Source organism: Musca domestica, unplaced genomic scaffold (genome assembly GCF_030504385.1).
Source record: "Musca domestica strain aabys unplaced genomic scaffold, Musca_domestica.polishedcontigs.V.1.1 5, whole genome shotgun sequence".
In the NCBI taxonomy this organism is placed as follows: Eukaryota; Metazoa; Arthropoda; class Insecta; order Diptera; family Muscidae; genus Musca; species Musca domestica.
The window spans coordinates 11680357-11742597 of record NW_026712346.1 but is presented as its reverse complement, the minus strand read 5'-3'; the positions used below and the strand labels follow the sequence as shown (position 1 = coordinate 11742597).

General features: G+C 33.0%; 2 protein-coding genes across 2 annotated transcripts; one reads left to right on the top strand and one right to left on the bottom strand.

Moving 5' to 3' along the window:
* Window positions 1-15842: 15842 nt before the first annotated feature.
* LOC131800485 (sodium/hydrogen exchanger 6) lies at window positions 15843-53974 on the bottom strand. The gene is made up of 14 exons (XM_059128318.1): window positions 53399-53974; window positions 52258-52382; window positions 51996-52184; window positions 51653-51942; window positions 51456-51597; window positions 44324-44632; window positions 44149-44260; window positions 43936-44089; window positions 43818-43869; window positions 43548-43580; window positions 41464-41570; window positions 41293-41401; window positions 40756-40881; window positions 15843-16543 (listed from the first exon to the last, which is right to left on the bottom strand). Exons 1-14 carry the CDS (start codon window positions 53685-53687, stop codon window positions 16466-16468), a joined length of 2115 nt encoding a protein of 704 aa, XP_058984301.1. The 5' UTR covers window positions 53688-53974; the 3' UTR covers window positions 15843-16465.
* A 3896-nt stretch (window positions 53975-57870) lies between these two features.
* Window positions 57871-60061, top strand: LOC131804881 (FGFR1 oncogene partner 2 homolog). The gene has a single exon (XM_059128129.1). The coding sequence runs from the start codon at window positions 58188-58190 to the stop codon at window positions 59238-59240; it is 1053 nt and encodes a 350-aa protein (XP_058984112.1). The 5' UTR covers window positions 57871-58187; the 3' UTR covers window positions 59241-60061.
* Window positions 60062-62241: the final 2180 nt, after the last annotated feature.

The following is a 62241-nucleotide window of genomic DNA, read 5'->3' as shown; positions in this document are numbered from 1 at the left end:
TATTCAAATCTGAACCGATCTCGATAAAATTTAGCAAAGGTATTTCTGAGCTGCATTTGATATATTTCCCCAAATATTGTTGTTACAGAGTGCATATTACGGCTGCGGAGCACAAAAATAACAAATCGGAAGAACAATATATACGGGAGCAATAGCTATATCCGATTTCGATCAAATTTGGCATACTTATTTTCAGGTCTAATTTGGTTGTATGTGTATGTATGTTTGGTTCCATACTATTCGGGCTGATATTACACGTTTGGTGCACAATAAAAGGCAAATCGGACGAAGATATATGGGCTCTATATCTAACTTTTTACCGATTATCTCCAATAATTCAATAGGGTTTGTCCTTGGGCCAAACAAATGGCTTGTGGAAAATTTCATCTCAATCGGATAATAAATGCGACCTGCATTTTGTTCACAAGAATACATGGACAGACGGACGGACGGGCGGACGGACGGACTGACATGCATAAATCAACTCAGAAAGTGATTCTATGGAGATCCTCAAAAGTAACTATGGGTCTATCTCACTTCCTTCTCCATGTTACAAACAAATGCACAAAGACATAATACCCTTACCACTTTGTGGTGTAGGGTATAATAATATTCTGACACATTTCCTTAAAAACAAAACATTTGATTTTTAATTTTGATTCATGTTTTCGTAATTAAGAATTGAAACCGTTTTCTTCAGTGAGTGTCAGAACACTGTTCAAAACTACAAGAATACGCAAGTTTACAGAAACTTCATTTTTATACCATACACAAGGTGGTCAGGGTATTATGTCTTTGTGCATTTGTATGTTGATCTGCATAGAATCACTTTCTGAGTTGATTTATGCATGACAGTCCGTCTGTCCGTCTGTCCATGTATTCTTGTGAACAAAATGCAGGTCACATTTATTATCCGATTGAGATGAAATTTTCCAAACAACATTTGTTTGGCCCAAGGACGAACTCTATTGAAATTGGAGATAATCGGTAAAAATTTAGATATAGCTCCCATATATATCTTCGTCCGATTTGTCTTTTATTGTGCACCAAAAGTGTAATATCAGCCCGAATAGTATGGAACCAAACATACATACACATACAACCAAACTAGACCCGAAAATAAGTATGCCAAATTTGATCGTAATCGGTTCAGATAAAGCTATAGCTCCCATATATATTGTTCATCCAATTTGTTATTTTTGTCCTCCGCAGCCGTAATATGCACTCCGTAACAACGATATCCAGGGAAATATATCAAATACAGCTCAGAAATATATTTGCCAAATTTTATCGAGATCGGTTCAGATTTGGATACTGCTCTCATATTTATCTTTAACTGATATCAAATTAATTTTGCACCAAATGGGCAATACAAGTCCGAATTTAAAAGACACAAATGCTTCAGCATATTTAGTCCTTTGAATTTTAAATTATAACCATAGGGAGTATGATTGAATTCTCCCATAAAAACTTTTAATTGTTATGTGGAGCTCAACTAAATTAGCATAGTGGTGTAGGGTTTCATAAAATAGGCCCCGCCCGACTTTAGGACTTTCTTTACTGGTTTATTTTTAAATATGTTTATTGCTTCACAATAACAACGCACATACAAACTCAATTTAAGCACACCTACACAAATGACTCACAAATATGTCGATGACATGGTTCGCTGTCATCGTCGACATACTGCTGTTTTTGAGTGTCAGTGACAGACATGAATCAAAATGGGGGTTGTTGTTGACTGCCAATGTCGATCAAATACTTGGCCCATGATTGAGTTGACAAAGTCAGTGTGTCGAAAATAACACAGTTCGTACAATTCGTCTTGTGCTACCCTATATTGCGTACACAAAAATTCAATTTCTGGAACAGAACATATGGTAAATTGCTTTGTACGTTCGTATTACCCAAATAAGCCAGGTCCATATGTTATAATCTGCAAAAAAATTCACCCAATTGTGACGTTTTCCAATTTCAAGCATTCAAATTTTTGTATACTTCATTTCCAGTTTCAACACACACAAAAAAAAGAAATTGTTTCAATTGTCAAAGTTGAAAATGTTCCCAGTCCGCGTTGCCGGCCCGTAGTTTTAGTCTTTAATACATAGTTTTTAAAGCATAATAATTCACAAATCTGGCTCACATCAGTGGCACAATTTTTAGTATAAATGATGACTCGATTAAATATAAATAAATACGTCTTTCAAAAAACCTGATCCTATTTTTCAGTAAGAGGTTTTAGTTTGTGAGTTAAAAACCTAAATAATATAGCATATATATCAAAAAGTATACATTAACTGCTTATAATAGCCCCACGTAAGATGGTTCTGTACCCCAAAAGTAGCCTAAACACCAGGGTTGGGCATGTTGCACTAAATTTTTAGTGCACTAAGAATTAAATAATTAGTGGTAGTGCAATTTTTAATTCCACTACCACTAAAGGGTTAGTGGTAGTGAAAAATAAATTGCACTACCACTAACCCTTTAGTGATATTTAAAAAAAATTTTAATAGCACTACCACTAAATTTAGTGATTTTTCAAAAAAAAAAAAAAATTGCACTACCACTAAATTTTAGCGAAGCCAAAAAAAGCACTATGTATATAAGTATTATACCAGCTATAATGAAGTTTATTGAAGTGAGTAGGGAACAAACATCCAGAATATATAATAAATTTGATAACTTTTCTAAATAGCACTAATTTAGTGCTATTTTTATGAAATACCACTAATTTAGTGCAAGTTTTTTTTTTAAATACCACTAAATTTAGTGGTAGTGTTATTGAAATTTTACTACCACTAAAATTTAGTGGTAGTGCAATTTTTTTTTAAATATCACTAAAGGGTTAGTGGTAGTGCAATTTATTTTTCACTACCACCAACCCTTTAGTGGTAGTGGAATTAAAAATTGCACTACCACTAAATGGATAGTGATAGTGAAATTATTAGTGCACTAAAAATACAGTGCATTATGCCCATCTCTGCTAAACACACATTTTAAGTCAAATTTGGGTATGGCAACCAAATAACAGCATTTATAGAAAATATGCAAACTTTCTCGATTTTTTCTGTTTTTTTCAATTTCAAAAGGCATTCTGAAACAATTCTACACAAAGCTCCATATCATAATAGAATAGTCAATTTTTTCAGTCCCGCGATTTTTCTCGAAATGTTCTCTCATGACAACGTTTCCACTGTAATTACAAATAACCAAAAGAAAATTTGAGTCAAATCGGTCCAGCCGTTCTCAACAGATGTGTTACTATACTTTTTCAAAATTTTTACATATAAATTAAAAGAAGTAGGTGTGGCCAGTCCCTCTGACCCCAAACAGATACCTAGGGTTAGAAGGAGAATCAAGATTACGTCGTATACTAACTGTGGGAAAGATATCTTCATGATTTTTGCAAATATAAGGATTTTGAAAAATGGGTGTGGTCACTTTTTCTTTGCATAAAAACCTAAACCTAAATGTTCGCCCTAACATTTAAAAAAATATCCAAATGGTTCCAGCCGGTCTCAACTGATTACAAGTTACCAGCGAACAACAATTGGTTTATATAAAAGTAAGCGTGGTCAATATTTTTTCTTTAAAAACCTAACTCGGGGTATGACCAACGTTTGTACAAAAAATTATGGAAATCGGTTCAGCCGTTCTCAACTGATTCCATTACCAACAAACAACAATTGATTTTTATATATAGAACTAGCCCGGTCCGCGTTGCAGACCCGTACTTTTAGTTTTTAATGCATAATTTTTTTTGTATATAATGAGTAATGAATGAATAGATATTAATAGAAATAAATATTCATGGCCTACGTTCGCCTATCGTTGGTGTCAGATATTTTGAATAGCCTTATATATATATATATATATATATATATATATATATATATATATATATATATATATATATATATAAGTCAGATCTGCGATTTATTAGGCTAAAGACTAAAAGTACGCGCCGGCAACGCGGACCGGGCCAGCTAGTATATATATATATATATATATATATATATATATATATATATATATATATATATATATATATATATATATATATATATATATATATATATATATATATATATATATATATACTATATATACTTTATATATATATATACTAGCTGTGTATAGCGGTGTATATATATATACTAGCTGGCCCGGTCCGCGTTGCCGGCGCGTACTTTTAGTCTTTAGCCTAATAAATCACAGATCTGACTTATGCAAGCGACACAATTTTGATTATAAGTAATGACTTCATTATAAGTAATGACTCCATGACTAATTAATTTTTGTGTTAAATACCTATATGATAAATAACATCTATAATAGTCCCATGTGAAAATTCACCTCAATTTCTGGTATTGTAAAAAGCTTCACATTTCCATTCAAATGAGCTATAATTTGGATTTTGTATTTCCAACGTTTAAAATCCCGTACTACGTGGTATTCAGTTTTGTCCACCTCATACTTGAGGGCAGAATGTTGTCAGAATAGCCCAAAAAAAAATACTCTTTTGCTCCGATTACCGTAAGATGGGCATTAATTTTTTTTTTGTCATTTAAATGGTGCGTTGGAGATCCAATAAAGTCCACATTTTTCATCACAGTATAATTCAATGACGATTAAACAAATGTTTGGTCCCGCGTTACTTTCTAACTTCGTGTTTTTTCATGTTTCTGCCACAATTTCCGACTGAATGAGTCCCAGATTGACATTTCGGAGTTTACTTCATATAGACGTACATCCCAATTCTACGTTCCCAACCAATATTCTCTTGGGGGTTACAAATTCAATAGAATCCAAATTTTCTTTTCTGACATTGGTTGGGAAAGTGAACTTGGGGGGTATACTAATGTGGGGAATATATTTTAATAAATGCCTATGTGGATAATTATCTGTAAGAAGGTTTTCTACCCCAGGGTTTTTTACCCCAGGTAGCCTCAAGACTAAGATGAGCCCTTTTCCGAAAAATAAAAAAAATTATGAGAAGAGGTTTTCTTCCCCCTTAGAAAAAAAGATGTCAAAATGGAAGAAGTGGCCAAGACCTCGAAAATACCTTAAATCATATGATGGTGATACCAAAACGTGATCATTTTTTGTAAGGATGGTTTCTTCTTAAATTATCAACATAAGCCAAAATTAGTACGAAAAATATGGTTAAAATGTAGAATATACTTGAAATCGAGTAGCGATCAAAGGTATCTTGAATGTTTAGGAAGAATTTCTATTTTGCGTCCTTTATAGGAATTTTATACATGAAAGGTCGCCATTCCGTATTGCGCACTCATTTCATTTTTAATATTATTCATTCAGAATTGAAAACAATAAGAAATGCACACTTCAATATAGAAAAAAAGAAAGAATTGAAGAAAGAAAAAGAATCTTCAACTGGTTCGCTGATTTTTTTACGGCAAATTTTAAAAGATCCTTACGAAGTTTGTCGGTAGAATGTACTATTATTTTGAAATACGATTTCATTGAAAAATTGTCGATTTTTCTCGATTTTAGAATTTTAATATCTTATTTTATTATAAGTAAAATAACTCCATAGCAATTTCTAACTAGAAATAAACATTCAATGCAAAAATTATAATAGATTCACCAACCGTCGGTTTTAGATATTTTGAATAGACTGATCTTATTTTTCAGCCATAGGCTTTAAGTGAGTGTTGAAAACCTATATGATAAAGAACTTCTATAATATACCCATGTGAAAACTCAGATCAACTGAATGACTGAATGAGTCCCAATTTGACATTTCGGAGTTTATGTCATATAGACGTACATCCCAAATCTACGTTCCCAACCAATATTCTCTTGGGGGTTAAAAATTCAATATAATACAACATTTTCTTTTCTGACCACACATTAGTTGGGAAAGTGGACTTGGAGGTACACTAATGTGGGAACTATACTCAAATAAAGGCCTATATGGGCAATTATCTGTAAGATGATTCTATACCCCAGAGTAGCCTAAAAAACATTTATTAGCCAAATCAATTGATGATAGCGGTCAAGACCAAGATGGACCCGAAAATTGAAAATTTTATGAGAAGAGGTTTTTTACCCTTTAGAAACAAAGATCCATAAAAAGGCCTAAAATTGAAAAAAAAAATGTTCAAGACCCCGAAAATAGCTTAAATTATATGATGGTTACACCAAAACGTGATCATTTTTGCCAGGATGGTTTCTTCTCAAATTGCCAACTTTTGCTGAAATGAGTATGCAAAATATGGTTAAAATGTAAACTATACTCGAAATCGGGTTGCACCCTTAACCGAAAAACAAATTGAAAAAAGACAAACAAATCTTCAACTTGTTCGATGATTTTTTAAAGCAAAAGTATAAAGGCCCTTACGAAGTTTGTCAATAGAATGTACTATTATTTTAAAATTCGATTCCATTTAACATTTCTTTTCGATTTTTTTCTGATTTAAGAATTTTTGCAATGAGATCTCTATTTTAATGATTTTTTAGCGATTTTGAAAAAGTAATTATCTTTTGACTTCGGTGTTTCCGTTTCGCCACCACATAATTCTGCCACACTTTAATGTAACCCGTCTTCAATTTCAGTTCTCAAGAAATCAAGTCAATTAAATAAATTGGTATTCATATTCAAATTCAAAAATAAAATATAAAAAACACTAAACAAGTAAAAAAGTATCGGTCGGTTTTGCCGACAGATGTATACCCTCAGCCCTCTTCACCCTCTATGGAGTGGGTTTTTAAAGAATGGGTCAATATTGTCAATTTCGTATCGGACCTACATAAATATGATATAAATATTATTATAGCAAATGGATATAGCAATTGTAAGGAATCACTGAGTTGTTTCGCAATTTATGACAGATAAAAATATTGAAAAATGTGTCTCTTTGTGGGTGAGGTACCACAAGGTGTTCGCAGATATATAGGATCATCTTCAAAACAGATCTGGTGTTAGCAAAAATAATTTGTATGTGTGAAATTTGAAAAAAAGTTGAATCCTTATTTCACTTTCTTTGAGCGTTATGTTTTTCAAAATTAGATTATTGCTTCCTTTCTGTGCAGAAAATATATATCTCAAATTTTCGACCATTTGTGGGGGAGGTACCATAAGATGTGGACCGATATACTTCATCTTAACACCAGAGCTTGGGTTAATATAAATATTGGGATGTGCGCCATTCGAAGACAATCGGACTCATACATCACATTTTATGAGAGTTGTAATTATTCAAAATTTTGACCATTTGTGGGGGACGTACTTGAAGGAGTGAACCGATATTGTCCATTTTTACACCTAACGTAGAACTGATGCAAATATTAGGATTTGCAAAGTGAGAGCAAAATCGGATTATCCTTTCTCTTTTTGTGCAAAAAATATATTTTTTGCAAATTTCGACCTTTTGTGGGGGAGGTACCAGAAGGAGTGGACCGATATATTCCATCTTAACATCAGATCTTGGGTTAATATAAATATTGGGATGTGTGAAATTTCAAAACAATCAGACTCTTACATCACATTTTATGAGAATTGTGATTATTTAAAGTTTTGACCCTTTGTGGGGGAGGTACCAGAAGGAGTGGACCGATATTCTCCATTTTCGCACCAGACCTAGCAATGGTGCAAATATTAGGATTTGCAAAGTAGCAGAATAATCGAATTATTCTTTCTCTTTCTGTGCAAAAAAAAAAATATTTTTTTTTTTTTTGAAAATTTCGACCTTTTGTGGGGGAGCTACCAGAAGGAGTGGACCGATATATTCCATCTTAACACCAGACCTTGGGTTAATGTAAATATTGGGATGTGTAAAATTTTAAGACAATCGGACACTTACATCACATTTTATGAGAGTTGTAATTATTCAAAATTTTTACCATTTGTGGGGGAGGTACTTGATGGAGTGGGCCGATATTTTCCATTTTCACACCCGACCTCACACTGACGCAAATATTAAGATTTGCAAAGTTGGAGCAAAATCGGACTATAATTTCTCTTTCTGTGCAAAAATTAAATTTTTTGAAAATTTCGAACTTTTGTGGGGGAGTTACCAGAAGGAGTGGACCGATATTGCCCATCTCCGAACTCGATCTAAGTTTGATAAAAATATTACGATGTACTAAGTTTGGACCAAATTGGATACTCCCTTCGAGAGTTATCGTGCGCACCAGCCAGCCAGACAGACAGACAGACAGACGGACGGACGGACGGACATCGCTAGATCGACTCCAAATGTTCTGAAACGGATTTGGTCCAAAGAGACCTAGGGTCTAAAACCGTTATCTCGACTAGGCACGTTTTGGCCGTATCAAATGATATATACCCTCTGTAGCCATATGGCTGAGGGTATAAAAAGTACATTAGAAAAAAATAAGTCAAAATGGAAAAAAATCATGCAAAATAAAACATTATTATTGTACATTTCAAAAGTCAAAATAAAAATGTTAATATATCACATTTTTACGCGATTTTTTTTTGGATATTATTCTTTTCAGCGCTTCCTAAGTTATAAGCGTAGTAACTAACAAAACTTTCTTTTATATATAGATATAAAAAAAAAAAAAAAAAATATATATATATATATATATATATATATATATATATATATATATATATATAGATTACTATTGTACATTTTAAAAGTCAAAATGAAAATGTTCAAATTTCACATTTTTAAGAGATATTTTTTAGATTTTATTCTTTTCTGCCAAGAGGCAATTCCGAATTTGTCTGAATCGTTAAAATCAGACCGGCGGTCTTTATGTTATAAGCGTAGTAACTAATACAATTTTCTTTTACATATAGATAGATAGATTTAAAAGTAGGCGCGTTCCTTAGCCCTTAAATAAATACTTAGGGTTGGATGGAAAGCCAACAGTATCTCGTATAATAATTCTCATATCTTTAAATCCGATATATTTATTATTTTGACAAATACAAGGATTTTAGACAAATCGAAATAGTGGGCGTAAAAGTAGGCGTGGCCAATATTTTTTCTTTAATGACGAATGTTTGTACAAAAAATTATTCAAATCGGTCCACCCGTTCTCAACTGATTCCATTACCAACGAACAACAATTGATTTTTATATATATATATATATATAGACTAGCTGGCCCGGTCCGCGTTGAAAACCCGTACTTTTAGTTTTTAATGCATAATTTTTTTGTATATAATGAGTAATGAATGAATAGATATTTCTAAATAGAAATAAATATTCATGGCCTACATTCGCCTACCGTTGGTGTCAGATAGTTTGAATAGCCTGATCTTATTTTTCAGCTATAAGCTTTGATTTGACTGTTAAAAACCTATATTATATAAAACATCTATAATATCCCCAGGTGAAAACCCAGTTCAATTTTTTCTATTATAAAGAGCTTAGAAACATTTTCCATTCAAATGTGCTGTAATTTGGACTTTGTATTTCGGGCTGTGTGGTATTTAATTTTGTCTACCTCGTAATTGGCAGAATGATTTTAGAATATTCAAAGATAATTACTCTTTTACACCCGTAAGATGGGAACTATTTTTTTGTCCATAAAGTCCATATTTTTCATATTAGCATAATTCAATGATGATCAAACAAATGTTTGGTCACGTGCTACTTTATTATATTCGTAATTTTTTCATGTTTCTGCCACAATTTCCGACTGAATGAGTCTCAGTTACACATTTTGGAGTTTATTTCTACCCCCTTAGAAAAGAAGATGCCAAGTAAGGGCCAAAAAATGAAAAAAGTGGCCAAGACCCCGAAAATAGCTTAAATCATATGATGGTTATACCGAAACCTGATAATATTTTGCAAGGATGGTTTCTTCTCAAATTACCAAAATTTGCCGATATTAGTATGAAGAATATATATACTTGAAATTCGGTTGTACCCTTATCCGGGGGTTATGACCCATATGGTGACCTGCAAAAGTGATTTGAGGTATCTTGAAAGTTTAGGAAGAAATCCATTTCTGACTAAATGTCCAATCCACTCTACTATTTTGCATCCTTTATATTCCGCATTTCACTGATTGCAGTCCCGATGAATTTTGCATTTTGAGTTCTGATTGGACGGATTATTGTCATGTGAAAGAAGTAGGTCCATGTTTTGAAATGAGTCCCATGACGCTTTGTCGGTCAATTTTGTTTGTTAAAATATGTTCTCATCTTCCAGCTGATGCACGATGTAGGTCCTGAAATTAAAAGCTAAATGCCAATTTTAGACATGAGCGATCGCCATTTACATTTTTATTGGCAAATTTTCATGGGATTTATTATTTTTATTATTATTATTATTTATTTTATTTTTGGGCAGGTACCATCCTGAAATTATATGAACTGTTAAAGTCCGTCAAGCCGTTCTTGCGTTTTAAGCGTAGTAAATAACATTACTTTCTTTTATATGGTGGAAATAATTCTTTATTCTGTATCCCCTTCTGAATACTTAAATTTATAAATAGCATTATTGTCCGTTGTCGCTTTATACTACCGTAAAAAGACTAAACATCATATTAATTTTCAAAAACAACAAAAAAAAAACTAAAAGAAAAAAACACTACAAATGTACATTTGAAAATAGAAATAAAATTTGAAAATAGTAAGTCAAAATGAAAAAAATTATGCAATATAAAACATTACTATTGTACATTTTGAAAATCAAAATGAAAATGTTCAAATTTCACATTTTCCGCGATCTGTTTGGATTTTATCCTTTTCTGCCAAGAGACAACACCGAATTTGTCTGAATCGTTAAAATCAAACCGGCGGTTCTTGAGTTATAAGCGTAGTAACTAACACAACTTTCTTTTACATATATAGATGTATAGATAGATTAAAAAGTAGACATGGTCAGTTCCTCAGCCCCCAAATAAATACTTAGGATTGGAGGGAAAGTCAACAGTATCTCGTGTAATAATTTTCAAACCGATATCTTCATTATTTTGGCAAATATAAGGATTTTATATAAATCGAAATAGTGAACGTAAAATTAGGCATAGTCAATATTTTTTTTAAACTAACTCGGGGTATGACGAACGTTTGTACAAAAAATTATGCAAATCGGTCCAGCCGTTTTCAACTGATTCCATTACCAACGAACAAGAATGATTATATATATATATATATATATATATATATATATATATATATATATATATATATATATATATATATATATATATATATATATATATATATATATATATATATATATATATATATATTATATATATATATATATATATATATATATATATATATATATATATATATATATATATATATAATTAACAATTTATATTAATTAAAGTCATTTTATTTGACTATTTTTTCCAAAGGCTTGTATTCGTTTTCGTGTGTTTATGTTTACAGCTATTTAAAGATGTTAGTAAACACATAGTAGAAGTATACAGGTAGGTGCATCAATACTTGAGAACATTGATATGTCAAAGATAAAAAAATTTTGCACACACACACATCTTCTGCCATGCAAGATACATCAATAAAACCAGACATTTTCGCGCCCCGGCCAACTCCTTTCGTCTCGTCTCGGAAGTGAAATTAACACGTAAATTATAAACATATGATCTTCGCCTTAACAATGCAAAACTCAAACACTATTATATAGTTGTTAGTAATAATTAGCATGGTACAATGAAGAGAAGGTAGGTCATCTTTGAAAAAATTGCAAGTATAGCGGTCTACCTGTTTGGCTTGTAATGTCAGAATTACTATCAAAACAATAAAAAGGCAAACGACTTGTTGCATTGATTTTGAATAAATAATTTAAAACCGCGAAAACTGAATGAATGGTCAAAATTTCTTTTCAATATCATCTATATCTATAAAAGAGGAAAATGTTTGTATGTTTGTTTGTTTGTAATTTATGGACTCGAAAACCGCTGAATAGATTTTCCTGAAAATTTCCATGTATACTGCAACATCGCCTGAAAGTAACATAGGCTATATACATTTTTGAATTTCCACTTGGAACTGGAGATATAGCATCAGAATCGGAGGTACCTCCCAAAAATTTAGATTTTATATGCACATATCTACTGATTTGTTGAAGATACAGTCTCCAAATTTGGAATACGTAACGGAATTTGGAACAAAAATAAGTTTGCCAAATTATATTGTAATCGGTTCAGATTTGGATATAGCTCCCATATATATTTTCGACCGATTTTTTTCATTTGATGCCTCAAACACAATATGAATGTTCGATTCCAATGAAATTTGGAATGTGTGACGGGATTTAATCCGAAAATAAATTTGTCAAATTATATTGAAATCGGTTCAGATTTGGATATAGCTCCCAGATATATTTTCGGCCGATTTCAAGCATTTGATGCACCAAACACGCTATGTATCCCCAATTTCAATGAAATTTGAAACGTGTGATAGATTTTATCTAAAAAATTGATTTCCCAAATTATATTGAAATCGGTTCAGATTTGGATATAGCTCCCATATACATTTTCGTCCGATTTCATGTATTTGGTGGACCAAACACGACATGTATTTCCAATTGTAATGAAATTTAAAATAAGTAACGGAATTAGGAGCCAAAATGAATTTGTCAAATTAAATTGAAATCGGTTCAGATTTGGATATAGCTCCCATATATATTTTTGTATCTCTAATTTGTATGTATCTCTAATTTCAATGAAATTTGGAATGTGTAGCGGAAATTAAAACAAATATACATTTGTCAAATTATATTAAAATCGGTTCAGATTTGGATATAGCTCCCAGATATATTTTCGGCCGATTTCAAGCATTTGATGCACCAAACACGCTATGTATCCCCAATTTCAATGAAATTTGAAACGTGTGATAGATTTTATCTAAAAAATTGATTTCCCAAATTATATTGAAATCGGTTCAGATTTGGATATAGCTCCCATATACATTTTCGTCCGATTTCATGTATTTGGTGGACCAAACACGATATGTATTTCCAATTGTAATGAAATTTAAAGTAAGTAACGGAACTGGGAGCCAAAATTAATTTGTTAAATTAAATTTAAATCGGTTCAGATTTGGATATAGCTCTCATATATATTTTCGGCCGATTTCATGTATTCTATGCACCATACACGATATGTATGTTCGATTCCAAAGAAATTTGGAATATGTAACGGGATTTTGATTAGAAAATACATTAGTCAAATTATATTAAAATCGGTTCAGATTTGGATATAGCTCCCATATATATTTTCCGCCGATTTCACATATTTAAAGCACAAAACACGATACGTATTTCCGATTCCAATGAAATTCGGCATGAGTGGCTAAATTTGGTACAAAAATAAATTTGACTAATTATATTCAAATACGCTCAGATTTGATTATAGCTCCCATATATATATACTCAGCCGATTTCACATATTTGATGCACCCAAAGCGAGAGAGACAAAATTTGGCACCAGAAAAAATTGCCAAATTATATTGATCAGTTGAGGTTTGAATATAGTTAGCATATATATTTCGGCCGATTTCATACATGTTATGCACCAAACATGATATATATGACCGATACCAATGAAATTCAGAATATGTGGCGGAATTTGGTTACAATAATAAATGTGAGAAATTAATTGGAAATTAGTTATGATTTCACATATTGGACGCACCAATTTCAATGAAATATGAAAGGTGTGGCGGAGTTTGGTGTAAAAGTATTTTTTTTAAATTATATTTAAATCGGATCAGATTGGGACATGATTTTAATAAGAACCATTGACCCACAACGCCTTAGGCTAACACTAAAAACAACACAAAAATTGATTTGAAATACGCTTATTACGGCGAAGTATGTTGCTATCTCGAATTCACTAATTGCAATAGAAATGACACTCAAATTCAAAAGATTGCAGTTTACTGCACGCTTGGTATTTGCTATGAAATAAATAAATCCGAAAGACAAACCCTTCGTGTATGTATGTCATGTTACTGCTTTCTAATGGTTTTGGTTATTTACGCATTAAAATGGTGCAATATTTTTTTTTAATTTTTAATTTGTTTTTTTTTTAACCAACATATATTCGTAAATAAAATTTCGAATGCATATAAAATCAAAAGGGGTAGCGAAGCGCACCGGGTTCAGCTAGTGTTCTATATATCTCTTATGGTTTATTTCGCGACAAAAACTGTAGATTTTGCCGATGCATTCGTTGCAATAAGCATTTTGAAAACACCCGAATTTGAATATTTTCTGAACAATTTTTTATTATTGAAAAGAAGACACACACATAAGCAAATGAAGTTGACATATTAAGCCAGAAAAATAAAAAAATTTAAATCATATGGTAGTTCTGCCCTACCTTGAATTCATTGTACCATGATAATTAGTTGATCTAATGTTATACCTCCTACAAATAACAATGATTTATTATGTTCCTTTCTATGAATTTATAAGTTTTATTTGATTTTCAAAAAGTTACATTTCCGTTGCTAAAGGTTTTATTCCAATTGCAAAAGGTATCTTTTAATTTGAAAATGCGATATACAGGGTGAGGTAAAAAACTGCAACAAAGTTAAACGCCATAATTGTTGCATTTTTTTAATTTATTTATTTTTTTATGAAAGCAAAAAATTTCGGAAATAGCATCAAATTTTAGAATAAGTTTAGATTTGTTCGAATTGGTCACCTTTGACACGAATTGTGGCCTTCAAACAACCAATGAAACCGTCACACGCTGCCCGAATGTTGCTCTGCGGTATTTTGGCCCATTCCTGGAGAGGTGCTTGCTTGATGTGATCGACACTTTGGTATTTTTTTGTGCCAACCTTGCTTTTCAAAATACTCCAGATAGAATAGTCCAACGGATTGGTATCCGGAGATTTTGGTGGGCATTGTGCGCTGGAAATGAAGGGAGCAACCTCATTTTGTAACCATTCTTGGGTGGCGCGTGCTGAGTCCTGTTGGAATGTCCAAGGTCTGCGGCCAAAATGTTTGCGTACCCAAGGCTTTAATACACCTTCCAGAATATTTTTGCGATAATATTCGGCATTTATTCTGATGCCACGGTCCATTAATACGAGCAGAGAGCGAACATGGGTTGTTATGGTGGCCCACATCAGCACTATGGCCAACCGAAGGTGCACATTTTCAGCTGACCTCTTTGGCAAGTAAACACGATCATTTTGTTTTGTTTATGCTTTCTCATCGGAGAAACCCAAATTCGGTAGTTCACCACTTTCGGCCAAGCGAAGCAACTCTTTAGCTCTTTTGAGTCTATTTTCTTTCTGTTGCGGTTTAAGTTCTTGTGCTTTTTGGAAATTCAATGGCTTTACCACGAACTCATTTTTAACTATATTGCGATATGTTCAGCTCACGAGTCATTTTTCGGCCACTACGACGCGGGTTTCGATCAAGTCGCTTCTTTACTTTTCGAACCATTTCTGCTGATTGCTGCTGTTGCTGTTTTCTTTCGTCCACTTCCATGACGTCGGGCTACGCTAGCAGCATCACGGTAACGAGCGATGGTATGAGACACAAAAGATTTATTCACATTTAAATGCCTGAGTGCTCTAACGATAGCCACTTGCGTATTTGTGAACGCAACATCGAATTTTAGGTAACGTTGTAAAACTGCTTCATCGTCCATTGCAGAGTCACCAGAATCATCACGCCGTAAGTGAGACAATCGGCGAATTAAAATAATAACAAAAATATAATCTGCATTCGATTGAAAAAGAGTTAAGAATCTCCTTCGATCTAGAAATTAACATTTTATTTAATCTAATGTTAGTAGCGTTGCCAAATGGCCTGCGCTGTAAAAATATCATATGTAAAACCCGCAATCTGTTTCAGCTTACCTTTTTGTAATCGACAAGAAAAGAAATTGAATACACATTTGATTTGTGTATGATTCACCCATATCTTTATTATTATATCGTCATTATTACACATTCAAAAAGTGAAATCACTTACAAAATAATTAGAATAGAATATAACAATTAAGACTGTTTCTATTAGCACTGAACAATATTTGCAGAAAATCATATAAATATTTTAAGGACACAAAACAGGCTATTACGTGACAATATGCACACACAGATATAATCTCATACTATTACATTCGAGTATGTCTTTCGCATGTGTGTTTCTCAACATTCACATGTTCTGATATTTCGTATAAAAATTTCAGCATATTTCAATATATTTTTAAGTTAGTTAAGTAACAAATTGAAGTCATCAATTTCAAACTCTTATCTTTTTAACAATTATTCAAAATTTATAATATATATTTTATTATCGGAAATATGTAATAATATCTGTATACATATGTAAATAGATACAAATTATTTCTATGAGTATTTATCAAGTATGTATGTATAATATATGGCATCATATATAAATAGGGTATAACTTTACAGACACACATGCTTACATAGATAGTTATGTAGGCATTTCCAAATTCCAAATTATCTAAAGGATTACAATTCATATTTAGTGACACCATCACTACTCTATAAATTCTTGCCATAAAAGCCTAAAAGTCTAATGCGTGTCGATACAGGACTTTGAACGTTTTCCATTATTTCCATCTTTGGTTGAATGGGGGTATGGCAAACATTAAAAAGACAAGAAAAGAGACAAGAGTATTATGAACTATTTATTTGGGTGTACATTAACATAAATGATTCTAATGTGTTTGTGTGTTTCTTTTACTTAATTCTTATATTTTCATTAAAAAAGAAAAAAAGAAAAGGAAAAAATTATTTTATTTGTTAAATTGTTCTTTTTAAGGGCCGAGAGCTTAGCGCTTCTTCCGTTAACTACCTTGCGCTACTTTCCATCATTCTCTATCCAAAAATAACAATTACAAATCAGATATGCATTAACATTTTGGGCTATTCGATTTGCATATCCTGAGTTCGATTGAGAAGAGCCATATTGAAATTAGTAATTACTATTGATTTAGTTCGATGGCATACATATACACATCCGCCATTTAAGTGTTTTGAGAAAAAGGTATTTCAATTTTGTTTATCTCGAATTGCTTGGAACTATGGAACAATAATTAACGGGACAGGCCTAATAACACATCTGAATGCACTTTTCCTTCTAATGTCACAAAATACACACAGTTTTTGATGTGGGTACTTTGTTTTGAATAGACAGTTAATTTACCTTGTGTTTGCTATTTTGTTCGGTCAACTCGGATAAAAAAACTTGACTAAAACGTAATTTAATATCAAATATTTGACCTGTTTCAGAACACGCAATAATTAAAATATTCACCACGATAGCCGATTTTTCTTTAAGATACCGAAACTAGAAGATTCTGGAACCGATCAACTATTAACAGCATTTTAAAATTTTGTTGAGATTAAAATTTCTGTTTACAAAGTTAATGGGTAGTTATTTTTGCAATTACCCTAAAAATTTTGAAAAATTGTCAAATTAACAAAACAACTTGTTGCACTTTGAAATGACTAGCAGCCTATAGCTTCAGAGATGTGTCTTTTAAATATGATAAACTAATTGAAATATCGAAAACTGAAGAAGCAAACCAAAATCCCTTAGAATTAGAATCGAAAGTGGAATTAATTTAGCTTCTTCAGAATTACGGAATTCGCAATTGAGATTGTATTTTTTTGGGAACTTGTAACTTTAAAACACTTTCATGTAATAACAAGTTAAAAAAGCAGTAAGTTCGGCCGAGCCGAACTTTGAATACCCTCCACCATTTAGAACGAATTTGAAAATTTTCGAAAAAAAATAACATTCGCCACAAATTTTGTTAACATTTTAAAAATACCGAATATAGCCATTATATTAGGGTCTTTACGACGCGCACCTACATTGGCATAGTTTGTCACAAGCCATTACCATATTCAAATTCGAAACTTGAAATAACCCGTGAATAATGTAGCCAAAATACCGTATATAAGGAGGTACCGTTGTGATATCGGAGCTATACGAAGACCTGGACCTGCAAAGACAATTTTCTGTCACAGGCTGTAGCTTCCATTACGAACTTCAAATACGACATCTCAAACAATTTCGGTGAGTATTGTACCTAAAATCGTCAAAATACCGAGGTACTTATATATGGGGCCTATAGGGCAATAGGCAATTTTCTGTCACAGACTGTAGTTACCATTGCGAACTCTAAATACGTAATTTAAAACTACTACGGTGAATAATGACGCTAAAATCATCAAAATACCGAATATTTGGAGGAACCATTATGTGGAACCAGACGTGGATTTACATTGTTTTATTTAACAATGGAAGGGGGAATAATTTCCATTTTTTTGTTGTTCAATTTTACATTTTTTTCCTTTTGGTTAAAATAATTAGAAAATTTTAATTGTTTCTCAATTGACGAAGCAAATTGATGCCACGTCTTTTCTTTCTTTAAAATTTATATATATATATATATATATATATATATATATATATACATATATACCAAATTCCTTTTTTACATTTTTTTCTTTGCTTCAATTTACCATTCGTAAGGCCAGATTATTTAGTTTTCACAAATAGATTGGAAGAAAAAATCTAATTTTAAAGAAAGAAAAGATGTGGCATCAATTTGCTTCGTCAATTGAGAAACAAATTCGGGTCTTTTGGAGGAAAGACCTTGAAAATTTTTTTTAATCTTTCTGCATCTACACTTACGTTTTATGGGAGCGTTATTTTTTTAAGTGTAAAGAAATAATATTATAAATAAATAGGTATTAGTAATCAATACAAATTCCTCTTTAACTAAATATTACTTATAATTAGTTGATTAAATTTTAAACCTACTAAAAATAAAATGTTCTATAACTTTTCCTTCTGTAAATCTAAAATTTTCATTTGATTTGCAAAAAGTTTCATTTCGGTTGCAAAAGTTGTCATTTCGGTGGCAAAAGGTTTCATTTCCACTGCAAAAAGTTTCATTGCAATTGCAAAAGGTTTCATTTAATCTGAAAATTAGTTAGTTACTACGCTTATAACTCAAGAACCGCTGGTCTGATGTTAACGATTCAAAATCCAAAAAAGAAAATCACGTAAAATGATAAATTTGAAACACTTTTGGAATGTACAATTTTAATGTTTTATTTTGCATGATTTTTTTTTTAATTTGACCTACTATTTTCAAAGGTACATTTGCAGTGTTTTTTTTTTTTTTTTTTTTTGAATAGTTTTTGCTGTAAAAAATCCGCGAACAAGTTCAAGATTTTTTAAATTTGTTTTTTTTTTTTCTATTAATTTTAATTTTTAATAAGGATACATATCCTACGAAATTGAAGAAAATCTCCTTTCAGAAAATTATAACCATTGAGCCAGGTTTTTCTATGGATTTGGCCATTATTTAGCATCTTGGCTTCTCTATTTCGAGGGTCTTGATCACATTTTCCAATCAATTTAGGCTACTTTGAGAGTATAAAACCATCTTACAGAAAAATTTTAACATAGGTAGATATTTTGGTACAGTCCCTATATATTCCCTAGGTCCGCCGATCTATAGTGATTATTACCTATTGGCGGACAAACACATGGGCATAGTTTAATCGTCACTGAATTTTACTATGAACAAGAACATAGACTTTATGGGTACTCTAATGTACAATTTGAGGTGCTATGGTAGTGGGTGTATATGTGCTATGTGCTATGGTAAAAGCGTAATTAACTTCGACTATTTTCCTTCCTTCCATAGGTATTTATTTCTATTTAGTCGAGTTAATATTTATAATAAAATTTGTGCACCTTTATGAGCCAAAATTTTCATTAAAGACTAAAACTTCGGGCCGGCAACGTGGACCGGGCCAACTAGTTTTTTATAAGTTAAAATTAATCTTGTTATTTAAATGTTCACAATGAAATACTGAACAAAAAATCCTGCAATGCAAAAAACTAAGCACAGCGTGTATTTATATTATTGTTTATGAATTATGCTAGTAAATTTAGGGTTAGGTATGGCTGCGACACTTCAGTCAAATTATGAATAAAAACTCCGTGTGGAATCTCTCACTTTTCCCTGGTTTGCTATTAAAACCAAAGATTCCTCTTGAAAATTAACTGAAAAGGAAAAATGCTGCTACCTAGTAGTTTCCGCCAGAAAAACTTCAATTGCATTGGGAGTTTGTAATATTTCTACATATATATAAAATCAGAAATTTTATTGATTTATATATAAATACACGCATTTTGAATGATAATATTATTAAAAACTATGTATGTATATAGGCATGCAACAAAATCGAATCGGAATAGTTTGAATTTCGTAATTCAAAATCGATCGTTTTTGTTTTAGCATCTTTAGATTCCGATCGATTTGGTGAATTACGAAAATCTCATTATTCAATGTAAATACGGCAACATTAGAGAAATGAAAGAACGAATCATGGCCCACATAAGGTCGGCCAGTAAGCCCATCTGACAATCAAGTTTGCCGCCAAAAGACATATTGTGCTTTGAAATTCAAAGAGAGTCACATCTCAATAAGGCAAAAACTACTAAGTTTCAATGTCAAAGTAGTATTCTTGGCCGACCTTGGAACGAATGAATGAGAAATCAAAACAAACCACTTGATTAGAAAACACTGTAGAAGTGGAAAGATTTTTTTTTTTCGAAAATAAAATTAATTTTGTTAATTTTTACACAATGTCTGTAATTGTGGCGCAAAGTAATGAACGGTAATGAATTTCAAATTTGCTTCGGACCACTTGTCCTACCCCAGTGCAAGGTGAACATTTTAATAACAAGTTTAATTGAAACTAATAAATAAACTTTTGTGCTTGCCCCTAAATGATTAAAACGTAAATGATGTTAAAAATTTGCTTCGTCAATTGAGAAACAATTAAATTTTGCTAATTATTTTAAATAAATAAAAAAAGTAAATTTAATTGTATTTTTCTGCTATCATATTTTTATTACTTGAAAGTGTTTTAATGATACTTGTATACCATAAAAATACAATTTCAATTGGAACTTCCAAAGTGGTTTAAAACCGAAGACAATTTTCGGAATTAAAACCACATTCGTTTGGAATCTTTACCAGTGACATCCCTACTAATTATTAAAGATGAAAGTTGTCGCAAATTCAGTCACTCTATAAAATTTTTTCTTTCGGATTTTTAACTTTGAAAAACAATAACTTTTACCATATTTTTGATAATATGCAGTTTAGTAAAAACTTTCTTTTGAAAGGGCTTTAATATCCCCCAGCGTCAGCTTTAAAATTCATATATATATATTATGTTGAGCTCCGCACACTTATCAACATCCTAAACATGTATTGAAATCCTAAACAGCAAAATGCGTCGCTGAGGAATGAAGTTCAACCCGAAGAAACATAATTTTGGACGGATCAACCGTGGGACTAGAAGTAAGGAAGCCAATCGAACAAAAATACTCCCAGCATAGAATAATGAATAAATAGACAATGAAATGCTCTCACGGCTTATCATAGAAAAAATCTTCGAATAAGCAGATGTCGTCTATGTCGTTTCAGGAGTATGAGTGAAAATACTGAAGTCACTCAAATCTATAATGATCTAAATATTAACAACTTTGAGATATTCATAAAATTGAAAATTGTGGTTGTTTTTACGGAGTCTGGTCTTCACTATTGGGTTTTGTGTGGGAGCACTGCTGAGTCACTAGATCAAGAGTTGTTTGAGAACTTTGCAAGGAGGGGGCAGCGCTGCCATTTTGAGATTTTTCACTTTAAAAATGGGTAATGCCATTTAAGAACATACAATGCCCTTTTTTAGTGTAATCTCCATGTCAATAATAACATTTACAAATTTACAACAAGAATCAACAGAAATTCATAATTTACTTAACTAAATGGAGTTACTATTTAGGAGCATTTTAAAAAATTTCATTAGACTGAACGTTGCAAATCAGTTATTGAAACGGTTTGATTTTAATTTAAATTCATTTGAATGTTTAAAACCTATTGATCTGGAAACAGTAATGAAGAAGAGAAATAATGTTTTGTTAGATATTTTTAAAGATTTCCCTATATTTATTTTACAAACAGAATCCGAGTTTAGGGAGTTGAACATTGAATAAATTTTTAAAAATATTTTTGAAAAGCTTTTGGAAAAAATAAATTCCGAAATAAAACGTGTAGTTAGCTCTCTGGCTTTTTCAATTTTGTCGAAATTCGTACAAAAAATTATAGAAGTTCGTTAAATTATGATGCGTTGGAAAGAATGCTTTATTCTAAAGATTGCCAAAAATTAATACCAAAAATGTATATACTTTTTTTGTATATTAAAATATCTAAATTTTTGTAGATTTTTTTTATGTTTGTATTTTATTGTTATTATTTACTTTTTTTTTGGCAAAACTGAATTAGTTTTCCCTTTTTATTGAATTACATAGTTGTACATATTTATTTTCTGTTTTTTTTTAATAATATAAACAATCATGTTTTGTTTAAAAGCAAAATATGTGTTTATTTAGTAATTTTTACGTTGCCGATTTTTAAAAATGCAAATGGCGATTATTTCGATTTTGTTCTGAAAAATTGACGATTTTTCTTGCAATTTTATTGGCAGGGGGTTCAGGTTGATCGTGTACAAAATGAAAGAAAAAAGCGGCAGAATGTATTGCAATGGACCGGTGGTTTTGGGTTTTGAGTGCAAAACGCATTCCTAGAAGATTTCGAACCATCTTTTCGTCATTTGTTAGGATGGCGCTTGCACAGTAGGTGTGCACAGTAATTCTAGATATTGTTTTCCAAAATGTTATACAATTCAATGGGAATATAAGTGTTATTGTTACCACTGATAAATAAAAAAAATAATAGTTTAAGTGCGGATATTTTGCAAGACCAAGAAAAAATACAAAAAGAGCTAATTTTTTTAATTAATTTCTCGTTTATTTTATTTAATTCATATTATACACAAAAAATGAATGTGCACCAACATGTGCTTTGTTCCAGAACTGCAATAGTGTAAAGGTGAGAACACATAAAACGCTTTTTTGACTGGCTAAAGTCATCGAAGGGAGTTTTATGTTGACTTAGTTCGATTTTGGCCCTACGCTCCTTTGTTCTTTTCCGCTGAAGCCAGCCGATGACTTAAGCCAGTGAATAAAGCGTTTTATATATTCTCACCTTCAACGTTTTTTACTGCAATAACCGATTTTTTCCTTTATGATATTCAAAAATATATATATATCAGTGCAGGGTGCGCAAAAATGTAAGGACTGGAAAAATGTCAGGTCTAAATGTTTTTTTTTTTATTTTTTACATTAGTTTCTTCAGGCTTGAGCTCATTTGATTTTATATTATTCAGTTTCTATTTAGAATAATAGATTTTTTTTTTAAACTATATCTTTATGTTTTGCAATACTTAATGAAATATAAATCGACGTGTGATGTTTTCACACAGTTTCTAAAATCTTTTATTTTTCTCTTACTATCTGGTGTATTTCATTTAACTTGGGCGATTGGAAAAGAAAAGGTTATTGCATGTTAGAAGGGACCATAATTAAGTCCCGTCTCAAAAGCAATAGGGTACAGAACAGAGGGCTGCAACGAGTATGAAAAAAATCAACCATACTCGGTTTCTTACATGATTTTTGATCTGAATGAAATGAATTGATCGAACACATGAATGTAAATTATTGTTTTTTTGAATCGAGTTCGCTCAGCGTCATTTTTTATTCAACCATTCAATCAAGTTGGGACAGGTTATTTTGACTTCTATAATATTTGAAATGGAAGAATATTGTGATAGTGCGACCGAAATTGTTGCAAGTAGAAACTACACATGTGTAGGTAAACGCAAAAGTTGAAGTTTGTGAAAAATATTGACCAATATTGTAAAATAAAAAAATATTTAAACATTTTTTGTTTACTAAATACCAATGATGTGTTTCTTTATTAAAAATATTAATTTTGTTTTTTAAAAATAAGTCACTGAAGTCTAACAAACCGACAATCCAAATAAAATGAAAAAATTGTCTGTTTATTAAATATAATTTGTACCAATTTCTTTTATGAAATGCTTAGTAAAATTACAATTATTTAGCTCAGATTCGAACATTTGTGTTTTAATCAAATCATATCACTCACTCAACTAGGATGAATCAAACCGATCAGACTCATCATAGATGATCGACCCGTTATGAACAATTCATCATAAGTTCGTAAACAAATAACTTATGTGAGCTGTTTGATTGCGAACACAAAACTTCGATCAATACATGTTTGATCACAACTTTTTCATTTGGCTTGAGTAACTCATGTTTATCCATGTTACATCTGACCGACTGATTGAGTTTGATTGTTTTTCCACTGTGTGTGATCAAGCCTACTCAATCATACTCATTGCAGCCCTCTGCTACCGAATGCATAAGCAGGAAAATATGTAAATGTGTACACACACAGCGAATGGATGTGCAACATAAAATAGAGCGTTTTTTAATCAATCGCGAACGATTAAAAATACGATTTTAGCGCATGAGCTTATTTTGCGTTCCCAAAAAACTAACGTTCGCGAATGATCAAATCGACGACGCATGCAGCGAAGTTTTATCGTTCGTGAGATTCTCGTTCAAAGGTTATGCTCGTGAGGGATTTAAATGCTTCAACGCTCATCGCAACTTTATCGCTCGCGATAAATTGGAAACAATCGAATTATCGCCTTGAATAGTTGTGAGAAAGACGGTATTTTAATCGTTCCCCGCACCTGTTGCAAAACTTGTAGATTCTTGCAGGTTCTCGAACAGAGCAATGCTTTGTTGGTACTTGTAAGCAATGATGCTTTGTTTGATTTGATTGTTTTTGTTATGTTTGCAATTGGTGGTTACAAAACTACACACACACACATGCCAACACCACAACGGCATGACAAAAAAGATTGCTCGAAAAAAATGGAATCTGCTTGATTTTGAACAAATTTTTCTCCCACTCAAAAACAAGGAAAACATGCTCACTCCTATTCGAGTGACAGCGAGTGAGTTTCACTCTTTGGGTAAAATCGAGCGAGTTTTTCGGAGCTTTGATTGGAGTATAAAAACTGCTCCCTACATGAATACATAGAGATGTGTTCAAAGTTACAATTGTAATTATTAAATTTTAATTACTTTTTGTCAAGTGCACCATACAAATCTCACATCGTTTGGAAGGATAGAGTTCATGACGAATTAGCATACGATAGTCCACCGCATCGAATGCGAAAACAGATTAAGGGCTGCAACAATAGTCTTCTCTTTCGTTCTCTGTGCTATGTGCTTCCCTGAAACATCGTTAGTGGCAAATACACTTTTAGCGATGGGAGCGGCAGGAATTGTACGATACGAAACTAAATTGACATCAGAATCGGAATAACTCGAGCAATCTTCATCACATGAGTAATTGATAAGTTAAAGTTCTGATCGGGTAACCCTAGCCTATTAGACAAAGCTTTTTTTAACATTAGCATGGAAATTCCAAATACTGAATATTATAGAAAGAATCAGATATATCCTTTATAGTAGACCAAGTATGTTTGAATTTATACTGCAATTGTCAAGATTTTCCGGTAACATTAATCTAAATTCATTTTTTAAACTTGTGCTATGAAAAACATCGACCCAGTAGGTCAAATTTTGGATACCGTATTTAGGTATTATCGAAACAGAACAAATCAATACAATTTTAAAAATAAAACGATTTAGCTAAAATAATAAAACTAGAAAATATAAAAGGAACTTTTGATTGTTTTAATAAATAACTTTTTATTTGCATATTGGATGAATATATGTGTATATATGTATGTATTTAATTAATTTAAATTTAATTAAAATTAAAAATATCACCCTCAAACAAGTTGTAAGTAATTTCTCTCACTCTCTATTTTGTCTATTACTTAAAAAAAGCAACTTAAAATACATCACATTTTAGGAAGTTTAAACATTATGAAGTGTAACAACAACACATACTACACTTGCTTTGAAAAAAACAAAAACGAGACTCACAGCATTCCAAGAGATTTCGATCACGAAGCTAAGTAGTTTCAATTCTCAATTATGTCTCCTTTTGCAGAGCGTGTGTGCAGTATAGCCTTTTCGAGGACAATTAAAAAACAACTAAACTAGAACAAACAAAAGGAACAGGTTCGCTACAAATGATAACTGCGCAAATGATTGTCAATCTGAAACAAAATAAAAACAAATTATATTAATTAAATTAAAAAAAAAAATTAGTGCTATATATATATATATATATATATGTATGTAATCGCTGCATAAAATGAATAAATAAAAATGCATTTTTGGGATGGAAATGAAGGAGAAGTTTTTATTGTGGTGTATTATGCACAATTAGACAACATCTCACACTAAGGCGATCCAAAATGGAGAGAAAACAAAGCCTGTGTTTCTCTAAATCAGGGAAAATCATTCAATGTTAAATAAACAATCATGTTTTGTTTAAAAGCAAAATATGTGTTTATTTAGTAATTTTTACGTTGCCGATTTTTAAAAATGCAAATGGCGATTATTTCGATTTTGTTCTGAAAAATTGACGATTTTTCTTGCAATTTTATTGGCAGGGGGTTCAGGTTGATCGTGTCAAAATGAAAGAAAAAAGCGGCAGAATGTATTGCAATGGACCGGTGGTTTTGGGTTTTGAGTGCAAAACGCATTCCTAGAAGATTTCGAACCGTCTTTTCGTCATTTGTTAGGATGGCGCTTGCACAGTAGGTGTGCACAGTAATTCTAGATATTGTTTTCCAAAATGTTATACAATTCAATGGGAATATAAGTGTTATTATTACCACTGATAAATAAAAAAAATAATAGTTTAAGTGCGGATATTTTGCAAGACCAAGAAAAAATACAAAAAGAGCTAATTTTTTTAATTAATTTCTCGTTTATTTTATTTAATTCATATTATACACAAAAAATGAATGTGCACCAACATGTGCTTTGTTCCAGAACTGCAATAGTGTAAAGGTGAGAACACATAAAACGCTTTTTTGACTGGCTAAAGTCATCGAAGGGAGTTTTATGTTGACTTAGTTCGATTTTGGCCCTACGCTCCTTTGTTCTTTTCCGCTGAAGCCAGCCGATGACTTAAGCCAGTGAATAAAGCGTTTTATATATTCTCACCTTCAACGTTTTTTACTGCAATAACAGATTTTTCCTTTATGATATTCAAAAATATATATATATCAGTGCAGGGTGCGCAAAAATGTAAGGACTGGAAAAATGTCAGGTCTAAATGTTTTTTTTTATTTTTTACATTAGTTTCTTCAGGCTTGAGCTCATTTGATTTTATATTATTCAGTTTCTATTTAGAATAATAGATTTTTTTTAAACTATATCTTTATGTTTTGCAATACTTAATGAAATATAAATCGACGTGTGATGTTTTCACACAGTTTCTAAAATCTTTTATTTTTCACTTACTATCTGGTGTATTTCATTTAACTTGGGCGATTGGAAAAGAAAAGGTTATTGCATGTTAGAAGGGACCATAATTAAGTCCCGTCTCAAAAGCAATAGGGTACAGAACAGAGGGCTGCAACGAGTATGCAAAAATTCAACCATACTCGGATTCTTACATGATTTTTGATCTGAATGAAATGAATTGATCGAACACATGAATGTAAATTATTGTTTTTTTGAATCGAGTTCGCTCAGCGTCATTTTTTATTCAACCATTCAATCAAGTTGGGACAGGTTATTTTGACTTCTATAATATTTGAAATGGAAGAATATTGTGATAGTGCGACCGAAATTGTTGCAAGTAGAAACTACACATGTGTAGGTAAACGCAAAAGTTGAAGTTTGTGAAAAATATTGACCAATATTGTAAAATAAAAAAATATTTAAACATTTTTTGTTTACTAAATACCAATGATGTGTTTCTTTATTAAAAATATTAATTTTGTTTTTTAAAAATAAGTCACTGAAGTCTAACAAACCGACAATCCAAATAAAATGAAAAAATTGTCTGTTTATTAAATATAATTTGTACCAATTTCTTTTATGAAATGCTTAGTAAAATTACAATTATTTAGCTCAGATTCGAACATTTGTGTTTTAATCAAATCATATCACTCACTCAACTAGGATGAATCAAACCGATCAGACTCATCATAGATGATCGACCCGTTATGAACAATTCATCATAAGTTCGTAAACAAATAACTTATGTGAGCTGTTTGATTGCGAACACAAAACTTCGATCAATACATGTTTGATCACAACTTTTTCATTTGGCTTGAGTAACTCATGTTTATCCATGTTACATCTGACCGACTGATTGAGTTTGATTGTTTTTCCACTGTGTGTGATCAAGCCTACTCAATCATACTCATTGCAGCCCTCTGCTACCGAATGCATAAGCAGGAAAATATGTAAATGTGTACACACACAGCGAATGGATGTGCAACATAAAATAGAGCGTTTTTTAATCAATCGCGAACGATTAAAAATACGATTTTAGCGCATGAGCTTATTTTGCGTTCCCAAAAAACTAACGTTCGCGAATGATCAAATCGACGACGCATGCAGCGAAGTTTTATCGTTCGTGAGATTCTCGTTCAAAGGTTATGCTCGTGAGGGATTTAAATGCTTCAACGCTCATCGCAACTTTATCGCTCGCGATAAATTGGAAACAATCGAATTATCGCCTTGAATAGTTGTGAGAAAGACGGTATTTTAATCGTTCCCCGCACCTGTTGCAAAACTTGTAGATTCTTGCAGGTTCTCGAACAGAGCAATGCTTTGTTGGTACTTGTAAGCAATGATGCTTTGTTTGATTTGATTGTTTTTGTTATGTTTGCAATTGGTGGTTACAAAACTACACACACACACATGCCAACACCACAACGGCATGACAAAAAAGATTGCTCGAAAAAAATGGAATCTGCTTGATTTTGAACAAATTTTTCTCCCACTCAAAAACAAGGAAAACATGCTCACTCCTATTCGAGTGACAGCGAGTGAGTTTCACTCTTTGGGTAAAATCGAGCGAGTTTTTCGGAGCTTTGATTGGAGTATAAAAACTGCTCCCTACATGAATACATAGAGATGTGTTCAAAGTTACAATTGTAATTATTAAATTTTAATTACTTTTTGTCAAGTGCACCATACAAATCTCACATCGTTTGGAAGGATAGAGTTCATGACGAATTAGCATACGATAGTCCACCGCATCGAATGCGAAAACAGATTAAGGGCTGCAACAATAGTCTTCTCTTTCGTTCTCTGTGCTATGTGCTTCCCTGAAACATCGTTAGTGGCAAATACACTTTTAGCGATGGGAGCGGCAGGAATTGTACGATACGAAACTAAATTGACATCAGAATCGGAATAACTCGAGCAATCTTCATCACATGAGTAATTGATAAGTTAAAGTTCTGATCGGGTAACCCTAGCCTATTAGACAAAGCTTTTTTTAACATTAGCATGGAAATTCCAAATACTGAATATTATAGAAAGAATCAGATATATCCTTTATAGTAGACCAAGTATGTTTGAATTTATACTGCAATTGTCAAGATTTTCCGGTAACATTAATCTAAATTCATTTTTTAAACTTGTGCTATGAAAAACATCGACCCAGTAGGTCAAATTTTGGATACCGTATTTAGGTATTATCGAAACAGAACAAATCAATACAATTTTAAAAATAAAACGATTTAGCTAAAATAATAAAACTAGAAAATATAAAAGGAACTTTTGATTGTTTTAATAAATAACTTTTTATTTGCATATTGGATGAATATATGTGTATATATGTATGTATTTAATTAATTTAAATTTAATTAAAATTAAAAATATCACCCTCAAACAAGTTGTAAGTAATTTCTCTCACTCTCTATTTTGTCTATTACTTAAAAAAAGCAACTTAAAATACATCACATTTTAGGAAGTTTAAACATTATGAAGTGTAACAACAACACATACTACACTTGCTTTGAAAAAAACAAAAACGAGACTCACAGCATTCCAAGAGATTTCGATCACGAAGCTAAGTAGTTTCAATTCTCAATTATGTCTCCTTTTGCAGAGCGTGTGTGCAGTATAGCCTTTTCGAGGACAATTAAAAAACAACTAAACTAGAACAAACAAAAGGAACAGGTTCGCTACAAATGATAACTGCGCAAATGATTGTCAATCTGAAACAAAATAAAAACAAATTATATTAATTAAATTAAAAAAAAAATTAGTGCTATATATATATATATATATATGTATGTAATCGCTGCATAAAATGAATAAATAAAAATGCATTTTTGGGATGGAAATGAAGGAGAAGTTTTTATTGTGGTGTATTATGCACAATTAGACAACATCTCACACTAAGGCGATCCAAAATGGAGAGAAAACAAAGCCTGTGTTTCTCTAAATCAGGGAAAATCATTCAATGTTAAATAAAATTCGTTTTTTTACGTCCGCATTACCCAAATACGCATGAGATATGGACCTCAGAATCTACCAACTGATAAGGTCTTAAAAATTGGCAATTTTTAAAATTCACCAATTTTTATTTTATTCTAAAATTCGACGTTCTCGGTCGACGTATTTCACCACACAAATAAAGCACATGTATTCATATTAATGTTACCCAAATACGTCGGGCGTACCAAATTTCAAAGTTGAACATTTTCAACATTTTTTTGTGTGTTGAAAATAAAAAAAATTAGACTTAACATCTATATACAGGGTGAGATGAAAACAAGTAAAAAAAACATTAAGTTCGGCCGGGCCAAACTTTTAATATCCTCCACATTAGGGTAAAGGAAACATTAGAAGAAATGTGGCAAAAACCATTAAAATGTCGAATATCGGGAGGTACCGTTATATGTGGGCTCTACCAAATCGTGGACCTACACATGCAAGGTTCCGCCAACGGAGCTAGAACCCATTATGACCTACAAATACCAATTTTCAGACAAATACGTGAAAAAAAGGGGCAAAAACCATCAAAATACCGAATATCGGGAGGTACCGTTATATGGGGGCTATACCAAATCATGGACCCATACATGCAATGTTTCGCCACCGGATCTGGAACTCATTATGACCAACAAATACCAATTTTTAGACAAATCCGTTAAAAACTGTGGCAAAAATAATCAAAATATCGAATATCAGGAGGTACCATTATATGAAGGCTATACCAAAACGTGGACCTATACATGCTATGTTTTGCCACACATACAGGGACCCGTTATGACCTACAAATACCAATTTTCAGACAAATCCGTTAAATAATGTGGCATAAATCATCAAAATACCGAATATCGGGAGGTACCGTTATATGAAGGCTATACCAAAACGTGGACCTATACATGCTATGTTTTGCCACACATACAGGGACCCGTTATGACCTACAAATACCAATTTTCAGACAAATCCGTTAAATAATGTGGCATAAATCATCAAAATACCGAATATCGGGAGGTACCGTTATATGGGGACTATACCAGAACGTGGACCGATATATCTTATTTTCAATACCAACCATCCTAGATACAATACCAATTGCTCTGCTAAATTTTGGCGCTCTACGTCAAATAATGTGGGCTGTATCGTGATTTCAACAGACAGACGGACAGACAGACAGACAGACGGACATCGTTAAATCGACTTAGAATTTTATGCTGATTATGAATATATATACTTTATGGGGTCTACGACGAATATTTAAGGATGTTACAAACGGAATGACAAAGTTAATATACCCTCCTTTCCAAGGTGGAGGGTATAAAAAACTGCAACCAACTTCAGACTGCTGTCATTTCCAAGCCACCCGTCTGACAGCTGTTAAAATTATTCCAGTGACAGTGTTTATAAGCTACAAAAGCATTTTGGTGAGAATTTTCCAGAAAAAAAGTTATACGTGATGGAATTCAAGCCTGATGGTGTGATTTCTTCATATTTGGATAGAAAACCACAAGTGGCTATCGTTAGAGCACTCCAGCATTTAAATGTGAATAAATCTTTTGTGTCTCGTACCATCGCTCGTTAGCGCGATAATGGTAGCGTAGCCCGACGTCATGGAAGTGGACGGAAGAAAACACCAACATCAACAGAATTGGTTCGAAAAGTAAAGAAGCGACTTGATCGAAACCCGCGTCGCAGTGGCCGAAAAGTGGGTCGTTAGCTGATCATATCGCAATATTCTATTCGGCAAAGATTGAAAAATGAGCTCGGGGTAAAGCCATTGAAATTTCAAAAAGTGCAAAAACTTACACCGCAACAGAATGAAAATAGACTAAAGAGTTACTTCGCTTGGCCGAAAGTGGTGAACTGCCGAATTTGGTTATCTCCGAAATAAAATGTTCGCGTTTACTTGCCAAAGAGGTTAGCTGAAAATGTGCACCTTCGGTTGGCCACCAGAACTCATGGTGATGGTGTGGGATGCCATAAAAGCCGATGGTCGCTCTCCGCTCGTATTAATCGACCGTGGCATCAGAATAAATGGCATCAGAATAAAATACCGCAGGGAAACATTCGAGCAGCGTATGACGATTACCAAAGGTGACCAATTCGAACAAATCTAAACTTATTCTAAAATTTGATGCTATTTTTGACATTGTTTGCTTTCATTCAATAAAATTTAAAAAAAAATGTAAAAATTATGGCGTTTGACTTTGTTGCAGTTCTTTTTATATCACCCTGAATATTAAAGAAAGTTGTGTTAGTTACTACGCTTACAACTCAAGAACCACTAGTCGGATTTTAACGATTTCGACAAATTCGAAATAATCTCTTGGCAAAAAAGGATAAAATCCAAAAAATCGCGTAAAAATGTGAAATTTAAAAATTTTCATTTTGACTTTTGAAATGTAGAATCGTAATGTTTTATATTGCGTGATTTTTTTTCCATTTTGACTTACTATTTTCGAATGTAAATTTGTAGTTTTTTTCTTTTTGAATTCTAATATGATGTGTAGTCTTTTTGGGGAGTATAAAGCGACACCGGACAAAACTGTTATTTATAGATTTTATGTATTTATTGGCTAAGTGGAACTATACGAATTATATCATTCACAAAATGATACAAAAAATCATATTTAATCGTGTACAAACGGTTTTTTTTCAGTTTGATTAACTTTATTGACACTTTTTTGAGAACGGAAATTGCGGTCGGGTTACATTGAATTGTTTGTAGTGGCGAACTGAATACATGCTGTCGAAATAATTTAACGTGGTCACATCTAAGTTAAATAATAATTACTATCGAAAGGAAATAACGAAAAGAGAGACTATTTCATTGCAAACCATTCTAAAATCGAGTAAAAATGGCTAATTTCCTAAGGACCTTTAAACATTTGCTGTAACAAATCCGCGAACAAGTTCAAGAATTTTTTTATATGATGCACATTTTTTTCAATTTGACTTATACCTTATTCAATAGTTTTTTTTTATTTTGTGAACAAAATAAAGTATTATTTTTACCATCTATATATAAAAAAGAAGTTTATGTTAGTTACTGCGCTTATAACTCAAGAACGACTGGCCTGATGGCAGAAAAGAATAAAATCAAAAAAAAAAAAAAAAAAAGTCGTGTTACAAAATCACGCAAATAAAAATGTGAGTTAAATTTGTTTTCTTATGTATTTTTTTTTTAATTTTTCATAATTTTAATTATCGCATGAAATTTTTTCATGTTGAATTGTGAATGTAAGCTAAAGATAATGAGATTGGCGCACAATACGCTGTCAAATTGTAATCTTTCCAAACAAACAAAAAATAGCCGATATAGCTTTATAGGGGTCATATCAAAATGTGGACCTACACCTTTCATTTGGCAGTAATACGCTCAATGAGAACTCGATATTAAAATTCATTGGGACTGTAATCAGTAAAATACAGAATATATATACATATATGCGGACTATACAAAATGGTAGATCGAATTGAAAATTTAGTAAGAAATGAATTCATATCCTCCGAAAAATTTTACTGAAACCTTCAAGATATTTAAATCATAGGCACAATTATATGGGATCTATGTGCAATAGCGAGTAATGGCATTGTGCAACACCCAATCGGGGGGTTGGGAAATTCTGAGTGAAAAGTATTTGGTTAGTAGATCAAAATCTCAAAAGGGTTTTGGGTTCCCAGGCCATACTTTTTTAGGGGCATTATATAGCTTTAACCGTACACAATGGGTCTCAAATATTTTTCTCTAAACTTCGCAAAATTTGCGATATAGTTTGAAATTTGATACAGTTCTAGGGGTTACTACACGTACAATCATTTGTTCAAAATGTGGGTAATGTGGGTCTAAGTTCTGATATAGCCCCGATATATGGGTATCCCTCGGTTTCGCGTATCTTTTTAATTTAGCCATCAAATTAATTTCCTCAAGTTTTGGTAATTTAAAATTTTAGGAAGAAGAAAATTCTCTTTCAAACTTTGATAAGTATAGGCCCACTTTTGGACCAAAATTTTATTGTTCAATTATTTGCCAACATAGCTTCTATGGGGATAGAATATCAATCTTTGGAGTCGCGTCCATATAAAGGTACCTCCTGATTTTACCTATTTTGAGGGTCTTGGGCAGATTTTCCTAATTTGCGTCTAGAGTACCCATTTTTGCAATGGGTATTTATATCTATTTATTCGAGCCATTATGTTTAATGAAAATTTTGCCACTTATATGAAACAGATCTGTGTGATCTATTACTATGGAGGTATTACTTATAATAACAATTGTGTCGCTTACATAAGTATAAAAAATAAAAAAATAAAATATACTTTAAAGACTAAAATTACGGGCCGGCAACGCGGACCGGACCAGCTAGAAGTAAAAAGATAGATATTTTGATGATTTAAGGCAGATTTTTTTATGAAATTATCTGATTTTTTTTTTACTTATGCAGAACCACGTCTTCGTATAAGCCCCATATAACGGTTTCCTTTGAGCGGTATTTTTGGACGGATTTGCAAAGTTGGAGCAAAATCGCATTATCCTTTCTCCTTTATTTTATTTTTTTTTTTTTTTTTTTTGTGAAAATTTCTACCATCTCCGAACTCGATATAAGTTTGAAAAGAATATTACGATATACCAAGTTTGGGTCAAATCGAGAGTTATCGTGCGCACCAGCCAGCCAGACAGACGGACGGATGGACATCGCTAGATCAACTCCAAATATCCGGAAACGGATTTGGTGCAAAGAGACCTAGGGTCTAAAACTGTTATTTCGAAGAGGCACGTTTTGGCCGTATCAAATGATATATACCCTCTGTAGCCATATGGCTGAAGATATAAAAAGCGTGTATTTATACGTAAACAAAGATTCGGTGTCTAACATTTTTACCATTTTAAACTAGACTAAACAACTAGAACTTGAAATTCGGATTTAGAAATCGAGTCGATTTAAAGTGATTATTTTTAAACGACTATTTGTTGTTTGTCGCCTATAGTTAGATATTACTTTTGTAATATCTAATATCAATTTTATTAACAATTGGGAAAATAAGCATTCTACGCCCAGTAGAATGTTTGCAATACAACTAACGATGTTCTAAATTGTAATCGCAAATGAAGATATCGGATTCAACATTTATTCGGCGTAGGTGTGGTAGGATGCAAGAGGAACAATGTTCATTTTATATCATAAGATATATGTCCCTACACCATTCTATGGAGGCATATTAACCTTGTCATTCCGTTTGTAACTCATCGAAATTCTCATGTTAGACCCTACATTCTTGATCAGGGTAAAATTCTAAGTCGATTTAGCAATGTCTGTCTCTTGTAATAACGCTATCTTTCGAACGAATTGACATAGGATGCTAAAATTGTCCTAACGTGTGTATCTTGCCAGTAGGCAGATTAAGTTCGTAAATAGGCCATGTCGGTCCACGTTTTCGTACAGCTCCCCATAAACATGGTAATGAATTTATTTTTCACTACCACTAACCCTTTAGTGGTAGTGGAATTAAAAATTGCACTACCACTAAATGAACAGTGATAGTGAAATTATTAGTGCACTAAAAATACAGTGCATTATGCCCATCTCTGATGCATGCCCACCTCTTCGTATAGCCTACAAATAGCGGTACCTCCCGATATTCGGTGTTTTAATAATTTTGTGAAATTATTCATTGGAATTGTCTCAGATTTCATTTTTGAAGTTCGTAATGAGTACTACAACCTATGACAGAAAATTGTCTATGCAGGTGCTCGTCTTCGTATAGCATACATATAACGGTATCACTGAAATTGTTTCAAATTTCGTATTTGAAGTTTGGAATCGGTACTACTGCATATGACAGATAATTACTTACGTAGGTGCTTGTCTTTCTATAGCTCCTATATAATGGTTTTCATTTAAGCGGTATTTTTCGACGGTTTTTTTGAAATATTTGAAGTCCTTCCAGGGTATTAAAAGTTCGGCCCGGCCGAACTTTTCTACATGTATACTTTGGTAAATTCTAAGATATTGACCGGGTTTATTTGTGTTATAAGGACGTACAAAACATTTCATCATGGCGGGAAAGAAAAATATTTGTGTACGCTACGTTAAATTTGTCTCTCTATAGAGAGAAAAAAATTTTTACTTTAATTTTTAAGTTTTAAATTTTCTGTTTTCAAACGAGTTCAATTTTTGTCAAATTTAGGTCGGGATTCGTATATATATAGCATTTTCAGATCAAATAACATTTTTTGCAATTGAAATGATATATATATATATATATATATATATATATATATATATATATATATATATATATATATATATATATATATATATATATATATATATATATATATATATATATATATATATATATATATATATATATATATATATATATATATATATATATATATATATATATATATCATTTCAATTGCCGAATACGCCCCAATACCGAACGTTCAACCTAAAATGACACGCGGAAGCAAACAAAAAGTACATTACAGGACACTATAACATATATATTTAAGCTACGTATTTTTGTTAGGCCAAACCGGCAATGAAGCTAAAAATTCAGCACACAAAATAAGCAATAGCTCCACGGTACATCTACCTTTAAATGTCAAAACAAGTTGTTGTGATGCTGAATTCGCACTAAATGAATGCAACACAAAAACAAAGTTTGTTTATGTCTTCTTCTTCTACTACCTTGATTGCTGGGCATTCTTAAGGGACTTTTACTGGTGACGATATTGGTGCTATGTTCTTTCTTTGAACACTTGCTACTGTTGTGCCATGTGCTGGAGTCGGAATATTAGTGGTATTTGTCGGTCAGCTAACCTAAGTTTATTTTTGATATCTAACTTACCACTTTTTTTTAATTTATTGAATAACATCAGAAAACTACCAAATACCAAATGTATAAGAACGCGATTTTTATCGCATTTCATACAGCATGAACTTTTTTATGAGCAACACAACAACACTATTTGTTTTTGTTGGCTGAAAAACTTGCCAAGCAATAACGGTGCTGAGCTGATGTTAGAGCTGATTTCAATTTTGTTGCAGCCAGCCGCTCACTGCTATTTTATGTTGGCTGCCAATTTTAAATAGCATTAGCTCTCTCGACTATTTTTTTGTAATGTGTTGCTATTTGTTGGCATAGCTCAGTGATAGGCAACATATTTCGAAGAATTTTTGCAGGCAAGGCTGAAACTTTTCGTTGCTAATGCTAATTTAGCGTTAGCATTTTAAACCTTGCGAAAAATTCTAAGACGATTTAGCCCTGTCCGTCCGTCTGTCATAATCACGCTAGAGTCGAAACGAATAAAGAATGGAAGCTAACATTTTACACAGATCAGTCTTTTGTCTGCAGGCAGGTCAAGTTCGAAGATGGACTATATCGGTCCACGATATCGTATAGCCCCCATAATGGTACCCCCCACCAAATTTCGTATTTAGAGTTCATAATGGGAACTACAGTCTTTGCCAGAAAATTGTCTATACAGGTCCAGGTCTTCCTATTTATTCGGTATTTAGACGATGTTAGGTACAATATTCACCGAAATAGTTTGAAAGTTCCTAATAGTTACTACAGCCTGTGGCAGAAAATTAAATATGCATGTCCAGGAATTCGTATAGCCCCGATATAACGGTACCTCTTTATTTCGTATTTTAATATTGCAATGACTAATGGCGAAATGCAGGTCCACGTCTTCGGATTTTTAGATATTTAACAGAATTTTTAACGGATTTTATTTTTTGAACATTTTTAAATCAGTTCCAAATGTTGGAGGGTATTCTAAGTTCGGCCCGCCCGAACTTACTTATTTTTTACTTGCTTTTGTCAATATATTTGACGCCAATAATAAAATAAGGTGAAAAGAAAATATGGCATCTTTGACAGCTCGGTTTAAGGCCCTGAGTTGTTGTCAGATTGTAAATTTCTGTTTTCGAGGTTTTGAAAGTATAATGAACATAATTCCATTCATGGTACAATGAAGAGAAGGTAGGTCAACTTTGAAAAAATTGCAAGTATAGAGGTCTACCTGTTTGGCTTGTAATGTCAGAATTAGTATCAAAACAATAAAAAATCAAACAACTTATTGCATTTATTTTGAAAAAATAATTGAAAACCGCGATAGTTGAATGAAAGGTCAACACTTCTTTTCAAAATCATGTACTATATATCTCTAAAGGATTATTTCGCTACAAAAACTCTAGATTTTGTCGATGCATTCGTTGAAATAAACATTTTGAAAACACCCGAATTTGAATGTTTTCTGAACAATTTTTTTGTTATTGCAAAGAAAACACATACATAAACAAATAAAGATGACATATTAAGCCAAGAAAATAAAAAAATTAAAATCATATGGTAGTTCTGCCCTACCTTGATATCATTACCATGATTCCATCCATGGCACAACTACAGTAGGTAGAACCATGGTACAATGATATCAAGGTAGGGCTATGATACCATATGATTTCAATTTTTTTATTTTCTTGGCTTAAAATGTCATCTTTATTTGTTTATGTATGTGTTTTCTTTTCGATAACAAAAACATTGTTCAGAAAACATTCAAATTCGGATGTTTTCAAAATGTTTATTTCATCGTATGCATCGACAAAATCTAGAGTTTTTGTAGCGAAATAATCCTTTAGAGATATATAGAACATGGTTTTGAAAAGAAGTGTTGACCTTTCATTCAGTTTTCGCGGTTTTCAATTATTTATTCAAAATAAATGCAACAAGTTGCTTGATTTTGTTATGGTTTTGATACCATTTCTGACATTACAAGCCAATCAGGTAGACTTCTATAGTTGCAATTTTTTCAAAGTTGGCCTACCTTCTCTTCATTGTACCATGGGTAGAATAAAGCTACCCCCTAAATAATTTTTTTTCTTTTGGTGCCCATATTCTGTCAAAACATATACACAGTTTGTATATGTGCGTATTGTTTTGAATCAAAAAGAAAATAATTTGAAATTATTTTAAATTTAGATGCAACAAAAATGCATATTTTCCACGTTGTCGGACAACAAAATGTGTTATTTCGGGATGAAACAGCATTGTCCCTCTATCTTGAATTCAATTTTAAGGAGAAACCCCAGTATTTCATTCTTCTTTTCAATATAAAAAAATAGAAAATGAAATTAGAGAACCAAGTGTTGAATATTTAAAAATAGATTTGACACTATAAGACTCCGGTACAGAGTTGCATTTTCCTTGTTTCTTGGAAGTTAAGCAACCTTTTTTATTGAGCCATGATTCCATCAATTTTTTATTCAAATGTCTAACTTCAAAAAATGTTTTTTTTTTTTGCATCAAAAACTTGCCATCGGCCCCATGCATTTTCATTGTTTTGTAATTGAAGAGAAAAAAACATCTCACTTGAAATGGATAGCATTCTACACATACAAGCGAATTACACATTTACGGTCTTATAAAGGATACAAGAATTGCCACCTTAAAATGCCATTTGCTAATTATGTCAATGTTTTATTTAAGATTATTAATAAATGAAACCAACCTTCATATTTTCTTGTTACAATCGATTATGTTGCCTTACATAAAGTTGTTTGTAACCACACTGAGATCAGCAATTATTTGATTAGTTTCAGTCAATACATTAGACTATAAAAGCGTTGTTATTGTTGTTGGATTAGTATGATAGTATTTGTGTATTAATAGTTGTAATTGGTATAACAAGCCATGATGATGAAAATTGTGATTAGAGTAGTTTTGGGTCAAATATTAGATTGGTTTTATTTTTGTTTTTGTTATGTTTCGTTAGTTTTTTGCGATAATTAGAAAATAAGTCCACAAGTTAGAACGAGAACATAGAACAAAATTACAGTTATGGAAAAGAAGAAAAAAAGAAGAGTTAAACAAATGGTTATTTTGTTTCATAAGTCTTATTAATTTATTGTTTCAGATTACAACAACATGCAACAAATATTCTGTGTTATAGGAAATGTAGAGGTTTTTTTTGGAAAATTAGTTATTTACATACATATTTACAGTATATCAGTGTATTTAAAATTTCACATTGTAACCAATTTAAAAATAGGAAATTGTAAGAACCAAATAGCAATTTAAATAACATAATACTAATAAAATATATAATTGTAAAGATAACAAAAAAAAATAATATAATAATAACACTTGTAGATAATAGATATAGTCAATGATAACATTAGTACATGTGTGTGTAATTATTCTTTGGTACGCGTTTCAAACAGTTCAATGACTAGTACTGGTTCGGTGTAGTATTAGATGTAATTGTAAACATATGAAGTATAAAGTTTATAATTTTGTTTTGTTGTTTTTTTTTCTTTGCATTTAAAGTTCAATCACAATCACAGTTCCTGTAACTAGCAAAGGTACTACGATTATTTGCCATAAACTGTATACTTACACGATTGATTGAATTTCGTCGCGGGTCTCCAGAGCCGCCACCACCGCTTCCACTTCGGTTTCGACTTAAATCGCTATCATCTATGCAAATGTCAGAATCCGAATCTGTTCGACGCAAATCACCATCCTAATGTAATAAGTTTGGATTTGAAATGAGTGTGAAGAGATTTTACAGAATGTAAATGACGTTCGTATTAGTCATATATAACCAATTGATGGTATTATATAAATGATATAAATGAAGAGTATTGAAAATGAAAATGTAAATTAAATCTATTTTAATTACAAATAGTTTAGGCAGGAAAAATAGATTGTATGCGGGTAACATTTACAATTAAATTGCATTTCTACGAATAATGATATGGTCAATGATCACGAGGAAGATGGCAGGAACAATAGCGAACTAAAAACCTCTCTGATAGTATGTAATTCGGAAACATTAAAGCATAACTAAAATATGTCATAACAATCTATGGCTTAATTTTGAACAATGTGTGTGGCCTATGTATTACTGTATTAAATTAATATTGTCATTTACCTGGGTTAATTGCTCAGTTGTTGTTAAAAGGCGAGCTACGGGATTACAACAAACTGGCAAAGTTTCCAACAAAGTAGGCCTCGAGTGAGTCAACAGTGGTTTCATATATCTAAATTCAATTAGATCGCATTAATATTTTAGTAAAATTGATCCAATGAAACTTTTACATACTTGGTATCAAAACTACCCCATAACCTGGCAAGTACGGCTTTTTCATTTCGTCTGCTGCTTCCAGGGTTTGTATCGATATCACCACAGTCCTGCAAATAAGTTTCAGACTATTTTTAAATATTTTATTTATTCTCACTACGATAAAATATTTGCAAACAAAAAAGCATATCATACGAAGAGTCAAGGGTAAAGATTTCAATAGAGGCAAAAATATTAAATGTGCAAAAACTTATCTTATGTCTAAGCCATTGGTCATTCAAATGTGTCTGTGAGCGATGATATCTGATTTAAATAATATCGTAGTATGACATATTTTTCTATAAGGTAAATTATTGTATGCTGCATGGGTCAGAAGAAAACAATGGAAGATGAACAAAAATTTATTTTTACAGCTCACAACTTTTTAATATTGAAAAATGTATTGAATGCCCTAAAGGGTACTCCATAAAGCGTTTTCAAGCAAGAAATAATGTTTAACCATTGACACTATTTCCAACTGTAATTAGAAAACAAACAAACAAAACAGTTGGAGCTCATAAATTCTTTTTTTAAAATCTGATATTTGAATTAAAAGTTATCATATTTCATTTGATATTCAGTTTATTTGAAATGCATAATATTGATATTGAAAATCAGAATTTGATTTCAGAATATCTAATTTGAATTATCTAATTTGATTATCCATTTTTTATTCCGAATTTAGATTTGAATTTGATATTCATATAAAATTCAGAATTTTTTTAGAATAAAATAAAAAATATTTTTGAAATATGCCAACATCAATAATCAGCAAAGCACATAAATAATTTTCTCTGAAAGATTTCTACAGAAACTTTGTTTAAAGATATCCTGAATTATAGATGAAATCTTCCGAATTTCAAATAACATTTCTGAATTTCCATTGAGGTTGTCTTAAATTAAATGGTTTATTAGTTAATAATTTTTCTAATCATAAATTCAGTAGATACGAATTTCGAAAGAAAAGTTCTGAATGTTAAATGAAATATCTATGTTTAAAATAAAAATTTCAAACAAAAGTCAGAAAACACTTAAAAGTTCTCTTTTCACAATTACGGTTAGCTTGGGTAATTTAAGAACTCAGACTTTTCAACTCTGTTGATATTTAGGCCTATTATTATGAGTTTAAGAGAATCACACTTCGTGCCATACAATGTAATCTAATATACCTTGTACATTACAATTATATTTTAAGTAAAGTAAATCGAACCTTGTCAACTGCTAAATGTGCCTTGAATTGGATTAATAAGTTCCGATTAAATTGGAAGAGATAGTTTTATAAAAGAAGTTAAAATGTTATCTATTGTCACTTGAATCCTATGTGTATATGTATCTGAAATGACATCGCTCTTTGCGCCTATAAATCTTTCAATCAATTACGAACCTGATATAGACGACGCATCGGTCCATTAAAACGCCTTGATAAATAAAATAAATCGGTGCCGTGTAAGAATTGCAAAAAGCAAATGCGAGAGATTGGAAAATAAAAATTAAATCTCTTATACGAATGTTTAAGCAAACGGTGTAATCAATTAGATAAATTATGAGCATCATAAGAAATAAATATTATCGGGTCTATATTATAAAACAACATGCCTTGCCTAACCTAAAAGGTACCATTTAACACGAATAGTCATAGATTTGTTTAAAGATTACAAGATATTTTGAGTACGTAAAAAACTTTAGTAAATATGCAACCTTATTGCGATTTGATTAAAATATACAACGTGATTGGTCGTCAGATACAAAAGCCGCGCTTAGATTATTTCCGTAAATCAAAATTAAAGGAATCATTTTTAAAAAATGCTTTGTTTAGTTTATCCTTGGGATAACAATTTGTTAATCAAAAAATAAAATCTTTTATCCACTGAAAAATCAAAAATATTCTTATGAAAATCGATAATATGAATCAAAATAATATACAAACTTTCCACTTTCAATACTTTCGACTTCGAATACAAAACGGTAAGACTATGAAGATCAAATATATCACAGCCTAATAAAATTGCAATGTTACGAATGAAATGTTTAATTTAAACGAAAAAATGATAGTTATTTACACATACCATATTTGTTGTATTTTCCATAGAATTGTAGACCTTTCATAGTAATTAAAATTAACCAAAAATATTGAAGAATAAAATACAATATGTTTAAAAATGGCAAATGTGATAATATTGATAAATTTGAAAAAGAAACGGAAGCACAAAAAAACTGAATTTAATAAAACAAAGGCAATATTGGATGCTCAGCTTAATATATACAAATTTTGTTAAAAACATTAAAATTAAACTTTAACAACAGAAAAAACAGTATCATGAACAACAAATACTCACACTGCGAACTTGATAATTATTCAGCTGTTCGATTTCCTCATCCACTCCCACTCTAAAAGGAAGAAGGTATCGTTAATAACTCGTATACATTCGATTTGAAGAATTGGGATTGACATACGGTATTTGAAGCCAGTTAAGAAAAAAGTTAGCAGCACCACCTTGGATCACAACTGTGAAAATTACAATTAGAGATGTTGCCGTCAACATCGTCTGTCTAGCCTCTGATAATGTGTTACGTATAGCCAATGCAAAAGACATAGCACCGCGTAGCCCTAGAACAAGATTTAATAATTAATTCCATAGATCTTCGACACAACATATTGTAACTTACCGGCAAAGAATAACATGTGTTGAAAATTGGAAGAAATTTTTGGTTTTCTATTTAAGTTCAATAACCACGACAAAGGATAAATATTTACAGCTCTTCCAATTGCCGCACATATCTAAAAGATTTGTTTAAAAATTATGAAACATATGAATACATGATTACGAGACGGCATGCTTACAAATCCAGTTATAATAAAAACGGCATCGAAATGGTGTTTAGGAAATGTGAACATGGAAACGCCTATGTAGGAAAATATAAAATTCTCTGCCAAAAAGTTTAACAGTTCAAAGATTTCCTTAGTTCGTGTTCGGGAATTTTCGGATAAGTTGTTGAAAGTGTAATGCGCCTGGCATATTCCACAGAACAAGACGGCAACCACGCCGGTGAGTTCTGATGCTTCTGCTATTAAAAAGGTACTGTACGACATGAGAACAAAAAGCGCCGACTCCAATAGGGGAAAATCTCGAACACGAGTAAATTTGGTCAAGTGTTGAATGAGTTAAGGAATAAAACATTGGTAATACAAAAATCGTATAAACTATATACAAACAAATTGAACTGCATTTATAACTGCAAATCGTAATTTTATTGTTATTTCTCCGACTCCCAATTCTTCAGTTACTTATCACCAAATTTTCCACAAATATGACAGTATTTTTAATAGGTTTACTTATACGTATACGGCTATATTGCTGTCGGGAAACTCCTCTGAAAAAAAACTATATAGACAAATAACTAATTTCTTTTTAGTATTTGATGGTTTTGACCACAATTTTGGTACAAATTTTCACACTTCCTGCTATTTTCGACCCCTTTACAAGAGCTTGAGGACCATTTAATTTAATTTAATAAATAAATTTTGTATGAAATAATTTTTTGCTGAACATCTTAGCGGCTTTAAACGAAACTACAGATCAAATAGCTGTCAAATCTAGACCTAATAATCAAGCGTTTTACTTTTAGTACGTAAGCTCAAATACATTCTATAGTGCAAATTTTCAAAATTCTTGGTCTAAAAGCACAAAACTATTTTTGAAATTTGAAATTATCTCTTTTTAACAATTTTGGTTAAACGACAATAGCATTAAAAATGTACAGCATTGCTGGATAAGAAATCACTAAAAAGGTTTTTCTAACAATGAGCAATGCAAACGAATAGCAACAATCCCACGATACCGGATTGACCCGATTGACATCACAGTTTCGGTCAGTGGCTGCCAACCCGCTGTCTATTTTTGCGTTGGGACCAGCATATCGCGGAATGCTTGCTCCGGATTTTATTGGTCACTGCCGGGGTTGAGGAAACCCCAGACATTGGTTCTGCCCGGTTTTTCAGAATGTCGCCCACCACAGATCTATTTCGGTGCGATGTAATGGATGTAAAGAATGGATGCACTTCAAGAATTTGTCAACTATCAAAATGAGTTTATGAGTCAGTCGTCGTTGAGCATTGACCGAGAGCGGACGCATCTAAGGAGCGTAGAGCATATTACATTTTAAACTTTGTATTTATTCCCAGAATTACTTTTATTTTTAAATAAAAACCATCTTGACAGAATCAGAAGTGGGATAAGAACAGAAATCTACAAGAATTTCATCATTTTGGATAAGAATTGCCGAAAAATACTCAAAGAGCTGAGAAACTAAGGCGTCAAAGTGATGTAGTAGTGAAGAGCTCAATGCAAAGCAACAACGACGACCAAAGGAGAAACCACGCAAAGGCACCTAAACTCAAAAGTTCGAGTGAGTTTAGTGAGAGTGTGTAACGTGCTCAAAGAGAGCAAAGAAGAAAGCATCAATCAAAGGAGAATGTACAAAGGTATACTCAAAAGTGTGAGTGAGTAGGACAACGATAGTACATCAAGGAGATTGAAAGCAAGACATAAAGAGGGGAACCCCGAAGAAGAAGTTTAAAAAGGGAAAAGTTAACGTATATTTTTAGGGCGTGCGGCTTCTAAAAAAAAAGGAATAGTTCTAGATTTGCTGAAGTAACGAATTAAAAAGGAAAATTCACAAGGAAAAGTATGAAGGTGAAAATAAGTTCGTTAAAGGTTGCGGAGCTAGACAAATTATTACTGGCAAGAAGCTTACCACGAACAGGAAATAAGTCCGAGAAAATTGCTAGACTCATGGCTTGCAATGGAAATGACGAAGTGGAAGTTGAAGATTCAGAGTCACAGGAGGATTTCCATGGATTTGATGAAGCTGAGACGGGTGATGATTCTCTAACAAGTCAAATGCGAGAGCTAAAGGATATAATGTTGACTCTAGCAAGAAGTGTGCAACAGTTAACAACACTTTCAACAGAAAGGGCTATTACGTCAAATGCAGGGTTAAATTCAAGGGATACAGAACAGCAAGTTCCAGCTGAAGTAATATCAAGACAATCTGGTTCCGGAACATCTGGTTGTTTAAAGGATTACATAGTAATGATACCAGACTTCGATCCAATTAAAGGAAATGTTACATCAGTCCAATTCATTGACAAGGTTGAAACGTTGCAAAGGCTTCATGGATGGTCAGATGAAACAACTTTGTTTGCAGTTCATCATAAAATGAGTGGTGTTGCTAAAATGTGGATAGATGCTTTACCAGTGGTTGAAACATGGAAAGAGTTCAGACAACAATTTTTAAAGGATTTCCCAAGTCGAGTAAGTGTTGCTGACATTCATCGTGAACTTATAGCTAGGAAACGAAACTCGAATGAGTCTTTGGTGGAATATTATTACGCAATGTTGGCCATAGGGAAAAGAGGAAGCGTAGATGAGGCATCAATACTGTCGTACATCATAAATGGTCTCAATGATAGCAGCTTAACAAGAACACTTTTAGCTATGAACCCGCAGACATGTAGTGAATTATTAAGGTCGTTGGAGAATTTGACCATACAAACGTATGCAAGGAAGCAAACAAAGAATGACGAGGATGACAAAACCGTAAGTGTCTCAGGTGGAGCGCCAACCAAGGGAGTAAAATGTTTCAATTGTAACAGGTTTGGGCATATCTCAACTAGTTGCCCACAACCATTGAAGAAGCCGAAGTGTAGTAAATGTGCAAAGATTGGTCACGATGCATCGCAATGCAAAGGTAAAGGTACAACTGTGGCAGCAATGACAGAAGAGTCTAAGGATTACTGCCCACCGGTTATGAAAGATGTTACGGTCAATGGTAAGACATATGAAGGTTTTGTGGACACTGGAAGCGACTTTACCTTAATGCGGAAAGCTGTAGTTCCAGAGGGTTGCGATATGGAAGTAACGTCAAAAAGAATGAAAGGTTTTGGTGGATCTATTGTTGAAGTGGTGGAAAATGTTCTGGCACTCACAACGAACATTAACGACTGGGTCTATCAACTGCAAATGTCGGATAAGAAGCTGAAACACATCTTTGAAGTTCTCAATGGTAATTTGCAAAACGAGGCAAATGAAATTAAGCAGATCAAAGCGGACTATGTAATAGAAAATGGGAGGCTATTTCGCAAAGTCAACAATATGAAACGTATGGTGATTCCAGAAAGAGTCCGGTGGCGAATAACTAAGGCTTGTCATGATGATTTGGGACACTTCGGTGAAGAGAAAACTCTCCAAAGGCTTCAACGTGATTTCTGGTTCCCGAGAATGAGACGTTACGTAAAATCATACATTCAGTCATGTCCGGAATGCTGCTACAACAAGGTAAAAGGAGGCAAGGCAGAGGGTGAACTACATATTGAGGAAGTCCTACCAATTCCATTCAGAAGTATCAACATCGACCACATGGGTCCCTTCCCAAAAAGTAAGAAAGGAAATCAATATGTATTCTTGATTGTCTGTTCGTTCAGTAAGTACACCATTATAAAGCCAACCAGGAATACAAAGACTGCCCCGGTTATAACAGCGCTGCGAGAAGTTATGTCGATTTTCGGACAGCCACGAAGAATTGTATCGGATAAGGGAACGGCGTTCACGTCTAAAGAATTCCAACAGTTTGTGGAATACAACGGAATACAACATGTACAAACAGCAGTCCGAACACCAAGAGCCAATGGCCAAGCCGAGCGGATCAACCAGACAGTTTTGAATGCGTTGAAATGTCTAGTAGGTGATACAAAAGAATGGGACACTGAGACAACGACGATACAGTGGAGTATTAACTCGCAGCTGAATGCGACTACAAAGTTCAGTCCAAATGACTTAATATTCAACTTTAGTCTCAGAGATGTCAGTTACAATAGAATTATCCAGGCGGTTGGTGATGAAGAAAGAGAGAATTTCGATGTTAGGGTAATTCAACAGCAGGCTGTTGCTAACATCCAGAAACAAAAGGAAAAATGGAAAGCAAGATTTGACAGCCGTCATTCCAAGCCAACTCAGTACAAGGAAGGCGATTTGGTGGTGATAGACACGGTACCGCAGCCTACAGGAGAATCGCATAAGTTGGATGCGCGGTATAAAGGACCATACATCGTCACGAAAATTATCGGAAACGATCGTTATCTGGTAGAGGATCTGCCGGATTTAAGTTTGAAGCAAAGGAAATATTGCGGTGTTATGTCGACCGATCATATGAAGCCCTGGTGCTATGGTGATCCAAGTCTCGAAATCGAAGATAAAGATGAGTCTGATGATGGTTCGCCCAGGAGGGACGAAGAGTCAGGAGAGGCCGAATTGTCAACTATCAAAATGAGTTTATGAGTCAGTCGTCGTTGAGCATTGACCGAGAGCGGACGCATCTAAGGAGCGTAGAGCATATTACATTTTAAACTTTGTATTTATTCCCAGAATTACTTTTATTTTTAAATAAAAACCATCTTGACAAATTGTTGCGGAGTAAGTAGTTTGTGACAACAGGGATTATGTTGCGACGGCGTCCTCATCGGAGTATGGAACCCCACCGCAGTCTTCCGAACAGCAAGCAATACCGCAGAATCTTACGTCACATGTTGCTGTTCCAACACCGGATTATGCATCGTTCTTGCAATTCAATTGCAACGGACTTCCAGGCAAAATAGATAAAATATTGGAATTAATGAATCGGAGGAATATTAGCGAAGAAGGAAACGCTTTTATGATTACATCGTTTTGAAGAAGGATCGCACCAGAAGTGGAGGTGGGGGATTAGCGTTCCCGTTACACCATTCTGTTCAGTACAGATCTATCTCGCTTGAGCTAGTCTCTAGTGACACATACATGGAATGTATGGGGTAGCAGTCAAATGTGGTACTGCGGAGGTAAAGGCGGTTGTTGTGTATATCCCGCTGTGAACCGCGTTATTTGCCAGATATTGGCTCGTTCTTGGTACGCAATAAACGCCTGGTACTAGAGGATTTTTATGCCCACCATGAGTTGTGGCATTCCGAAAATTTATCGAGCAACCCGAGAGCGACAGGGCGAAGCGAAAGTTCTACGTTACATCAGATCTCTTTCCGCCGAGGAGGGACCGACACTGTTTAAGACAGCTGATGTTGCAAATGTCATCCGGAAAGCTAAGTCATCCCAAGCGTTGCGCCCAGACGGAATCTCAATGGTAATGAAAAAACAACTGGAGTTAAGTACCTGACGAAAATTCTCAACCTCTCGAAGCCACCTATATACTTCAATCATGCCACACTGTTTGATATGTATAGAGAAACGTTGGATATTCACCTATATGTGTGGACGCCAGTCGTACGTGGAATTCCGGAACAAGAATTCTGAAGTTCGTAGAGTGAAACAAAGAGTTCCGCACGGTGGGGTGATATCTCCTAAACTGTTTAACCTTTCTGGAATTCCTCGCCCTCCAGACGGGATAGAGATCGTTACGTATGCCGATGATTGTACGTTCATGGTATCGGACCCAGTGGTTGATGACATATGTGAAAGGTTGAACCTCTACATTGAGGAGCTTGCCGCATACTCTTTACCAAATGGTCTGCGGAGATAAGAATACAGCTGAATGTGATCGAGGGAAATTTAATACCGATCACGAACTACTCCAAGATCCTAGGGTCACATTCGACAGCATGTTCAAGTCGTCCGCGCAAGCCACAGCTATCTGCGACAAGATGAAAAGTAGGAACAAGGTCCTTAAGGCGCTATCTATCAGCACTTGGGGTGCGGACAAGGAAACCTTGCTGACCTCTTATAACGCGATAGGTCGGTCTGTGGCCAGCTATGCGCCTCCAGTGTGGTCTGCGAATACTACTGCTACGCAGTGGAAGCACATCCAGATCTACCAGAATGCTGCCCTGAGAACTGCGACAAGGTACCACCTCATGGCACCAGAGGACCATCTACATGAGGAGGCGAAAGACCCTCCCATAACAATATGCTTTCGTTGCAGTACCTGCTTGGATCTTATCGTGGGAGTCATCATCCCCCACCCAGGCGTGTCAGGAAGGACATACATGATCTAAAGAGGGAGGTCCATCGCTATAAGAGAGCCTCTAGATCAAGAAGCCTATCAGGCAGGTCTGAGTGCCATTCATACACAGATGCCATTAGCAATTGCAGGATGAATGCCATTCTCGGAGTTCACCCACCATCTGCAACAACTACGAATAGAAACACATTGCAAAATGAGGAAGTATTTCCCAAAGTATATATAAAATGTGGAATTTTCCCATTTTAATCGGGGCACCAGCGCACTGCGACTGCCCATATTTCAATTTTGGTGCTAAAATTTTAAGCAGATCAAGAATATATTTGCCTTAAGGGGTTGCAAAAATTGTGTCGATGATTTACAAACGGAAAACTACTTCGTATGCGCTCCGTACAATAGCAATGGACACAAACACGAATAAATAGCCTGTTATCTAGTGAGCTGACAAATGAATTCGGCAAAACCTATGAATTGAATTTTTAGCTTTATGTTAATTTATAACTGATTAGTTTGTCAAAAAGAACTACGCAGCTAATCTCTGAGCTTAATAACTTTTTAATGTAATTGTCCAGCTCCAAAAAATGTAGATACAATTGTTAGTGCAGTATTCCACATAATTATATGATACATCGTTCGTAACATAAGCAAACCTTGCAAATTTTTAGTTTTTATTCCCCTTCCTATTCAATAGTAAAGTTGCACGTACGAAGTTGACTTTCGTCGCTCTCTATTTTTAGGGGCTATGCTTAAGGCGCAATATAGTTTTTACGATAGTCCTAAAATACAAAAGCTGAAAGAGCTATTTTAACGCCTGTCGTAGCATATTTTCCAACAACTACATTACATGTGCTAATTGTGACCCAATGCAGTTATTATTATATTATGTGTGTACGACACTAGCTTGCATTGTAGCCAATAGTAAAGGGTAATTTTGACGCAAACATAGATGGAAATTTGTTTAAAAAGGATATCAATGCTGTAAAACAGCCCATTAGAGCGCCGATCAGTAACGACAGCATAAATATACCAAAAAAGTCGCTTAGCGCTCGGAAAAAGGCATATGTTTCAAACTCTCCAGTACTAGAGTAATGTTCTCCATAATTTTGTATCGCACTAAAAGTGAATTGTCATTAGTAGCTTGTAAAATAGATGTTTAGTAACTACTTACCCACTCAAAACAATTGCTACAGCATCATTTAAAACAGATTCACCAAACACCAAAGCATACAAGTTCACATCAACGTTTAAATCGTGAAAAATCGCCAGAATTGTTAGTGGATCTGTTGGTGATATCAACGCTCCGAAATACAGCGTGTCCAGAAATGTGAAACTGCTACTCAAGTATGTTGGCATCAGTTTCACAAAACCGTACATAAGAGCACCGATTAGGAACGCCGATAATGTAGTACCCAGTATGGCGAATGTTAAAATTGCGCCCAAATTGCGGAAAAAATATTTCTATAAAAGATATTTTAAAATGAATTCATCTACTTAAAAGTTTATTAGTTTACCTTTTTTAGGCTGTACCCAGCATGAAATATTATTGGTGGTAAAATAATATTAAAAAATATTTCAGGATCAAATGTAGCTTTTAAATCAATTTCGTTCTCGACTACATCGTAAACTTGACTACGAAAAGTGTAGGCATATGTTTTGTTTTCAACTGCATCACTGCCGTTTGGAGTTAATTTCCCCGGAAACTAATAAAAAAGAAGATTGGAGAATATATAAAATGTTTCTGTACGTCAGATTTTTATTTTGTATTGAATTTACTTTTAGCCATAGCGTATCAGGTGGCAATGTTTGGTTGAATGTTGAATTAGATTCCGGCTCTACTTCCAAGTGCACTAAGGGTGTTGATGAACCGGAATATCGAATTGCCGCACCAACAATTAGTCCTGCATGTGCAAAAATGTTAAATTATAATTTTTATTTGTAGAAATTTATAGAACGAATTTTAAAAGGCACCTAGCCAAAACTTCAGTTAACAAAAATAATAAAGAACTAAAGTGAACATAATAACCAACAACAAACATAATAACCAATTCAAAAATGAAAATATGTTAATTATATCGAATTGATATATAAAATAGCTATAAGCTTCGAATCGGCCCATAGAGACTTTTATTAAAATTATGATAATAAAGTAATAGAATATATATTCCTCTAAATTGTAATCTAACAGATGTCAAACTTGTCAAGCAATTTATATCCCTGTATTTGACGGTATCCTTTAAATAAAATCTTATAGTAATGTAACAAATATATTGCAACACTAAAGCTAATAACTTAGAATATATATTACTTTTAAAATTTAAAGATTCTTCCTCAACATTTTAACGCATGTCAACCCTAAAACACAATAAGTCGGATAGCTACATTTTGAAAGACTATCAGGTAGTTGTAAAAATATAGTAGTTTGTATTTATTAATTTTTTTATTCTATAGAAAAACTGGAAATTTTCTACAACAATATCCGCATACATTCATATCCGCAAACATGGGTATTTAGTTCGTAGTAGATATGTTGTCGAGTGTTCATCATAAAACAATCAATCAACTGATTATTTTCGATGCCACCATTAGTTAAGATATGGCCATAGCTTTTTTATTTCTATGGCACAGTTGTAGCAGTCCATATTAACAGTAAACAGATGGTACATTTCCGAAATGTGTACACAAATATTCTTTCTATATTCTGTAACAATAGGAAATAGTTTCACAAGAAAAAAAAAACACTTTCTGTTGCGAAATTAAATCAGGCTTATAGCTATGGTCGCCAATTGCATACTAAAAAATAAAAAATGCTGACAATGCAAAATAAAGGGATCACATGCATGTAATGTCGTCATTTTTTTTTTTTTTTTTTTTTTGCATTTAAACCCTACTACATACTATAGCAATCAGTACATACCATATATCACAGCGAGGCCCGTCTCATGGAGCCAGGAAACTCGATGGTGCTTAAACAACCATATCGTTAAGACCGTCAAGGTAAGCAGGAAGGTGTAGACCAAAAGATTTAAACTGTCAATCCTATGCGTCAATGTAGCCTTGGCATCGAGAGCAATATCTGTGGCTGTTGCATCACAACATCTAGTTCCAAAGGCAAATGTCCCAATAAGAAATGCCTTAGCCACCAGCAATCGGCTCGTAGTGCCGGGATTAATAGCATTATTTCGTGACTGCCAGGGAAACACCATTGAAGTCGCCCCTACCTTTCGCAACACGCAAAAATAACCCTCGACCGTAGTTTTTTTTTATAAAATTCAAAGCCTTATCCTTTGTAGTTAAATATGCCGCAACATAACACGAGATTCAATATATATACGATCCACTGCTTATTCAGATTTTCATTTCATTCTCTTGATTATGTGTGTTGGATTAGTTCTAATAAGTATTTTTTACTTAATTAATTACTTATTATGCAGAGCAAAATTTTTTCCCTGTTGTTTACGGTTCGTTCTTTACAACAAATACACTCCATATGCACTGGAGTTGCCAAATCTAATTCAAATTAATTTGACAATCGGGGAATCAGTTGCAGACGAATGTACAATAAAAAGGTATTACAGATCTACCGCCTGATTTGTTTCTAGCTCGTTTTCCTTCAGTCATTTGCCTTTATTTATTGATGTAAGAAATAAAAACAAAGCATTTTCAAAATCAATGGTTAAATGAGACCGCATAGAAGAATAAAACCAGATTTGCCATTCAAATTAGTAGGAAAATAGTTTCAATCGTGAATAAACCGGAATAAACGATAACAAATTATTTATTTTTCTTCTTAACTTACGTTTTCCTTATTCATGGTTGTTAATAATTGCTTTCAATATTTAGCGATGAGTTCATAGTTCTACCCAATATACAATATATTTTTCAGAAGGGCAAAGAAATCACATGATTATAATTTTTTCTTGTAGTAGCCATGGCATAATTACAGAAGGTAGAACAAAGATATTTATATTTTTTTCTTTTGGTGCCGTTATTCTGTCAAAACGTATGCACATTTTGTGTATTTGTGTGTATTGTTTTGAGTAAAAAACACAATAATATTTCATATCTTTGGTTGCAAAATAAATGGATATTTACGACGATAATGGGCAACTCATTGTACAGTTTTGGAATAAATCTGTATTTTTCTACTATTTTAGATTCAATCTTGGAGAATAACCCCAAAATATCATACTTGTTTCGCGGTTTTTCCCCAATATAAGATGTTTGTTAAAAAATGAAAAATAAACACAACCAACTAATGTATATTTAAAAGTCTATTTGACGCTATAAGACTCCAGCACAGAGTTGCATTTTTCTAGTTTCATTGAAGTTGAGCAACATTTCTTATTGAGCTATAGTAGTCAGCGTTCGAAAATAAACAGTATGCTACTGTACCGTAGTGTTCCGTACCGTTCCGAGGTGGAGTAGTACACTAAGATAATGTACCGTACCGGAGCACAACCCTTAAAAAATATTTTAGTGATACTGTACCGGAGCACAACGAGTATCGTACTGTACCGCAGTCGGAGCACTAAAAAACGTAGTGTACCGCAGTCGGAGCACTACGAAATCGTAGTGTTTCGCAGTCGGAGCACTACGAAATCGTAGTGTTCCGCAGTCGGAGCACTACAAAATCGTAGTGTACCACATGGCGGAACATTAAAAAATAATGAACCGGTAGTGTACCACATATGTGTTGTTTAGGATTTGTGAGAAAAATTAGATGTTTGATATTTTTGATAATGCAAAAATTACAAATACAATACAATATTGTGAAAATAAAAGCTGAATTTATTTTATTTGTCATGTATGTTTAGATTGGTTGCAAAAGTAGAAAAATATGGGAATTGGTAGAAAGAATAAAAGAGGACCAAATCTGAAGTGATAATAATAGTTGTGTTCGAGTACTTTTTTAGTAGTAAAACTAGCAGAAGAGAAAACAGTTTGAAATGTCATTCTCATTTAGGTGTGCTCAAAAAAAGGGAACGGAAAATTAGCAGAAATGTGATAAAATGTCAAAATTCCAAAAGTAAGCTGTCTTAATCGGACTGCTGAAACCTTTCTGAAAAGGACGCCAAAATTTAAAAAGAGTATTGAAGACGATTAGTTAAAATTAACGACCTATAATAATAATTAATAATCTGATTCCTCATTCAGCCAGTCCTCTTCACTGCTGGAATCATCCAAAAGTGAATACATCAGTTGCTCCATAATTTCTCTTTTTGTTTTTTGCACGACAAATATTAGGTTTTCCTTTAGTTTTTAAGTTGATCATTTTCTTTATTTTTGTTGTGACGCGCGAACATTGAAATGTATCAATACATTTTTCAACCTTGTTAGCCCTGCCAATTAAATGTAAAATTTACAATATGCACATTTCTGCTCGGCCAAATTCATGTAGCTAAAACAAGCAGAAATGTGCACCACTCAGCGCCATTTTTTTCTCGAGAGAGCTGCAAGTTTTGCTAGTTTTTGGAGTACGGGAAGGCGTTGTAGCAGAATTAGTACTAATTTGTAGGTTCTGGAACACAACTAATTTGTATTTAACCATTGAAAATTAAAATTTTTAATTTTTCGCGAAAAAGGTTATTTTAGTGGGACAATGGGACAATGAACTGTCAAACCAATTTTGGAATTAAAAATGTTGAATGAAAAATTTTTTAAATTTGTAAAAATTGTTGAAAAATGCATATCTTTACAACCCACGATTTGTGTCGTATAAGAAAACATATAAGAATCTACTTATATTTGAAAAGAAATTTAAAAAATTTTGACATATCAATGCTCCCAAGCGTTGATGCATCTACCTGTATTTTTCTACCATGGTTGTAATGTGTTATTATGCAAATAATTTACCTGTAGGTGAATGTAGGCATGGTACATATGATTTTAATTTATTTATTTTCTTGGCTTAATATGTCATCTTTATTTGTTTATGTATGGGTTTTCTTTTCAATAACAACAAAATTGTTCAGAAAATATTTAATTTCGGGTGTTTTCAAAATGTTTATTTCAACGTATGCATCGACAAAATCTAGAGTTTTTGTAGCGAAATAATCCTTTAGAGATATATACTACATGATTTTGAAAATAAGTGTTGACCTTTCAATCAGTTATCGCGGTTTTCAATTATTTATTCAAAATAAATGCAACAAGTTGTTTGATTTTTTATTATTTTGATACTAATTCTGACATTACAAGCCAAACAGGTAGACCTCTATACTTGCAATTTTTTCAAAGTTGACCTACCTTTTCTTGATTGTACCATGGCTATTACCATCAGCCTTCGAAAATAAACAGTCGACGCAACTGCTGGGACAATGAACTGTCAAACCAAAGTTGGAATTGAAAATGTTGAATGAAAAATTATTTAAATTTATAAAAATTGTTGAAAAACGTGTATTATAATATCCTCCGAATGACGTCGAATAAGAAAACATATAGAAATCTACTTATATTTGAAAAGAAATTAAAAAATTTTCGACATATCAATGTTCCCAAGCGTTGATGCATCTACCTGTATTTTTCTACCATGGTAGTAGCCTTGTAATGTCAAAACACATGCATACATGGTACAAGGTAGGCTAACTTTGAAAAAATTATTTCGCAACAAAAACTGCAGATATCGTCGATCCATACGTTGCAATAAACATATTGAAAACACCCGATTTTGAATATTTTCTGAACTTTTTTTATTATTGAAAAGAATACACACACATAAACAAATAAAGTTGACATATTAAGCCAACAAAATAAAAAAATTTTAAATTGTATGGCATCATAGCCCTACCTTGATTTTATTGTACCATGCATGCAGGTTTTTATTTTTTGGAGTGATATTCAAAAAATTAAAATTCTGTTGCATAGCGGAACAGTCGAGGTAGACTCATTTGCTAAATAATTACTATATTATATTCGGCGTTTCTAGACTGTAAAAATTTATATGTTCGAAACAAATAATGCAATATTTTCAAAAATTTTGTATCGGCAGAAAAAATGTTTAACAAGTGTCTCTTCAGCAGAATTTAAAAATAAAAAAAAAAAAATATGTTCAAAATGTCAACATTTACACAAAGTGTTGAAAAAAGAAGGAAAATTGTAAAATTAATGATATAATAAATCTTGGGGAGAAAAACAATAATTTCTTCTATTAAAACCAACATAAAATTTTTTGAAGAAAGGAATTATATTGATATGAATTACGAATCGTGCCGTATGAACGGGTTAATTCGTGTACCTAATTCTGAGAGCGAACAACATGATTAAAGTGTAATGAGAACATGGCATTATACGACGTCAATCAAATGCCAATGTTACAAATGTCGATAATTTTTCATTCAACATTTTCAACTCCAAAATCTGTTGGACAGTTCGTTGTCCCAGCTGTTGTGTCGAGGCGACTACCTGCAGTCGAGGTGACTACCATGGTTTTATATTCGTTTGACCATGGCAGAAATTTCCCAGTGCTTAACGATTTGTTAAATGTCGATACATGAATCTGTGTTTGTAATCAGCCGATTAGTAAAAAATCGATTTGTAGGTCCCTAGTGTCTTTTGTTCCCTTGAAAAATAAAAAATTATTAATTTGATCAATTTTCGTTTATAACGTTGTCGACAAATTCTCAAAGAGAAAAGAAAAGCAATACCATATTTGGCAAAAAGTGAGAGCGAGTTTGTGCAAAGACAAGCATATTAGACAAATAGAAATGGCCTTAACGGTTGGACAACTTATTATGGATGCCCAGAGAATGGCGAGTCGTGTAAAAGAATTGGACGCCCTAAGTAGCGCCCTACTTGTTGAGGCCGAAGGCAATAACCGTTATGTGGAAAGTTTACGTCAGTACCAAGACGAGGTGGATTCTTTGAATCGCATTGCAAACAATAAGACCAACGTAGAAATGGTCAATCGCATTCAACAGCAAAACGCCAACAGCTCAGAAATTCTCAAGGAGAACCGTGAACTTAAAGTGTGCATCGAGGATTACGAAAGAGCAATGGATTTGATAATGCAAAAATATCGAGAACACACAAGCAGCAAAGTATTGGAAAGTAAGCTTAATTTCAAAGAAGTATACAACGAAAAACTTTGGAAAATTATACGCGATCAGAGGGAAAAGATTAATGAAATGGCTGCGGTTATGCAGAAAGCTGCTTCAATAGATGATGATTGTGACTTGGAGCTGATAACCCGCTTGCGTTTAGAAAACAAGACCTTGCGAGAATTGCTACAAATCTCAAAGCAATTTGGAACGTTTAGTCGACCCATACGTTTTAATGAACACTTGTTGGAAGAAAAGGGCGTGCAAACTGATTACAGCGCTGATGATTCAGCCGACGAACTTTCCCTGTCTGGAGCTTCAATCGAAAATGCAAATAACAACTCGGTCATCCAACTGGACACTAGATCAACTTCGCCGAATTTGGCCACGAACTGCTCAAATACAGAAAATTTACCAACCGACAATGCGGCATTGCTCAATTCACATGGAATTGGCGATGTGGGTGAGAATAATAATTTAACGCCTGCCGCGGATTCCCTAAATGCGTCAACTGCAACGTCTGCCGCTGGATCTGCTTCCAGTGTGACATCAACAGCGCCCACTGCTGAGGAGAATAAAGCGCCAGCGCCCACTAATACCATTGACCATAATAATCCGAACGCTTCTGTCGGTATAGAAACAACAATCAGTACTACCAACACCATAACCAAAACTCATCCCTCAAATTCTAATAGCTTGACCACTGCCAGTGCAACATGATGTTGTGTGTCCAGCAATTAAATTATATTCTTGGATAGCACTTGATTAATCAACTAGCATTATTAATCCAATATAATTGTTGAAATATTTAAGTCTCTTTTATTGTCAACATCCGATTATTACTTTAGAACTGTGTGCAACCTAAACTATCATAAATCAGCACGTCCGGCCCCCATTACTTGTAAACTCAAAGGAATATTATATTTAAAGGAAGATTTACAAATAATTTTTATACTCAATCTAATTGTTTTTTAAACAAAGAATCATTCACTCAACACTCTCTTTAACCAATCTAAGCCACCTTTCCATTTTGTACACTCGTCTCACGCCATTAACAATTCCCACATCATCACCACCATATAGGTATATAACGTCTATAAATACACATTTTCCATTTATTTAATTTAATAAAGCGAATCCAACCAACATTGATATTGACGGATTATGTACATACAAATAGGTATATGTGTGTGTATGTGAAAAGCTATAAATACTAGAGAAGGCAAGACGGCAGCACTGTTGACAGGCGCCGGATAGGTTCTCCATAATTTCCAGTCCGCCCTCTGTTTCTGGAGTGGAACTCAAAAGTCAAACTTTAATTAATTACAAAATTTATAAAAAAAATGTAATATTAGAGGTACACAGACAGCATTGAATTACGTGCAAATGTTCATTGTAATGAATAATTGAAACAACAATTGCATTTGCAAGCAGTTGAGAGCATTACCAACAACATTCTTATATCACAAACATAGATAAACCTAAGAATGTATGTACTATATTTAAAAGAAAATAAATCCATATATACATTATATACTAAATATTCCGGATTTTATTTGTAAATCGTAGTGGACATATTTATCCACTACCTCTATTTCTGCTAAACCTTTATGTTTGGAAACAGAGGTTGTAACTGAATTTCCCGACTAAAATATTTTTAAATGTGCATCACAGAAGAAGTGCTATGAAAAATGAGAGTGGTTATAAAACTAAGTTTGAACAGGCCGAATATAAAATTGTAAAAAACTTAAATCTCAATATTTCGTGAAAGGTAACCCATCCATTTTTACAAAAAATGCAAATTTTATAGAAATTTACTAATATTTGTTATAGTAAACGAGTTCTTGATTCGAGCAAGTTGAGTTTATTGCTCGGATTGACCTGAAACCACACAGGTAGGTATTTGTAACCTGATTGCGGCAATGTAATTTTTTTGTGGGGGGAATACCCGGTTACACGGTTATTCGACTAGAAAGTTCCGGTTTTTATCCGGTTCTACGTAACCGATATCTATAAAATTGGTATCATTTGAAAGCTTGAAATATCCATAAAAACTCGAAAATGGACCCATTAAAGGGTATTATAATCTACGCGCTATATTATAGCCAACACTATACAAAATGGTATCATATGTGTTGATATATTTTGTAGTTCCAAAGATATGAGTGATAGAAGCCATTAAATTGTAATTTTCTCCAGTCAAATGATTAAATTGGAGTTTTCAGTCAAATGTATCTAACCTTTATAGTATTTTTAAGCAAGCGGCCTTTGGCCGTGGCTTGAGATTTTCTCTGGGGTATGTCCAACAACGGCTACGCGAGCTATAGTTTTTCTAAACATTGTAATCTTCGTAAGTAACCGGCCTTCGGCCGGGCCTAGGATATCTCCTCTGGGGTAGGTCCAACACTGGCTACGCAATCCATAATTTTCTAAACTTTTATAAGTAAAACACCCTTTATTCTTTAAAAACTATTTATAATTTTTTATTAAATTCACTTTAATTTCTTAAAAGTGAATTACAAATTATATTAACAAATAACAAAAACATCTCAAAATTAAAATTAAATTAAGCTTAAATTAAGAATAAGAAAAAAATAATAACAAATTTAAACAAATAAATTTAATTTTTATTAAATGCGCCTTCTTTTTTTTGGGTGGTGCGTCCTCATCCTCGGAGTTATCGGACTACTCAGAAGCACTCACCTCCAATACTATAGAGGGTTCCGATAAATTCATTTGGAATTCCTGCCTTTGCTGTTCAACTTTAGTGTTTGTGGGGTCGTAAAGTGTTCCAGCAAACCGCAGGAATTCCTCAAATGGATTTTTCTGGTTAGCGTTGCACCACCTCAAGAATATAAATTTCTGTATATAACCGTTGTAAAAATATATTTCTACGGTTATATGCTACCTTGAGGTGGCGCCACAAACCCTCTATAGTATTGGTATGGTGCCCCGTTTCGGGATCCACAAAATGCTCCGAGTGGTTGACTTTTTGATGGATGTACCCCTCCTCATCCAAGGTGTCATAAGCCTACAAAAAATATAATATTTATGTAAGATAATATATGTCAACATATTATATAATATTACCTTCCAAAAATCGGAAATAATAACAGAACCGGGTCTTATATACTTTTTAATGAGGGGCAGCAAGATTTGTTTCGAGCGGCCTTCAACGCCTTGTTTCACGTTCAACACCGCCGAAAACCCATTGCACCTCAACAGCATGGCCACGGTGAAACTTCCTCCTTCCTTCCAATTTTGGATTTGTCGTGAGAGGGCCGGCCCTCTCAATCCACAAATAGAGTGATGAGAATTATCAAAAAATGTTCCTTTTCGTAAGGATCTCCCTGTTCGACGGCCACGAAGCTTCTTTTGACACCTAAAAATAAATATAAGGTGTGTCTGGTTACTTTTCCTGCAGGAATTGTCCAGTAACTTCTTTCTGAGAGAGTAAGGTAGTTTTATTCTCTTTTGCAAGGAAAATGCGAAAAGTAAACAGACGGTATTCCAGCAGAAGCTTGCAACTAATCAGCTGATTTGTCAAAACAAACCAATTTGTCCCCCATAAGAGATTAAAACAAAGGAAGCAATACTAATTTAACAAGTTTTTTAAATAAAAATATTGAAAATAGTCTTTTATTTTCTTATTACATATTAACATTTACGTTTTTCACATTTTGTAAAGTTGTTCTCCAACTATTAGTCTTGCTAATTCCAA

Bases quoted from the DNA above. Each gene is read 5' to 3' on its own strand.
- LOC131800485 (XM_059128318.1), bottom strand. From the start codon at position 53,687: ATGGTGTTTCCCTGGCAGTCACGAAATAATGCTATTAATCCCGGCACT. The intron at 52,185-52,257 runs GTAAATTCAATA...CTTTTTTATTAG, and splicing joins CTGATACGCTATGGCTAAAA to TTTCCGGGGAAATTAACTCC. The intron at 44,090-44,148 runs GTAAGTTACAAT...ATCTTGTTCTAG, and splicing joins ACACATGTTATTCTTTGCCG to GGCTACGCGGTGCTATGTCT.
- LOC131804881 (XM_059128129.1), top strand. From the start codon at position 58,188: ATGGCCTTAACGGTTGGACAACTTATTATGGATGCCCAGAGAATGGCG.